Here is a 71837-nt window from a genome sequence, read left to right on the forward strand (position 1 = left end):
ATAGCGCCCCCTGTTGTTAGCTCATATCTCTCTCTACCTGACGCTCTTCCATTGGGAGTGAGATCTGGGGTGATGGTGATGACCTCAATAGCCTAAGGCCAGTGTTGGGTGGATTACTTTCTAAATGTAATCAGTTACCGTTACTAGTTATCTGTCCAAAATTGTAATCAGTAACGTAACTTTTGGATTACCCAAACTCAGTAATGTAGTCTAATTACGGCAGGTAGCCTAGTGCTTATATTGTTGGGCCAGGAACCAAAAGATTGCTGGATCAAATCCCTGAGCTGACAAGGTAAAAATCTGTTGTTCTGCCCCTGAACACGGCAGTTAACCCAGTGTTTCCTCATAGGCTGTCATTGTGAATAAGAATTTGTTCCTTACTGACGTGCCTCGTTAAAGAAAGGTAAAGTAACATTTAGTTACTTTGAGATGACTTTCCCCTCAAGAGGTATTAGAAGACAAAAATGTATGTTACCAATGTAACGACATCTAAATGTAATTTTATGGTTATGTAGGCTTCTTCTAACCCATTGCTTTCTAATACATATAATAATAATAATATTAAATTATATTTTCACATGAATGTATATAATTTATAAATCCAAAAATGGATGTAGCAACTACAGATTGTCCCTTTAAGGCTATCAAAAGTGTGCGAGTTTGAACATGTGTCCATTAGCCCTATGGAATTAGATTGAGCAATAAAAGCTCCACTTTTATTCCATAGGCTGGGATCCGCACTGTGCATCTGTTGCAAGAGCACATTTTTTCACTGGCTGTCCACTGGTTTCAAAAACAATGATTGATAGGCAGCTTTCTGAATTTAAAAGTAATCCTCAAAGTAATCATCTAGTTTTTCAAAAGTATCTGTAATCCGATTACAATATTTTTTACGGGTAACGTAACGGATTACAGTTACATATTTGTTGTAATCCCTTACATGTAACGGATTACGTGTAATCCATTACTTCCCAGCCCTGCCTAAGGCTATGACAACTACACAATAAGAACTGTAACACTGTCAACATAAAAAGGGTCTTAAAACCAGCAACTTTGCTGTTATGGTATAAGCGCACTACCGTGCCATAACGATCCAGACCTCTTGGCAAAGGTCATACTATGCTTACATCGACCGTATACAGGTAGTCCACTGAGGCAAGCACGCACCACAGCCATTATTACACACTCTGTTCTAAAAAAAGTCAGACTCCATCCTGTGCAGGCTGTGAAAGCGTAGAGGAAGAACAAAGAGAGGGGGTTGCGTCCACCCACACCTTCTCTCTCTCAATGGAGTGGCTACAGAGAAACCCAGTGGATATCTCTTAAGAGAAAAGACACAGGTCCTTTACTGCAGCCTGTTATAGCTGTTTATCACACCCCGACTTGGAAGTCTACGATCTTTAATTCCGCCCTATCCACGTCTAATATTGCTTTCAACAGGGTCACGCGAGTTGTACGTGTTTTGTTTAGAGCTCTACCTAGAGAGTTTGAGATTGAGGTAAATCGAGGTCTTTTATCATATTGAAACTTGTTCAGCTCGATAGAGAGTGTGAGAGTGTGTAACTTTTGTGCTGACCTCAATAGAGACAGAGGGAGAATTTACTGTGTGTGAGACCTGTATGTGAATTGTATGTGTTCGCCATACACTTTCCATCTCAGTGTATGGGGCCATTCTCAGGTCCGGGCGGGGCCCTTAGTACAGGGTGTTTGTGTTTCTCCAGGGTCCTATTCTGAACGTCTTTGTGTCATTTCGGTTGCTCAGGCGAAACCATCCCATCCCCCATAATGCACCATAATGGAACCAGGAAGAGCATCTGGTGCTTTGAGACCGAAACCCATCGCCTCACATCGACCCGTCACTCACCGCCGCAGACCATAATGCCGTTTTCACCACCTTATTTTTCTCCAAACCCACGACAGACTGCGCAATCACAAAGACCCAATTAGCCGAGAGCGGGTGGCAGCTTCGCTGTGGAGCTGGTGTCCAATCACATCGAGCTGTGGAGAGCAGGGGCCTATCGAACGCGGGTGCCAGTGGGCAGACCCTCGCCACGGGTCGGAGGTGACACAGTGACATTATGGAGTTGCAGGCCGTTGTTTAGGCTCGTTGGTGTCAGTGTAGTTTTGATTGATGACCGTCGTGATGGTGTTTCCATTCTCCTGTGGGATTCCCAGATCTGAAGAGTGAACTCCCACTGCGGCCCCCGAGCCTTCGGCCCCCACACACACGTTTTGTTCCTATAGGGCCCCAGATGGCTCCTACTGCCCACACATCTATATTGTGTGTGTGTGTGTGTGTGTGTGTGTGTGAGAGAGAGAGTTTGTGTGTGTGTGAGCACCCCTCAACCCCTTAGGGATACTCTAGCTTCCCTTAATTACTAGAAAGCCTAAACCCACCAAAACCCACTAACCCGCAGAAGAGCTCCTGAAGACACAGTGAAGTCATCTTGGCCCTCTCCAAACCCCCTCCTCAAATCACCAACTAACTCCTCATGCCTCCCACAGACACCATCGGGTACTCGTCATAGAAGTAGTGATAAAAGGAGTCATGGGGAGAAGTTCACAGAAGGGCCCTTTAACAGTGTGACAAATATAAGTCTAACTGCTTTGTAGACACATCGCTGAGAAGGATAGGGGGAAGCTTGTGTATGGAGAGATGTTGGACATGTGTTGTGTGTGTGTGTGTGTAAGGAGCTCGGGCAACGAGATATTTTTCAAATAGCATGTCTCACTCTCGCTCTCTCTCTGTGTTAGAAACACGACGGTCAGTTCACAGTGATCCAGTTGGTGGGCATGCTGCGTGGCATCGCGTCGGGCATGAAGTACCTGTCTGACATGAGCTACGTTCACCGAGACCTGGCTGCCCGCAACATCCTGGTCAACAGCAACCTGGTCTCTCTCTCTCTATGTGTGTGTGTGTGTGTGTGTGTGTGTGTGTGTGTGTGTGTGTGTGTGTGTGTGTGTGTGTGTGTGTGTGTGTGTGTGTGTGTGTGTGTGTGTGTGTGTGTGTGTGTGTGTGTGTGTGTGTGTGTGTATATATGTATGAATGAGCTGCAGGTCTGGTAAAGGCTCTAGGGATGTAAAAGATATGTGGGTGGTTAAGACAGAAGAACAAAGGAGGAGAAGAAGAGGACAGAAGTGTTGCTAGTGGAGCTTCTGTATGGGGCCTTTCAAAAACCTCCTCCTATATCACGTACACTCCACGAACAAGAGTACGGGTTAACTGACAACACAATCTGTGCTATTATATTGGGGCTCAAAAATAGAAAGAGGGTAGCAGATATTTGTGTGTGTGTGTGTGTATGTTCACGTGTGTGACCAGAGCCCACAGTTAACGGAGCATCATTAACATGCCTGAGGCGTAGTGGCGAGACCTAGGGATCGCTAGCATCTGTCACACCACTCTGAGGGAGCACAGACACACACACACATGAGTGTACACACAGCTGACGTGATTCCACTGAGCCACCGGCTGCTCTAAGGGAGGGCTGGGGGAGAGTTGGCGGAATAAGACTCCAGGTGCATCAAGTCTAGCATGATGGTCCTCTCCTCTCTTTTCCTTCATATGCTCTGATGAAAGGACTAAAGAGGTCAAATCCCCTTGCAATCCTCTGCCATAATGCTGGCATTTGTGTGTGTGTGTGTGTGTGTGTGTGTGTGTGTGTGTGTGTGTGTGTGTGTGTGTGTGTGTGTGTGTGTGTGTGTGTGTGTGTGTGTGTGTGTGTGTGTGTGTGTGTGTGTGTGTGTGTGTGTGTGTGTGTGTGAAAAAAGGTTTAAGTTGCCAACAGAGGAAGAAGAGGGCAGCAGCAGGTGTCGTCAGTAAACCCAGGAGGAGTGTGTGTCCTTTTATTTGTTTGCTTACTTTGACACTAAAAGAACACAGCCAGGGAACCTCTCCCCTCTTTTATTCTTCTTTCTCTCCCCCCTCCCTCTCGTTCTATTGCTGTCTTTTCTTGTTAGCATGTGGTAGAAAGATAACTTTTTACGCGTTAATCTATGTGTGGGTATCTGTGAGTGCGTGAGTCAGTGTGTGCGGTTATGTAAAGTGAAGTGATATGATGCAGAACACGTTTGTTCTCTCCATCCATCCATCTGTTGTGCTGGCGTCTTGTTGGCGGCTCGCTCCTCAGGAACAGGGGAACACTTTCTCCAACTGGTACACTAAGGCAGAATGAACAGATCACTGCAGTCCCAAGGGAAAGAGAGAGACGGGTAGAGTGAGTGAGAGAAATCGAGAGAGAGAGAGAGGCAGTGAGTGACTGGGAAAGAAAGATAGGAAAAAGAGAGAGGGTTGTGGGGTGGTGGTAGATTCCGTGGTGGCCTTGGTTGTGTCTGTCTGTCAGCACAGTCTGCGGCGCACACTCTCAGGTCACCTGGTGACCCCGCAGGCTCCATCCTGCCTCTCACCCCATGCATGTGTGCTTGTTTGTATGTGTGTGTATGTTTGACCAAACCACACGAAAACTGACAATACACCTCTCAACATCTCCCTCTCTCGCACACCCTGAGGTCTCCGACACGACTCACATGGTTATATATAACCAACCGCGAATAGTTCCAAAGTGTGTGTGTCTTGGGTGCGCGTTTGTCCTTACTTCCAGAGGGAATGTACTATGATTCTCATCCGTCTTGGTAGTTTGTGTCACTCTGTTGATGGATGCTATTCATCAAGGAAAAAGGCTTAGGGCTAACTACTATTCACCAGCCATTAATTATGTCAGTCAAGAGGATGCTCCGCTGTATGTGTGCGTGTGACATTCTAGAATGAGAATCGTTATAATCTAGTATCTAAATCGTTGCTGGTAATTCACACTTAATGACACAGTACTTGTTCAACTGGAGAGGACTCGAGGAACACAAGCTTCCACTGAAAGTTTAAGGCAACGTCTTTGCAGCTTCTGTTGCCCCACAGCCCATGCAGGAGAGAGGTGACCAGAGGACACCGTGTGTGGGTGGGCAACTCAAAGGGACTCCCTCCTGCCTTTTCCACCATTTTGGGAGGGCGAGTGGGAGAGAGGCCCAAGGCGAGACATATGTGGACAGGGAATACTTTCTTTCTTGCTCTCACACACACACACACACACACGTGTTTGCTTATGCAAACATTTAGCTCTTTTGTGTTGGACAACATTCGCGCTGAACTCAAACACACATCAACACTCACATGCCACTGTATGGGAGCACCACTAAATAAACACAGACTCACATGCCACTGTTACTGAAAACAAACACATGATTACAGGGCACAAGAGCCACAATAAATCAAAGTGGCAGAGGAGGTGGGGAGAGAAGAAGGGAGAGAGAGAGAGAGAGAGAGGAAGAGTGAGTGAGCAAAAGAGATTAAAGGTGTCTTCTCAGAGATGGATCTCTCTGTAGATCTCTCTTTGAGTGAGCACAGGGAAGGAAACAAAGTGAACTGTGTTATGAGGGAGATTACTTGGGGATTAGATGTAAACAGATGATTGCACATATCAGGCCCTTGTTGCACTGATGAGACAGGACAGACAGACGTGCGCACACACACACACACACACACACACTACAAAGCAGCTCTACACCAGCCCTCTGATAACAAAGCATTAACTTGGGTATTACATAGCAAAGCTTTGAGAGCAGAAAGGAGAGAAGAGAAGACAGAAAACAAGGAAGAGAACAGTAGACTCTCCCAACAGGAAGTTGGTTTTGAGATCCGTCACTCGTCACCTTTGACTTCCTGTCTCTGTCTGTTGACAGCCCCCTCCGCCATGTTTGTTCTTTCACACCAAACTAACAACACTCACACACATGCAGGAGGAGGGTGAAGGAGGGAAGTGTCAAATAACCAATCATCACTTCTTTCTTTGCCTTCTTCATCTCTCAGTACTTCAAGGATGAGAGGACAACAAGGCCCTGTGTTTTGCATGGCAGAGACAGAGAGAGAGAGCGAGACAGACAGGGAGAGACAAACACCAAGATAGACCAACTCACGGAGAGTTCCTCTGAACCTGCTTGATCCATTTGTATTTTTTATAGGTGTTATTCACCATCTTCTACTGGCTGATTCTACCCCAAATCTGGGAGCTCCGGGATCGAGGTTATGTCTATTGGTTTGTGCTACACTTAGAACTCTCCACCATGTTTTCATTCCTTCTCTCTCTGCCTAAACTGAGGACGATCAAAGCATGGGGCTGTCTGACACATCTCCAGGACTGGGCTCATCAAAGTCAATGATAGTCTACAGATCAGCTGGAAGGCTTGCTCTGATGCCACTGCATTCTGGAGATAGAGTTTATCAGTCCGTACCAAAGGACTGAGACTTCGGGGGGTCACCAGGGTCAGAGGTAGCTGACTGGAGTATACCAAAAGACTCCAAGGTGTGGGGGATGCACAAGGTCAAAGACTGCTGGACAATGAACACTAGAGCCAGTCAGTGCAGATATGACACCGACAGACATGAGAGGGTCAGACAGAGACCAAGAGCTTGCATATGTGCCTATCAATGATTTATACATACACTACATGACTGCCTCCGCGCCTCCATTTTACTACTCCCCCACCGTTGTGAAAAAGATTTTGGAAGCTATAGAAATGCATTTATTAATGTCTACATTCATTTTTACCACGTTTATTCTATTACAGACAACTTGATGCATACTTTTAAATGATATTATGTGAGCTGAACATACAAATACATTTTTTAAACATTTTTAGAGTACTTATGTTACTGTCCCCACAACAACAAAATAATACTTAAATACATGTTATTTTGTCCTTGAAACATTTAATTGAAATACTGTACATTCCCATGGAGGACTGCTTCTTCTGAGGAGTACCAATATGGCTGACGGGAGGCTTCAAAGCTTCTCATTGGCCAATACAAAGCAATGGCAATCTAGTGTTTATATACATCATTGATGTCTACTGACAAATCTAACAATACAGAATGGAATGAGATTATACTAAATCTATTCATGCAGATTACATTTATTTTAATTGTAATTACTGTACCATATCCCCCTCCACTGATTATGATTAAACAACATTAACAAAAAGGCTGTGGAGTGTGGAGTGTGGGTGTGGGTGGTGGGTGAGTGAAAACCTTGAGATGAGTGTGTCAACATCCTACCTAAGGGCACAGTGAGCCATGCATTCAGACATCGCTGAGAAGTTCTGATCTTGTTTAAAACAGAAACATGCACCCTTTCCTCCACATCAGCACTCTGCGGTGACAGTTTATGGATGGCAAGGCACCATTTCAGAGTACACAAGTTCAACTGCTGATATAGATATTTCAGCACAAATATGATCTTATGTGAGAGACCGTTAGACATCCTCTAACTTTTCCTTTGAACTTTTCAATATCAGAAGAGGCATTTGTAGGAGGTCAACACAATATAATAGCCATATCTAGGAAAATCAAAGTTCCAGAGGCTGGTATAAGAGGTCGTACAATAAGTTGTGTAGTGAATCACATGTTGATGATGTAAAGAATATTTGCTGGTGTGTAATGAGGAGCAACCAGACGCGGCACTTGACACATTTATGAAATTGCTTATTCCATTTACTAACAAGCACGCACCCGTTAAAAAAATGACTGTAAAAATGGTTAAATACCCTTGGATTGATGAGGATTTTTAAAAGTGTATGGTTGAGAGGGATGAGGCAAAAGGTATGGCAAATAAGTCTGGCAGCAAAACTGATTGGCAAACGTAGTGCAAATTAAGAAATCATGTGACGAAGCTAAATAAAAATAAACTATACTATGAAACAAAGATACATGATATAAAGAATGATAGTAAAAACCTTTGGGGCACATTAAATTACATTTTGGGGAAAAAGCCAACTCGGCTCCATCATTCATTGAAACATCAGATGGCTCATCCATCACAAGAGCCTGCTGATATTGCCAACTACTTTAATGACTTTTTCATTGGCAAGATAAGCAAACTTAGGGATGACATGCCAACAACAAACGCTGACACTACACATCCACTTATATCGGACCAAATTATGAAAGACAAGAATTTTAGTTTTGAATTCCATAAAGTCGATGTGGAAGAGAGTACAGAGTACGACCCTGCCTCACGCAGGAAGCGGCGCAGGTCCTAATCCAGGCACTTGTCATCTCCCGTCTGGATTACTGCAACTCGCTGTTGGCTGGGCTCCCTGCCTGTGCCATTAAACCCCTACAACTCATACAGAACGCCGCAGCCCGTCTGGTGTTCAACTTTCCCAAGTTCTCTCACGTCACCCCGCTCCTCCGCTCTCTCCACTGGCTTCCAGTTGAAGCTCGCATCTGCTACAAGACCATGGTGCTTGCCTACGGAGCTGTGAGGGGAACGGCACCTCCGTACCTTCAGGCTCTGATCAGGCCCTACACCCAAACAAGGGCACTGCGTTCATCCACCTCTGGCCTGCTCGCCTCCCTACCTCTGAGGAAGTACAGTTCCCGCTCAGCCCAGTCAAAACTGTTCGCTGCTCTGGCACCCCAATGGTGGAACAAACTCCCTCACGACGCCAGGTCAGCGGAGTCAATCACCACCTTCCGGAGACACCTGAAACCCCACCTCTTTAAGGAATACCTAGGATAGGATAAAGTAATCCTTCTAACCCCCCCCCCCCTTAAAAGAGTTAGATGCACTATTGTAAAGTGGTTGTTCCACTGGATATCATAAGGTGAATGCACCAATTTGTAAGTCGCTCTGGATAAGAGCGTCTGCTAAATGACTTAAATGTAAATGTAAATGTAAATGTAAGAGGTGAAAAAAGTTTTGTTGTCTATCAACAATGACAAGCCACCGGGGTCTGACAATCTGGATGGATAATTACTGAGGATAATAGCAGACGATATTGCCACTCTTATTTTTAAGCCTACTAGAAAGTGTGTGCCCTCAGGCCTGGAGGGAAGCAAAAGTCATTCCGCTACCTAAGAATAGTAAAGCCCCCTTTACTGGCTCAAATAGCCAACCAATCAGCCTGTTATCAACCCTTAGTAAACTTCTGGATAAAATTGTGTTTGACCAGATACAATGCTATTTTACAGTAAAGCACACCCACAGCCTCGCCTCGTTGGGGCAGGAAGTCCAAATAAGGCTTGGGTGTGGAGCCAGGGGGTTGCAAGATATCTCCCCTCAATAACCACTCCCCTCACCTCTCCCTGCCATCTGCCACAGCATTCTTTAACTTAGGGCTAGGACCCTTTTTTTCTCCACTTCCTGCCTGAATGACGTGCCCAAAGTAAACTGCCTGTAGCTCAGGCCCTGAAGCCAGGATGTGCATATAATTGGTACCATTGGAAAAAATACACTTTGAAGTTTGTAGAAATGTTAAAATAATGTAGTAGAATATAACACAATAAATATGTTAGGAGAAAATCCAAAGAAAAACCAACTAGATTTTTAATATTTTTTATTTAGAGACCATCCGCTTAGAAATACAAGAGAAAGGTCATATTGAAAATTAGCTCCCTGGATGCAATTTCTATGGCTTCCACATTGTGTCAGCAGTCTAATTTCAACGTTTCAGGCTTGTAACTTAAAAAAAATAAGAAATATCAGTTTTAGTAGAAGGACACAGTCTTGGAAATTCTTGTTTGCGTGCGCCATGAAGACATTATGGACCTGCTAAAATCGGTTTCCTATTGAACATACTTCTTTCCGAAAGAAATATTATAGTTTGATTACATTTTAGGGTATCTGAGGAGTAAATGGAAATGTATTTTGACTTGTTGAAACAAAGTTTAGGAGTAGATTTTTGGATTCCTTTCTCTGCAAGTTGAACGAGTGGATTACTCAAATCGATGGTGCCAACTAAATTGACTTTTTGGGATATAAAGAAGGATTTTATCTAACAAAACGACACTACATGTTATAGCTGGGACACTTTGGATGACAAATCAGAGGAATACTGTCAAAAAGTAAGTGAATATTTAATCATTTTATGTGAATGTATGAAACCTGTGCCGGTGGAAAAATATTTTGATGTGGGAAGCTGTCCTCAAACAATCGCATGGCATGTTTTCGCTGTACTGGCTACTATAAATCGGACAACGCAGTTAGATTAACAAGTATTTAAGATTTCAGCCGATATATGACACTTAAATATACATAAATGTTTAAAATCCATAATATTTATAATTGTTTATTTGAATTGCGCACCCTCCAGTTTCACTGGAAGTTGTCCTGCTAGCCTTAAGAAGTTTAAATGGAAGCCTCTCAAACCTAATCCAGGTAGAATCAGGAATTCCCCAGGGTAGCTGTTAAGGCCCTTTGCTTTTTTCAATCTTTACTAACGACATGAAATGACTAACATTTAACAAAGAGTTGCAGTTAGTTTCAGAGTGGGTGGCAAGGAATAAGTTAGCCCTAAATATTTCTAAAACTAAAAGCATTGTATTTGGGACAAATCATTCACTAAACCCTAAACCTCAACTAAATCTTGTAATAAATAAATTGGAAATTGAGCAAGTTGAGATGACTAAACTGCTTGGAGTAACCCTGGATTGTAAACTGTCAAGGTCAAAGCATATTGATACAACAGTAGCTAAGATGGGGAGAAGTATGTCCATTATAAAGCGCTGCTCTGTCTTCCTAACAACACGATCAACAAGGCAGGTCCTACAGACCCTAGTTTTGTCGCACCTTGACTACTGTTCAGTCTTGTGGTCAGGTGCCACAAAAAAGGACTTACAGTAGATTGGCAATTGGCTTAGAACAGGGCAGCACGCCTGGCCCTTGGATGTACACAGAGAGCTAATATTAATGTCAATCTCTCCTGGCTCATAGTGGAGAAGAGATTAACTTCATCACTACTTGTATTTATGTATTGACATGTTAAATGCACCGAGCTGTCTATTTGAAAAAACACCTTATGGAACAGCGGGGACTGTGAAGCAACACATATAGGCACAGACACATGCATACACACACACACGCGCACGCACACACACACACACACACGCACATACGATAACATACGCACTATACATACACATGGATTTAGTACTGTAGATATGTGGTAGTGGTGGACTAGGGGCCTGAGGGCACACCGTGTGTTGTGAAATCTGTGAATGTGTTATAATGTTTTTAAAATTGTATAAATTGGCTTAATTTTACTGGACCCCAGCAGCTAATGGGTATCCATAATATATACAAATACATTGTCCCAAACTCACACCCACACTGTCACTCCCCCGCTAATATGTTGTTCAATTGGAGTATTACTAAAATACTTTATGTGAAAAACACTTAATGTAGCTGACCCAAAATCAATAGGCTACTTCTCAGAAATCTGTATGTGGATGGCTTTTCAATAGCAGCTGCAAATATATTGGAGAGTTTAAAGTGGCTTAATGACAAAAAAGCATTTGAAAATTGTCAGAGTTGCCACAGAAGTAGCAAATGCTGAGTTCTATTCAGCTATTATTGATTTGAGCTTTTAACAATTGATTTGAAGCTATTAGGCCATATTCAACTGTTCAAAAACGTACTTGAAACATGCACTTTTTATTGATCTTCTGTAGTTAGGCCACCTATATTTTCTTTCATAGTGCTGCACCAGATTCTGGGCTCAATCGAACCCACATAGTTGTATTTACCCAATAGCTATTTTTCTCATGGCATTTGTTATTGAGACTAATGTTGAGTGCTGCATGAGGACACAATAATAGCATTTATTTTATCTAGGTCAGGTGATCTGGGTTTGCTCTTGTCAGCTTTCTGCAGGAACCACTAAATAGGTCACGGTACAGACGAGGGGTTTTGACAACCTGCTATTGTTTCATAACTTTATCACAAACACTTTCATACAGAGGAGGCTGCCTCATAATTATGGCTGGAGCAGAATGGCATCAAACCGTAAACCATGTGTTTGATACCATTCCACTTACTCCGATCCAGCCATTCACACAAGCCTGTTCTCTCCAACATTTTTTTAAATTGAACCTTTATTTAACAGGGCATGTCAGTTAAGAACAAATTCTGAATATTAGAGTTTGAATATCAAACATGACAGCTAAACACTTGATCACCACACCTTTTTATGCCAATGTGGGGTGATGTTACTCTGTTTGGGAAAACTCGAGGGGAGCCTGAGTTGGCCTTGAGCATGCAACCCTTTGTCAGCCCAACGATTCATTAGGCCTAGATGTCCGTACCTTTAGATTAAGTCCCTATATTTGTAAGGACACTATTGTATGCATATCAGTCAAAACACACACCATTCAAGCACCATTAGATAAGCCCCTATGATATGACCTTAACCAGGTTATAAGGCCCGAACTAAACAGGTCATGTGAACAGGCAATGTTTGCATCTCTGTCAGCCATCACGCAGAGATGGGCTTCCTGTCCTCAATTTAGTAACCACAGGTTAGGAGTGAAGGACATGATTGACATGTATCAGTATCATCAACAAACACTCACTCGCATGCACACACCTGTTTGTAGGGGTATATAGGAGCAGTCAGTAGGCGTGTTTGGTGTATCTTCTCGATTCCTACGTACCATCACCATGGCTCCCACATACCTGGAGACAATCCTGCTTCTCTGCTGCGTTGTGACCATGTTCAGTTCAACCTCAGCTGCATGTAAGTTTACCTGGTAACCAATTTACCTGTTTAAGAGTTTTCCCCATGTAAATGTACCACTTTTGTTTTACCAAGGTCTGATAAGGTCTAGCTGTGAGACCTGCCGACTCTGTTTTGGGGTCATGTTGGTTAGGTTAGATCAGATTAGAAGACTATATTGTAGTTCACAGAATAGATTACAGTGAAAGAAACATTTGACATTCATGTTCTTGTGGTCTGCATGCTTGTGTGGCATGTGGCTGACTGATGTCTGTGCATGTGGTTCAGACGGTCCTAGGAGACTTTACTGTTGTGTGGAGTACCAGGAGAAGCCTGTACCTTACCAGCAGATAAAAGGCTACCAGAGTTCCATGGAGGTGTGCAACATCGATGCTATCATGTAAGCCCTGAACAAAGTATACACACACACCCCTTTACCATACTCTTAGAATGTATGCTTATATTTTGTCATCTCTATGAGGTCAAGGGTTAAAGCTACAGTCCTTAATTGAAACAATAACAAAGCGGGACCCCGCCTCTGTTTTGGAAGAAAGCTGAGGTGTGGGCCTGGAGAAATATAACCACTCTCAAATTCATAGACAGAGCTATGGTTGCAAGGACTGACCATCCACGATATAAAAAAGGTTGTTTTAACCATGTTGAGGCTATATTGTTTTGTTTACATTGTTGACAAGCATTGGCGCTAAACAAGCTTACGTATAGTGCGTTTTCTGTTGTAGCTTCTACACCGTGAAGAACAAAAAGGTGTGCGCCACAGTTAAGGACGAATGGGTGAGGAAGGCTCTGGCTCTTCTCAGGTACACAAACACACTTCTCTTAGGACACACATGCTGCTTTTCAACTGTAACACCAGTGTTACACTAGTGTATACTCCTTCATGTTATACTAAGGAGCCAAATGCATACTAATGCCAAAAGCATTCTCATGTAACTGCACACACCAAAATGTCTCAAAACTACAAATATACCAAAACTACAAGACTGGATGTCAATCGAACTTGCCATACAGGTTTTACCCAGTGTCTTCATGTACAAACTACTGCCTTCTAAAAAAAGAAAATCACACGAGTCTGCTACAAAATGTCCTGAGTTTCATATTCTGTGTTATATGCAGCTCCAAACTGAAGAAGATGTCTAGCAGCAACACTGTGACGGGCAACCCCCACACCGCCCCGAACTGAAAGGAACATTCAACCACAGCAACGCAACATTCTCCTACATCACCAGTAATCACAACATTCAGTAATGTGGTGAAATAATGCAGATATTATTTTCAAAATATAATGCATTCCATTCGCTCTGATGTTTGCTGTTGTTGACGATTGTAGTACTCTGTTCATGCTTAAGCTTACAGGGGTCCTCTGAATCCACAATATAAGCTAGTAAGTCAACGGCTTCAATTAATTATATTTTTCTACATTTAAATGTTGAACGTTTGTTTCTTTTAAGGTCGGCAGAGATAAAGAATTTGAGATATTGCCAGCCTTGATTATTTATTTGAGTCCCATTACTGTAGAACTAGAGCTGACAACGGCATGGACGTTAGTTGTGAATGTGATTGAAACCTCGTTCAACAGTACAGTGCAAAACTAGAACCCATCGCGACTTCAAATGATCACCTGAGACAAACCAAGAGGTTGGGAAAATAACTGTATATTTAATCATTTTGAATTATATAAAGCCAATTTATACAATGTCATTTTCTCAATTCCAGTTAAGGCACAACACATCCATCATGTTATCAGGTGTGTGCATTTGTGTTTAGAAGACGCCGTAGCACATCTGCTGGAAGGTGTCCATACGTGCCACTTCACAGATGATGTCACCGGTGGCCGTGTCCTTGTCGTCCTCGCTCTCGAGGGGCTTGGGGACCGGCGTGCCCTGCTTGAGGTCATACATCAGCTGGAGGGGACACAACACAGTTACAAGGCAGACCAGTATAATCACAATATAGGCCTAGACACAAAAGAAACAGGGACACACTCATCCTCTGTTGTGCAAGACAAGCTAACAAGGTCCGAGTTGGAAGTAGATGCAGAAACTTCACATCAATGCCATTGTATGTGCTCTACCTGGAGGTACTCCTCGAAGTTGATGGACTTGTAGTTGTCCTTGTCCGCTGTATTGAACATTTCTTTCCTGGCCTCCATAGTTGATGCATCGTTGACCATGTTCAGAGAAGCACAACTGTCAGGGGGTAGAGGGAGGTAAGTCTGTGTTAGTAGTAGCCACTTTTTATTCAAGTGTGATGGTTTAAAACCACGACTCACAATAAGACTACTAGTAGGCCAACCTCATTATTGTAGATGGCATTTATGTGCATGTGCTGCCACCTACAGCCCCCTAGACTTGAGCTAAATACCACCGAGTAGCCACACGACATCAAAAGTCACGCCTGAATGTACTACGTTCACTCACAACTCGCTGAAGTCCAGCAGGCGGTCTTTGTTGGTGTCAAAAATCTCAAACTGCCGTCTCAGGTTGAGCAGGTCATCAGCTGTCCAGTGGGGAAACTCGTTCTTCAGATCCAACACGCTGGTGTTCCAGTCGTAGCTGTACTCTACACGCAGGCAGACACACACGGGTTACATTTATAAAAACACAGCAGGCCAAATAATCCACACAAGTAGTAAATACTTTCTGAACACACCCTTTTGACCTCAGATTGGTGATGTTAGTAGAAAAGTTGATAGGCAACACGATGACACAATATCAATTGCTTAAAAACCGATCAATATCTTTGGTTTTGTACTGCTGATTTTGTCAACAGGGGGGGTCGCAGGACTTAGAACGCAGCTATTATTTTATTTCTCAAATGGCACGGATAATTCGGGGGCGGTCTCTCTACAAAAGTCGCTGGCCCACACCAATACACGGATTTGATATTCAAACTATCTCTTCAATAGCAACCAACCATTGTCACTGTTGATATCCTATGGAGGGTTGTGATTCGTTGAAGTTAACTATCAGAAAAGGTGATTTGTTCCCTTTTACGTGATTGCTGCCTACCGAAATCAACATCCGCCATTCCAAAATATAGATAGAAGCCTTTTTACAAATTCTCATCAAACCAACCATGCATATGTTATTCCAAGTTTCCGTACGGCCTTTGTATAATGTACGTTTAAATAGCACATACTACCCAAACGTTTGCCCCCGTTCTATTGACTTCAACGTGTGGTGATATGAGTGAATAACAAAGTGTTGTTACGTTACACTTCCCACGTTGACTCACTTCAATCAAAATGCAACACTTCAAGATGTAGCTTGTCCTCTACCAGTGAAACACAAATGATTCCCAGATTTCGTATGGTTTTTGAGTTGTGCTAGTGAACAGAATGTGGAACCTAATCCCCCCCCCTCTCGCTCTATTGATTTCAACTTGATATCGATATGAGTAATTGACAATACAGTGTTGCGTTTCTCTTTGTTTTGGCAACCCCCTTATCAAAATTCAACACTGAAATGTAGCTGACTATCTTCTGCAGGTTGTCCTCTAATCCATCATGTAAAAAAGATATCCAGTTTCCATGTGTTTTTTTAGTTGTGTTAGTTTCAACAGCACGTACAACCTGATTTCCCCCCTAATCAATGAGTAATATATTGTCACTTGTCAAAACAACAGGGTTTTTGGTGCGTGTGCAGTTTATAAGGTGCTCGTTTCAAAAAAATACAAGTCATATGATTACTATTGTTGCACATGTATGTGTAAGATAATACACTTTAATGTTTAGGTTTTCAATATATCAAACTGTTTCTGCATTGTGGTTATTGATTTGGAACTTCAAAACTGTTGTGGCATCGGGCTATTTATTAAAATGTCTTGTCAACAAGAGCAGCAACAGCATCATTTTCAACAAAAGTTTTAGGAATATAAATGGAATTTTCAACATGAATTAAGTCCAAAAACATGCCCGTGATTGACTTATTTGATGATATACCAGAACTCACCAACATGAGTTTGCCTTGCCTACGTTAAGATGGAGCATTTGGCTGTTAAGGCTGTATTTCTTCATTATTTTATAGTCCTTTAAAATTTCTCTCATCAATTTTTTTTAATTTTTTTCATGATTATTGTATTTATTATATTTGTATTTAACATTTTCTGTGTGTCCCTGATATCACTTTCCACCCTGTTACTTTGTAGTAATTCTCCTTTATGAAAACAGCCCCTTCCCACAATGACATCAAGTTCAGGATGTGCCATTATTTTTTGGGTGGGGCATTGCTGTGGGGACTTGCTTCCATTCAGCCACATGAGCATTAGTGAGGTCGGGCATTGATGTTGGGCGATTAGGCCTGGCTCACAGTCGGCGTTTCAATTCCAATTCCTGATAGGGTTGAGGTCAGGGCTCTGTGCAGGCTAGTCAAGTTCTTCCACACCAATCTCTCGACAAACCATTTTTGTATGGACCTCGCTTTGTGTGCGGGGGAATTGTCATGCTGAAACAGGAAAGGGCCTTCCCCAAAATGTTACCACGAAGTTGGTGATGGTGAAGCGTGATTCATCACTCCAGAGTCCAATGGCGGCGAGCTTTACACCACTCCAGCCGATGCTTGGCGTTGCGCATGGTGATCTTAGGCTTGTTGTGAGGCTGCTCAGCCATGGAAACCCATTTCATGAAGCTCCAGACGAACAGTTTTTGTGCTGACATTACTTCCAGAGGTAGTTTGGAACTCGGTAGTGAGTGTTGCAACCGAGGACAGACAATTTTTACACGCTTCAGCATTCAGTGGTCCCAATCTGTGAGCTTGTGTGGCCTTACTACTTCGTGGCTGAGCTGTTGTTGCTCCTAGATGTTTCCACTTACAATAACAGCACTTACAGTTGACCGGGGCAGCTCTAGCAAGGCAGAAATTTGACGAACTGACTTGTTGGAAAGGTGGCATCATATGATGGTGCCACATTTAAAGTCACTAAGCTCTTCAGTAAGGCCATTCTACTGCCAATGTTTGTCAATGGAAATCGCATGGCTGTGTGCTCGATTTAATACACCTGTCAGCAAGTGCTGAAATAGCCAAATCCACTAATTTGAAGGTGGATAGTATAGTGTATATACACTCAGTTTGATCTATTTTCCCATGTTTGACAATGGTCTGCTTGTCTAATCCATACATTTCCACCCTGTTGTTAGGCTAAATTATAGAGAAAAGTAATACAATTTAACCGGTTAGGATTATGCAATGACTGTATGGGATTCATTTTACGCACCTAACAGGGATATAAGATTATTCAATGACTGTATGGGATTAGTTTTTTGCACCTAACAGGAATTTGTGCCTGAGTTTGACCAATATGTTTTTCCTGAAAGTCAAACATTATTTTTTTGTATTTAACTAGGCAAGTAAGTTAAGAACAAATTCTTATTTACAATGACCACCTACCCAGCCTCCCCTAAACCAGACAACACTGGACCAACACCTCCCTATGGGACTCCCAATCACAGCCAGTTGTGATACAGCCCAGGATCGAACCAGAGTCTGCAGTGACGCCTCTAGCACTGAGATGCAGTGCCAAAGACCGCTGCGCCACTTGGGAGCCCGAGTAGTTCTGATAGGATATTTAACAAATATTATGAGGTCCAAACTCACTGTCAAATTTGGCGGACTCTTTGATAGAGCGGATCCTCTGCTGGATCATGTCGTATGTGTAGCTCAGGTTAATCTCATGCATTTCCATTGCAAAATTCATCTCGTCGGAGTCTGGTGTGGCGTTTGGAAACAAGAATGGTACATTAGCCATGCACAGGTTATTCACTTAGCATTTAGCTACTAACGGTTTTAACGTCATTACCTTCATTTAAATCAGGATCCACATAACTTTCTGGCTCTTTCACCAGTGGATATGACAACGACATCCCCATCTTGCAAACTATGTTACCGTGGCTAGTTTGCACCTGTCAAGAATACAAAGTACAGTACATTTAGGATAGGAGTTGATTAGCTGCTGGCCAACAGTTCGATAAGTAACGTTAGCTAGCTAGGTAACGTTACGTTAACGGTTCCAACTAGTGATATTTTGCATAATCATTCGAATAATTTCGCTCGATTTGTTTACCGAAAGACACGACATCTAACTTAGCTAACTAACGTTATACATTTCTCCACAAACCTCCGTGTCACTTCATTTGATAGACTGGCTCCAGGTGAAATGTTAATAATATCACTAGCCAAAGTTAGATGGTTAGCTAGGAAGCAAATGACTAGAAAGGTCAGTTTGGAATTTCAGATATTTGAAAGGAAACGTCAGAATGTCGCGTGTCAAGAAACCAGGTGAGTGCGAGATCGTGCATACATCTAGGACCTTTCTATCCCCTTCCATCTACACTGGTGCAGCAGGTCACAACATATTTCCACGTAGTTTTCATTTCTGTTAAGCGTCCACCATATTGCATCAACTGTAATGCAAGCCCTAGAAACTGATGGCGCTTCGAAGTCAGTGTAAATGAAAGAGTTGAAATAAGGAAAGGTCCATACGTGTTGAAGGCAAGCTGCAATGCTAAGTTGAATCCGCCTGGTGGCGACAAGAATCTATAAGTAGAGGCGATTCAGCCAAAATGTGGTTCGGAATGAAGAAATGAATGGAGTATAAAGCCAATTAATCCATGCAAATGGCGAATGTACAATACGCAGGACTCATGTTTATAACGAAATGACTAAACGATTGAGTATAAGATGGGATAGCAAAGGATTCAGTTGTTTTATTTGGTATAAATACTTGACATAAATTCTTACATCTCCAGTTTATTTAAACTTTGAAATAGGCTGTTGACCTTTGACTTTAAGATGTACATCATATGAATTAACTAAATGTTAATAGCATATAGCAAACTGCAATTCATACAAAGCCATTCAATCTACATATAAAACCCCCAATAAATACTTCAACTGGCAATAAATAATAAATACACCAGTTTCTCTCATAATATCTAGATGGCTTTAAATGTACCTTCTTTAGCATAAATAATGTAATAGTTTATAATTTCAATTACAGGTTTAAACAACGCTATCCCTCAAGTTCAGCGAGTGACGATGATGATGATGGTGAAGAGCGTCCTCTATGGGGATGTGGTGCGGGAGGTGGCGTTGGTGTTCTGTGGGTCCAGTGACTTTCTGGCCGTCCTAGAAGAAACGGCAGCAAAAAGAAGCATTTCAACTTTCCATCAACCATTTATTTATTTTACATCCAGTCTTTTCTCCTATGGCGCTTGTGCAGGTCTTTATGCAGGTCACCTACTCTAGCCAGCCATGAAAATATGTAACCGGTGAGTATTACAGGATTAGCCTACAGTGAGTACTACACTATGTATATGACTGACTATTGATCACTCATTGGTTGTATTGTTGATGACTTACTCCAGTTGAAATAATGCTTTTCGAACCCAGGACTCTTTCCAATGGCTGCAGATGGTCTCTCCATCTTCAGTCTCGAAGCTGTGTGGAACACAAGATGACAACATTTAGACAGCTGTCCTACTCTTGTCCTAACTCGTTCATCTGACTGGAGGTTGTAAAAGTGGGCCTAATACATTTTATATTTGTGAAGTTCTATGTTCTGTTGGGATGGGCAGGTTCTTACATGACAGCATTGACGCAGGGAAGGGCCTTTTTCTGCAATCTGGCGCCGATGATGGGAACTGTGATTTTCTGCTTGGAGACCTTTGTGCAACAGTTGTGAACCTTGTTTGCATCTAAAGAATTAAAGAAGCATATGTGGTTTAGTACAAAATGTTTTAACCCACCACCACCACCCCGCTCTAATTTCCCCTAGTACAGCATATTTGTAATAACAAAATTTAGTCCAGAAAATATTGTATTTACAGAGTTTATAAAACACAAAAATAGGGCTAAACCAATAACTTTGCCAACGTTTTCAGATCTCTTGGCATAATCTTAGTTGTTGGATGAACATATGAAAAGTTGTTGATTCAGGTCCTGCAAGGGCTATACCCCCCAAATTCACTACAGTAGTAGACTGTACTTACCAGTGTCAGTGGTCGTTAACGAGAGGACGACAGTGAAGAGAGCGAGGCACGCCATTGGTCCGTAGCACAGCTGCATGGTTGCTATAGAGATGTTCGGTGGTGTTCTCAACTGTGTTCTTGTCTGATTCAGAAGGCTACAACCGGCTGGAGGAGAGGAGATGACTGATCTTTCTTGACCAGAGCCTCAGCTTTTAAACCCTAAAATGAGGAACCTGATTCAGTCCGTCCGGATCTGTGGGTTTTTTTTCAGAGCGAGGATGGGGTTGGGTGGGGTGACGGGGGACGGGGACACACTCATGGGTGCTTCTGCTTAGTCAGACATTTCCTGTAAAGATTGTGTAATTAAGACCATGGTGTGCTTATTGAATGAAACTATGAAAAAATGATGGTCAGGCTACTGACTAGATGGATTCAGGCCTATGGATTTCTCTAGTGTTGGAAAATGTAGCATTTATGTTGGATTTAGGTTAGGGGATGGTTCTTTCATGAGTCCTATAGGGACCTGAATGTGCACGGGCCTAGTCCATTGAATCAAAACAAACCCAGGGCTAGGGGTGACCAGATTGTGATTTCCACTGTGCAGCGGTAGGTACTTGGGGTGTGTGTGTGTGTGTATGCAATACTCAAAATGTGTAGAATAGCAGGGAATTAGCTTAACAACTGCACATGTTTCTATACTGCCATATGACACTGTGTATGTGTGGCATGGTGGGGTGGGGTGACATTTACATTTAAGTCATTTAGCAGACGCTCTTATCCAGAGCGACTTACAAATTGGTGCATTCACCTTATGATATCCAGTGGAACAACCACTTTACAATAGTGCATCTAACTCAATGACGGGGTCCACAAGTGAGGATGTCAACAGATATGTTTGGGCAGGCTGTGAGGTCATGAGATCATGTGCTGGTGACTGCACACATTTCACAGCCCTCCTTCCTCCTCTCCCGCCCTCCCTCCTTCCATCCTCCCCCCCTCCATCCAGATCGGTCCTTTTGCGGTCAGAGCAGGAAACTGAAAAGAGGAAGAAAGAGGGAGAGTTTTCCGTTCCCTGAAACCAAGTGCACCAGCCCCAGTCCACACCAATGCATTGGCCTAGGGCAGGGAAGGGCAACTTTGATAAGGGTAGGGGACACAAAAACTCAGGGCCAGTCGCTTGCGGGTCTGTGTACCCCCCCCCCCCCACCCCACACTACGAGCAAAACATTTAATGTCCCTCCTCTTGACAGCTGAGATTTAAAAAATATATATATATATATATAATTTTGAGTTAATTTGCAGTTTTAAAACAAGTTTGCTGCAATTCTACACATCTTGCCATGGGGCAGAGGGGAAAATGAGCTGGAGGCTGGAGAAAAATGTTTGCAGTTTTTTATTTGATATCTGAGTGAGACTGACTAACAAAATATTTGTTTTCTTAGCCAGGTCAGTAATTCGACCATAATAACAAGTTTAGATAGACTGTCATTGACTGACATAACAAGAGAAAAACAGCTGATAGACAACCATATTTTGAAATTGCACCTTGTGTGTTCTACTATTCTAACTCTCAACAGTAAGTTGATAATTCCAATGATCCGAGTGCTTTCAAATGGTCGGCGGGCGGCTAGTTGCTCATCCCTGGACTAGGGGAAGCTTCTTACCACCACCAGCATCTTATCAGGCAGAAAGGTTAACCTCAACAGGGAATATGGATGATGTATTTTTGCAGTGTGCAGACTGCACTCTCCTGTACTTCAGATTGCACTTTTGGCAAAGATAGGAATTGAGCGAAAAGATGCCTTGTGGATAAAAAGGCAAGTCATAATACAGTGGGGCAAAAAAGTATTTAGTCAGCCACCAATTGTGCAAGTTCTCCCACTTAAAAAGATGAGAGAGGCCTGTACTTTTCATCATAGGTACACTTCAACTATGACAGACAAAATGAGGAGAAAAAATCCAGAAAATCACATTGTAGGATTTTTAATGAATTTATTTGCAAATTATGGTGGAAAATAAGTATTTGGTCACCTACAAACAAGGAAGATTTCTGGCTCTCAGACCTGTAACTTCTTCTTTAAGAGGCTCCTCTGTCCTCCACTCGTTACCTGTATTAATGGCACCTGTTTGAACTTGTTATCAGTATAAAAGACACCTGTCCACAACCTCAAACAGTCACACTCCAAACTCCACTATGGCCAAGACCAAAGAGCTGTCAAAGGACACCAGAAACAAAATTGTAGACCTGCACCAGGCTGGGAAGACTGAATCTGCAATAGGTAAGCAGCTTGGTTTGAAGAAATCAACTGTGGGAGCAATTATTAGGAAATGGAAGACATACAAGACCACTGATAATCTCCCTCGATCTGGGGCTCCACGCAAGATCTCACCCCGTGGGGTCAAAATGATCACAAGAACGGTGAGCAAAAATCCCAGAACCACACGAGGGGACCTAGTGAATGACCTGCAGAGAGCTGTGACCAAAGTAACAAAGCCTACCATCAGTAACACACTACGCCGCCAGGGACTCAAATCCTGCAGTGCCAGACCTGTCCCCCTGCTTAAGCCAGTACATGTCCAGGCCCGTCTGAAGTTTGCTAGAGAGCATTTGGATGATCCAGAAGAAGATTGGGAGAATGTCATATGGTCAGATGAAACCAAAATAGAACTTTTTGGTAAAAACTCAACTCGTCGTGTTTGGAGGACAAAGAATGCTGAGTTGCATCCAAAGAACACCATACCTACTGTGAAGCATGGGGGTGGAAACATCATGCTTTGGGGCTGTTTTTCTGCAAAGGGACCAGGAAGGGGCCATGTATCGTGAGATTTTGAGTGAAAACCTCCTTCCATCAGCAAGGGCATTGAAGATGAAACGTGGCTGGGTCTTTCAGCATGACAATGATCCCAAACACACCGCCCGGGCAACAAGGTCCTGGAGTGGCCTAGCCAGTCTCCAGATCTCAACCCCATAGAAAATCTTTGGAGGGAGTTGAAAGTCCGTGTTGCCCAGCAACAGCCCCAAAACATCACTGCTCTAGAGGAGATCTGCATGGAGGAATGGGCCAAAATACCAGCAACAGTGTGTGAAAACCTTGTGCAGACTTACAGAAAACGTTTGACTTCTGTCATTGCCAACAAAGGGTATATAACAAAGTATTCAGAAACTTTTGTTATTGACCAAATACTTATTTTCCACCATAATTTGCAAATAAATTCATAAAAAATCCTACAATGTGATTTTCTGGATTTTTTTCTTCTCATTTTGTCTGTCATAGTTGAAGTGTACCTATGATGAAAATTACAGGCCTCTCTCATCTTTTTAAGTGGGAGAACTTGCACAATTGGTGGCTGACTAAATACTTTTTTGCCCCACTGTATATGCAGAAACGTATTGCCTAAAGCTATTGAGATGCATCCGTCCCATTGATTTCCGTAGAGACAGCGCTGTGTCTGTTTGTTACATATGAGTTTGGTGTCACAGGAAACAGGTAGATGGTGTGGGTATTGAGTCATGTTTGGAACCATGGGTTGGGTAGTCATGCCTTTCAGGGCACGGCCTGTCTTCAGACTGCATTGGGCAAGGTGTTTTTTTGGTGATGTGGTCGTTGAATAATACAAACGTTCAGATAAAGTGCACCCTGAAATGGTGAAAGACAAATTACCTATGTCTTGAATTCATGTTTGAAAACGCCCTTATTCTCTAGTTCTGCATTGTGATTCCCCCTTAATGAAAAGCAGAAGTAGGCCTCGACTTTACCAGCAATTTGGTCATTCAGATCCGTTTATCTGAATGAAGATGTAATTTAAGCTATTGCGAAAGTCTTACATTAATGAATTAGAAAGGAAAGAGAGAGTGTAACAACAGAAGTTCTGCTTTTCCCCCGTTCATAATCCAGAGTTTGGTCATTGCCAAGTTGTAAGAGCTTGACCTATCTCTTACCTGGGAATGTCATGCTGGGTTTAGTTTAGATCTAGGTTTATTTGAGCATCTTTGTAAATACAGTGTACGGTAAAAAATACATACTGTAATATGTGATGTTGGTTGCTGTCTAGAAAAGCCTGTGTCAATGACTGATCTTGTCTAATGTTTCTTTGGCTGTGTGAACCTCTCACCTACTTCAGTTTAGGGAACTCTCTATTATTTTATAAACTCAGCAAAAAAAGAAGCGTCCTCTCACCGTCAACTGCGTTTATTTTCATCAAACTTAACATGTGTAAATATTTTTATGAACATAACAAGATTCAACAACTGAGACATAAACAGAACAAGTTCCACAGACATGTGACTAACAGAAATTGAATAATGTGTCCCTGAACAAAGGGGGGGGGTCAAAATCAAAAGTAACCGTCAGTATCTGGTGTGGCCACCAGCTGCATTAAGTGCTGCAGTGCATCTCCTCCTCATGGACTGCACCAGATATGCCAGTTCTTGCTGTGAGATGTTACCCCACTCTTCCACCAAGGCACCTGCAAGTTCCCGGACATTTCTGGGGGGAATGGCCCTAGCCCTCACCCTCCGATCCAACAGGTCCCAGACGTGCTCAATGGGATTGAGATCCGGGCTCTTTGCTGGCCATGGCAGAACACTGACATTCCTGTCTTGCAGGAAATCACGCACAGAACGAGTAGTATGGCTGGTGGCATTGTTATGCTGGAGGGTCATGTCAGGATGAGCCTGCAGGAAGGGTACCACATGAGGGAGGAGGATGTCTTCCCTGTAACGCACAGCGTTGAGATTGCCTGCAATGACAACAAGCTCAGTCCGATGATGCTGTGACACACCGCCCCAGACCATGACGGACCCTCCACCTCCAAATCGATCCCGCTCCAGAGTACAGGCCTTGGTGTAACGCTCATTCCGTCGACGATAAACGTGAATCCGACCATCACCCCTTGTGAGACAAAACCGCGACTCGTCAGTGAAGATAACTTTTTGCCAGTCCTGTCTGGTCCAGCAACGGTGGGTTTGTGTCCATAGGCGATGTCTGGTGAGGAACTGACTTACAACAGGCCTACAAGCCCTCAGTCCAGTCTCTCTCAGCCTGTTGTGGACAGTCTGAGCACTGGTTGAGGGATTGTGCATTCCTGTTGTAACTCGGGCAGTTGTTGTTGCCATCCTGTACCTGTCCCGCAGGTGTGATGTTCGGAAGTACCGAACCTGTGTAGGTGTTGTTACACGTGGTCTGCCACTGCGAGGACGATCAGCTGTCCGTCCTGTCTCCCTGTAGCACTGTCTTAGGCCTCTCACAGTACGGACATTGCAATTTATTGCCCTGGCCACATCTGCAGTCCTCATGCCTCCTTGCAGCATGCCTAAGGCACGTTCACGCAGATGAGCAGCGACCCTGGGCATCTTTCTTTTGGTGTTTTTCAGAGTCAGCAGAAAGGCCTCTTTAGTGTCCTAAGTTTTCATAACCGTGACCTTAATTGCCTACTGTTAGTGTCTTAACGACCGTTCCACAGGTGCATGTTCATTACTTGTTTATGGTTCATTGAACACGCATGGGAAACAGTGTTTAAACCCTTTACAATGACAAGCTGTGAAGTTATTTGGGTTTTTACGAATTGTCTTTGTTAGACAGGGTCCTGAAAAAGGGACGTTTCTTTTTTTGCTGAGTTTAGTATGTTGCATCCATCTGACCTGACCTCTAACCCACTCTACAGTCAGAGTTCTAGAAAACACTTTAATGACTGATGATGATGTATCATATCTAATGCTGTGTCATGGAAAGTATGTTGACCTGCAGCTCAGTTGGTAGCTCACTATCAGTTGATAGTGGGTTTGATTACTGAGACCACTCGTACGTAAAATTATATGCACATGACGTCGCTTTGGATAAAATCATCTGCTAAATTGCATATATTATAATATTATGATGATGATGATGATGATTATATTATTATTTAGTTGATGTCTGTCTAGTTGGGGACAATTCCATTTAAAATTCCACCTAGTATAAAAAAATATATAAAAGTCATTTTTACATGGATTTATATATTGCCAGTATAGCTAACAGTGACATGATCAGCCTGAATGGCTGAAGGAATTGGAATTTGTGTAATTGTTGGGGAATTGAATTCTTGGAATGCATCTAACATTGTAATTGGGAGGAATTTAATCATCTCTGAATTCAGAGACTGACCAGGAATTTGAAATGAATTAAATGGAATTTACAATGAGGGGGAATTGAACTAGAATTGTATTTGTGGAATTAACCCCAAACCTGGTTGTGTTATTTACTTCTCTGCCCTTTTCTGACTATTGTGTGCAACCTTTCATCAAACCTTTATTACATTCAGTGTCCAGATTGTCTAGGAGTTGAAGTTATCTGTAGATAGGCCTGTCTCAGCCCAGAACACGGCTTAAAGAGAACTAGTTTGGAAATGACTATCTCCATGCTTACCCTTTTCATTTCATTCTATTTTGCAACAAAGCATCCTTCACTCGTGCTGCCAAACATACCAGCGTAAAACTGACCATCTTACCGATCCTCGACTTTGGCGATGTCATTTACAAAATAGCCTCCAACACCCTACTCAACAAATTGGATGCAGTCTATCACAGTGTCATCCGTTTTGTCACCAAAGCCCTATATACTACCCACCACTGCGACCTGTACGCTCTCGTTGGCTGGCCCTCGCTTCATACTCGTCGCCAAACCCACTGGCTCCAGGTCATCTACAAGACCCTGCTAGGTAAAGTCCCGCCTTATCTGGTCACCATTGCTGCACCCACCCGTAGCACGCGTTCCAGCAGGTATATCTCACTTGTCACCCCCAAAGCCAATTCCTCTTTTGGCCGCCTCTCCTTCCAGTTCTCTGCTGCCAATGACTGGAACGAACTACAAAAATCTTTGAAACTGGAAACACTTATCTCCCTCATTAGCTTTAAGCACCAGCTGTCAGAGCAGCTCACTGATCACTGCACCTGTACATAGCCATCTATAAATAGCCCAAACAACTACCTCTTCCCCTACTGTATTTATTTATTTATTTATTTTGCTCCTTTGCACCCCAGTATTTCTACTTTGCACACTCATCTACTGTCAAATCTACCATTCCAGTGTTTTAATTGCTATATTGTATTTACTTCGCCACCATGGCCTATTTATAGCCTTTACCTCCCTTATCTCACCTCATTTGCTCACATTGTATATAGACTTATTTTTCTACTGTATTATTATTATTGACTATGTTTGTTTTACTCCATGTGTAAGTGTTGTTATATGTATCGAACTGCTTTGCTTTATCTTGGCCAGGTCGCAATTGTAAATGAGAACTTGTTCTCAACTTGCCTACATGGTTAAATAAAGGTGAAGTAAAATAAAAAATGTGCATACAAACATGTGAGGGAGGGAAGGACAACAGAGAAAGAGGGGAAGTGATGGTCAGAGTGTCCCAATGCCTCTCCCACCATAGGAATTCCTATACAGACAGAACAGTATGTTAAATATGACTTAGCTAATATATCCTGGAGGCACATTAACATAGACTAGCCCTGAGGCTATACTCTCTTTGTCTCTCAGCCGGAGAGCAACCCCCGGGCTTGGAACAGAAGTCTGTGTGTGTGGGGGCAACATGCAGTGTGTACTTTTGAACACATGGGCTGTGATAACAGACTACAGTGTTCCAGTCTCTCCTACACACTTATCTCACCTACAGTACATGTTTGTGGTTAGACTACACCTCGGCTCTTTCTCTTTCTCTCCCTCTCTGTCTTACTTTCTTTCTCTCTGTCGCTCTCTCTTTTTTCTCTCTCTTTCTCTCACTCTCGCTCTCTTTGTCTTTTGCACAGATGCATGCATACATGCTCGGCCACTTATATTTAAACTGTCTACACTGTATTACGGTGTCTGCCTTATTTGCATGAACCGTACGAATAGGACACACAATCAATCTCTGTCTGCAGCTACTTTAAATGCTTCTTACAGTACAGTAAGTGTTGCTACTTATGTCATGCACACAATGATGGAATGACTGAGTTGACCACCAACACTACCCCTACTTCCTTTCTTGTAAGCCCCTGTCTTTTCTTCACCTCTCACTCTCTTCCTGTCCCTCCCTCAGCCGCCATCACCTTTCTGTTCTTACCATGTCACACCTCAGCCCTGCGTTAAGAACACATCATAAACCAGTGGAAAGAGCGTGTGTGTGTATAAATAATCAGAGAATAGTAGCTCCACTCATCAGATAAAACCCTGACTCAGAACCGATAGCAACAGAAAACATATCTCTAATAATAGCCAATGATTCATCTGGTCAGTGATAACAATTACTTTCAGATATGACCCCTGCAAACAATAATGAGTCGTTAGGACGACTCCGTGATGTCACGTAATAGTCGCCTAAAGTCGTCAGGACGTTGTGTCATGGTCCCTTGGTGGTTTTGTCTAGTTCTCGGTTGGTCCCGGGAATGCCCCCGAGGACGTTCTTGGGACGTTGTGTCATGGTCCCCTGGAGGGCGCCTGAACGTTCTTGGGATGTTGTGTCATGGTTCCCTGGAGGTTTTTGTCTAGTTCCCGGTTCGTCACCTGATGGTTGCAAAGAAACGTTCTACCAACAAACAAACAACATTTTTACCCAGGGCACACGCACCCTAGTTTCATTACACATCGTCCCTGTTTACTGTTGCCAAGCCCATTAAGGCCCTGATTGGTGAACCACTGATGAATGTGTAGGGGACTTCTGAAATTTGACAGATTTTGGTGGCCCAGCAGGAAGTTCATCACACCCCAAGTCCAGAGGTTGTACATTCAAACCCACGTGGGGTCATATTATATTATTTTGCCTTTACCTCCCTTATCCTACCTCATTTGCCCACATTGTATATAGACTTATTTTTCTACTGTAGTATTGACTGTATGTTTGTTTTATTCCATGTGTAACTCTGTGTTGTTGTATATGTCGAACTGCTTTGCTTTATCTTGGCCAGGTCGCAATTGTAAATGAGAACTTGTTCTCAACTTGCCTACCTGGTTAAATAAAGGTTAAATAAATATTGAAAAGTCAGTGCGAAGTGATCATGCCAAATGCAATCATATAGTCACTGATTGAAGATTTTACACTATTTTAGCTGAACAGTATAACAGTTACCTTATAACCCCCATACCATTTAATTACTTTACTTATAATAGTTTGGGGCACCTGGGACCATCACGTGTCAAAAATCTCCAGGGGCCCATGATACAATGCCCCAAGAACCTTAAGGGGACTTTCAGGGGTCTAAAGAACACGTGACCACAGAAATATCATAACCAGTGGAACGGTGTGTGTGTGTGTGTGTGTGTGTGTGTGTGTGTGTGTGTGTGTGTGTGTGTGTGTGTGTAAGTGGAACAGAGAGGTCTAAATAATCTGTGGTTGGAGAGATGAGCAGCTCCACTCATCAGGTAAAACTTTTACCTCAGAACCCACAGCAACAGAAAACACGTCTCTAATAATAACCAATGATTCATCTGGTCAGTGATAAGCATTACTTGTCACTCAGATAATACGACTAGGGGTTTTCCTTGTCAGTTTACCTTCAAAGTGATGGTCACCATGGTGCATAACATCATAATAGGAGTTGAACTATCATCACAGTATTTGTATGGCCAAGCAGAATATTTGGAGGAAATATCATTGCCATCCTACAGATCAGTCTTGAATTGTTCAAACTAGACATAAACAGTAATAACATGACAAACACTAACATACTTATTTGATTTATTTGTATTTATTTATACATTTATTACCTAGTAAACTGTTTCTAAATCAGTTTAAGATAAATACATTATATCAGCAATGTGTTTGGCTTGATATTCAGGTATTCTCCAGGTATTTTTACTGCTGCAAACCTTTGATATAAAAAGAAAAGGTAATTGACTACTTCTCATTTTACCCTTGTGGTAACTGACTCACTCTCACACAGTGACAGGTTGAAGTCTCCGTTTTAACAGTGTCTGCCACGCTACTGCCACCACTGTGTGAATAGTACGTTATGCACAGTTAGTCAGGGTTAGCGTATGAATTGTTTTACATCCCACTCAAGCCACATTTTCCATTTGGATGTGACGCCTCTGAAAATGTCCTCCCTTGCATTCTCAACCTATCTTGTGGTTAGCCTCAAATGCTACATGGGCCTTTTATTAAACCGTCTCACTAACACTAATACTGAGAGACAGTCGTGCTTGTTATCATGCCATTTCTTACCAAAACACAGGGCTTCCCTCTGTGTCCACATAGACGTGCATTAAACCAGCCTCTCAGTACTACAGTCATAGAACTAGAATTCTATGGCTAGAGTAGTGTCACTCACCACCACTATGGAAACCAGCTCTGCCACCAGTGATGAGAAAGTGATAGTGGGGGAGACAGTCCCCATGGTTAGGAGGCTGTGGGAGGAAACCCGTCTGTGATGCTCTCTGAGTGTAGGAAAAGTATTTGCATACGGGTATGTTGTGTCTCTGCGTATGAGGTTGGTGGGCTTAAAAAGAGCCACAGTTCAGGTGAACGTGACACATCTGACTGCAGACTCCGAGTCAGTGATACAGGCAGAATGAAGGCCCTCCTCTCTCTCCTGCTTCTCTTCGCCGCCGCTCTACTGATGTCCACTACTTCTGCTCAAGGTGTGTGTGTATTCTATGATCATGCATTTGATTAGATAGTGTTAGATTCCACTTAAGATGTTTGTTCTTAGCATAGGAAGCAAATTGATGATGATGGAAATTCATAGTGAAGAAAATCATGTCATGCTTTATAAGTATAGTGGAAATGGATGATGGTGATGATGAACATGATGATACAACTCTTCTCTCTCTTGTAGCCGGTGGATCAGTAATCTCCTGCTGTTTGGAGATTAAAGGCACTGCAGTGCGCCGCAAACTGATCGTTTCCTACTACCTACAAGACACAGCCATGTGTAACATAAAGGCAGTGACGTAAGTGCTTTCAACATCATTGGCATTGTTGAATTCGATTTTAAGAATAGCAAGCTAAGACTGATGGATTGGTTGGCTAAACTAGCAAGTCTGTTTGTTTGGTTACCAAGGCAACTACAGTAGCTATCTGAGTACACTTGCTAGCTACTTCAGTGGATGTTGAACCCATTTTTACCTGCAAATGAACACATCTCTAGCGGCAAATGTGTTAAATTATAGCCATGGTATAAAAGGCATAATCAACTCGGGGAATCTATGCGTTCTCTGGAAAATAATGCAACTGTGGAAGGTTAGTTTCACTCTGCTAGCGGGTCGTGGAACACACTTTTCACGCTGTTCATTTTCCATTGATTATCCCTTACTTATTTCAGCTGTTGTGAATGCAGTCTATGAATATAATGCATTTATAATGCATTATAACCAGATGGACAGTCGGTTCATAGAAAGCAAGACGGTTTTGAGCGTGTATCTGTTGTGACTTGTCTAACAGGTTTAAAAAACTGTTCTTTCCTCAGGTTTGTCACAGCGAAAGGCAAACGAATCTGCTCTGACACTTCCAACCCCTGGGCACAGACAACCATGCAGTACCTGAACGAGAAGAACAAGTCTCACACACTGCAAAAACATCACATCGCCTCAACTACTACTTCTACTACAACCACCACTATCGCACAACCAGCCAACAACAACCCTCACAAAACAACATTTTCAGCTCACAACCCCAAAATTGCTTCTCAATGGTCAACAACTCACCACAAGACGTAGAAGAACATAGAATTTTCCAGTTCCTAGTACATCAGACTATTGACTTTGAATGTTTGAATATTTTCAATATGCAGCTATTATAACATTTATGTCACTTTAATCAATATCTTTATATATTTATGAATGATTAAATCGAATTTACTTCCACAGTGAATTTGATGATTGTGATTGTGTGTTAACTTGCTGGCTATTTGCCAGAATCCCTAAACAATGTATAATGTTTCTTAATAAAATAATAGTTTTAAATGGGTGATTTGTTGTCCTCTGTCATCCAATGTGATAGCCAACATGTGGTGAGGGTTCTGGTGCAAAATGGCTGCCATGCATCACCCAGGTGTGTGCTAGACATTAGTAATGGATGAGCAGCACTTTACAATACTACAAGTGAAGAAAGTTATATAAAAGCAACCCATTCCAATGATTAAGAGGAGTAAGTTAAGAAAAGTTGGTGACGTTTTTTTCTGACCTCTAAATGTGGATATTGTTTCGCAACTGATGACCTATATGACCCATAAGTTCCATGATCGTCACATCAGGCCATGCTAGAAAGGACAGATGGATAGACACAAATGTTACACAAATGCTATTAACCCCAAACCTGAACTACAACCTTACCCTGAATTTGACCTCTTACCCTAAATGATAAAGAACAAGCTCTACCTAGTACCTACTCATCAAATCTGACCATATTGGCACTCTTATCCAGTCTAGCATGGCCATCTAGTGACCTCTGTGTTTCAACCAGAGTGCTTTCTAGAACCAGACTGCTTTCTAGAATTAGACTCATTCTAGAATTAGCCATTTCAATGGCTCCAAGAGAGAGGGAAAGCTGTGGAGGGGGTCTTAAAGATGGGGGCCATCTTGTTTCAACTGTATCAGTGTACACAGTAAAACATGGCTGGAGCTCCGGTGGAACAACTGGTTAGCGCGTGGTGTACACTAACAGTGGGGGTTGGATGTTAAATAGGTTAGTACATGTGGGAAGAGAGAAAGTTAATGCTGTATCTCTGTTAACCGAAGGGGTTTTGGGGGCTGCTGTGGACTAGGTATGAGTGTTTGAGGTGTAGCGAATGCTCTAGTGTGCCACAGCGGATTTTCCCCTTCTGTCTGTACAGCCACTTACTACACCTCCATTTCTGTTTCCACCTCTGTAAAGTCACATCGTTCTGTGCACTATGAACACTATTACGTGTATGGTTGTGTGTAAGTCACACAATGTACAGTATGTTGCTAACTATGAGCTTCTTTGGATAAAAGCATCTGTTAATATTACCATGTTATTGTATTGTATAATTCCTCGTGTGTGTACAGTACCCTCCTTGGGTGTCTTGAAAGGCAGTTAAAACAAACTGTACCTTCATTTTGACTCATTTACATAAAAGCACTCACTTCTGGAAGGAGATTAGAAAACACATCACTTGTTGCTACTACATTGCTGTTAGCGATGATTAGGACTGCCTTTAATGCATTTCTTAAGTCATGTCTTTATTTTACAATTAGCCCATAAGAGTTTGTTTGAGACTGGGAATGTCTTGTTCTCCAAAGGAATGAGAGGCAGTCTGATTCGGAGTCTGAGTCATTGGTTTCTACTGTACCTGTATCTGTAGTTTTGCTTTGTTGTCATCATCAGTGACATCATTATCCTGTCTCGTTAACAGTGCAATGAAAAGGTTCCAGTATTCTGTGTTTGTGTGTGTGTAGTGTCTCTCTCTCTCTGTATGTATGTATGTATCTATGTATCTATGTATCTATGTATGTATGTATGTATGTATGTATGTATGTGTGTGTGTGTGTGTGTGTGTGTGTGTGTGTGTGTGTGTGTGTGTGTGTGTGTGTGTGTAGTGTCTCTCTCTGTATGTATGTGTGTGTGTGTGTGTGTGTGTGTGTAGTGTCTCTCTCTGTATGTATGTGCGTGTGTGTGTGTGTGTGTGTGTGTAGTCTCTGTGGTTCAGTAAGAAGTGATGGAGAGGTTCTCTGTGGTCTGTCAGTCAGAAGGGGAAAGGTTAGGACTCCTACTGTTGTTCCTTTCTTCGCCAGTGTCAGAAGTAGAGGGTCCCACTAGCTGTGGTCAACACATGTTATCCACCATTAGGTAGGCTACATGTGTTAACCAAAACCCACAGTGGTGGAAACATTCTGCATTAAAACTATGTTCCTATCTTTTCTATAGAGACCAAAGAAAGGTTATAACGGAGGGATCATCAGCAGAGACGGTGGCAGCAATAATAAAAAGCAACTCAGTGGTTAAGGAAGAAGACAGTGTTCGACACAGTAGCAAACATTTTCTGTGTGACACTTTATTATCAGCTAGGCTGTATCTCTGTCTAATGTAGAGCTCTGTGGCTGAAACAACAGCTATACACATTCTCTCGCGGGCCCTGTCATTGATTACTGGATTTGCTTTGACCAGTTAGGCCTAGGTAATCTTTCATGAAAAATGCTTCTGAAAGAAAAGGTTTGAATCTGTCAGTCTGTCTTCATCATGCATATCCTGTTTGTCACAATTATTTATTTATTTATTTGTATTTGTTTTGTTTTTCTGAGAACAAACTATCAGATATGTAACCTGTGGTTGAAACCCGGCCTGTATAAAGACACGCACTATACACACACTATTCTACACACTCGGTTCTAGAGTACAGGAAGTGGTGTTTTTGGTTATACGATGCTCCGATTCAGTTCCAGTGAAAAGGTAGACACACCACAATTATTTAGAAGATCATGGCCTCAGACTCCGATTAACACAATATTACTTTATTAATTTACCTTTAGCTACCCAGTGGTGTAAAGTACTTAAGTAAAAATACTTTAAAGTACTGATTAAGTAGTTTTGGGGGGTATCTGTACATTACTTTACTATTTATATGTTTCACATCTTTTACTTTTACTGCACTAAATTCATAAAGATTTTTTTTTAACTTTTCACTCCATAGATTTTCCCTGACAACCAAAAGTACTTGTTACATTTTGAATGCTTAGCAGGACAGGACAATTGTCAAATTCACGCACTTATCAAGAGAACACGTGGTCATCCCTACTGCCTCTGGCCTGGCGGATTCACTAAATACAAATGCATATAATAATAATAATTTCTGAGTGTTGGTGTGACCCTGACTAACCATCCATTTTTAAAACAAGAACATTTTAATTGACTTTTACTCAAGTCGTTTTTTACTGGCTGACTCACTTTTACTTGAGTAACTTTCTATTAAGGTATAAAATCAAATGTTATTGGTCACATACTATTTTTGGGGGGCAGATGTTATTGCTGGTGTAGCGAAATGCTTGTGTTTCTAGCTTCAACAGTGCAGTAGTATCTAACAATTCACAACAATACACACACATCTAAAAGTAATAATGTAATTAAGAAATATATAAATATTGATTGATCTTCAAGATGTTCAAACGTTCAAATAGCGTCAAATAATAATCACAGTGGTTTTAGAGGGTGCAACAGGTCAGTACCTCAGGAGTAAATGTCAGTTGGCTTTTCATAGCCGAGCATTCAGAGGTCAAGACAGCAGGTGCGGTAGAGAGAGAAAGAGAGAGTCGAAAACAGCAGGTCCTGGACAAGGTAGCACATCTGGTGAACAGGTCAGGGTTCCCTAGCCGCAGGCAGAACAGTTGAAACTGGATCAGCAGCACAACCAGGTGGACTGGGGACAGCCAGGAGTCATCGGGCCAGGTAGTCCTGAGGCATGATCCTAGGGCTCAGGTAGCCCACTAAAATCTCCTCCACCACACGAACAAGAGGGGGCGCAAAACCAGACAGAAAGATCACGTCTATGACTCAAACCACGTACACCTCCTAGGGACGGCATGGAAGAGCACTAGTAAGCCAGTGACTCAGCCCCCGTAATAGGGTCAGAGGCAGAGAATCCCAGTGTAGAGACGGGAGCCGGCCAGGCAGAGACAGCAAGGGCAGTTCATCGCTCCAGTGCCTTGCTGTTCACCTTCGCACCCCTGGGCACCTGTACTGACTTCACCTTCTGGATGATAGCGGGGTGAACCTAGCTGTGGCTCGGGTGGTTGATGTCTTTGAGGATCTTTTTGGCCTTCCTGTGACATTGGGTGCTGTAGGTGTCCTGGAGGGCAGGCAGTGTGCCCCCAGTGATGCATTGGGCAGACCGCACCACCCTTGGTTGTGGGCGGTGCAGTTGCCATACCAGGTGGTGATACAGCACGAAAGGATGCTCTCAATTGTGCATCTGTAAAAGTTTATGAGGGTCTTAGGGACCAAATAAAATTTCTTCAGCCTCCTGAGGTTGAAGAGGCACTGTTGCGCCTTCTTCACCATACTGTCTGTGTGGGTGGACTGTTTCAGATTGTCAGTGATGTGTACGCCAAGGAACTTGAAGCTTTCCACCTTCTCTGCTGCGGGTCCTGTCGATGTGGATAGGGGCATGCTCCCTCTGCTGTTTCCTGAAGTCCACGATCAGCTCCTTCGTTTCGTCGACATTGAGGGAGAGGTTATTTTCCTGGCACCACTCCGCCGGGGCCCTCACCTCCTCCCTATAGGCTGTCTCATCATTGTTGGTAATCAGGCCTACTACTGTTGTGTCGTCTGCAAACTTGATGATTGAGTTGGAGGCGAGTGTGGCCACGCAGTCATGGTTGTACAGGGAGCACAGGAGGGGGCTGAGCACGCACCCTTGTGGGGACCGTGTTGAGGATCAGCGAAGTGGAGGTGTTGTTTCCTACCTTCACCACCTGGGGGTGGCCCGCCAGGAAATCCAGGACCAGGTTGCACAGGGCGTGGTTCAGACCCAGGGCCCTGAGCTTAATGATGAGCTTGGAGGGTTATTGTGGTGTTTTTAGGCTGATCTATAGTCAATGAACATTATTCTTAGGTATTCCTCTTGTCCAGATGGGATAGGGCAGTATGTAGTGCAATAGCGATTTCATCGTCTGTGGATCTATTGGGGCAGTAAGAAAATTGAAGTGGGTCTAGGGTTTTCAGGTAAGGTAGAGGTGATCTGATCCTTAACTAGCCTCTCAAAGCACTTTATGATGACAGAAGTGAATGCTACGGGGCGATAGTCATTTAGTTCAGTTACCTTTGCTTTCTTGATTACAGGAACAATGGTGGACAAGTGGGGCAAGTAGGGACATCAGACTGGGAAAGGGAGAGATTGAATATGTGTGTTAACACTCCAGGCAGCTGGTCTGCGCATGCTCTGAGGACGCGGCTAGGGATCCTGTCTGGGCCGGCAGCCTTGCGAGGGTTAACGCGCTTAAATGTCTTACTCACGTCGGCCACAGAGAACGAAAGCCCACAGTCCTTGGGAGCGATCCGCGTCGGTGTCATTGCGTTATCCTCAAAGCAGGCGAATAAGGTGTTTAGCTTGTCCGGGAGCAAGACGTCAGTGTTCGCGACATTGCTGGTTTTCCCTTTGTAATCCGTGATTGTCTGTAGACCCTGCCACATAGTCTTGTGTCTAAGCCGTTAAATTGCGACTCCACTTTGTCTCTGTAGTGACATTTTGCCTGTTTGATTGCCTTATGGAGGGCATAACTACATTGTTTGTATTCAACCATATTCCCAGTCACATTGCCATGGTTAAATGCGGTGGTTCGGCGCTTTCAGTTTTCCGCGAATGCTGCCATCTATCCACGGTTTCTGGTTTGGGTAGGTTTTAATAGTCACAGTGGAAACAACATCTCCTATACACTTCCTGATGAACTCAGTCACAGTGTCCGTGTATACGTCAATGTTATTCTCAGAGGCTACCCACAACATATCTCAGTCTGCATGGATTCCGATTGGTCAGCATTGAAAAGACCTTAGCACGGGTACTTTCTGTTCGAGTTTATGGCTATAGGAAAGGAGGAGCAAAATGGAATCGTGATCTGATTTGCCGAAGGAAGGGCGGTGTCCTATACTTTTACTCAAGTATGACAATTGGGTATGCTATCTTACCTGGTATGAGGTTTGAGAACACGCTATTTTACTAAAACAATTGAAGTCCACTCCAAACCTCAAGAGAATGCTTGCTAAAATATGGGCCAGGTTCTACAGAAGCTCTTAACAACTTACTGCACAGTACAGAAATAAGCACATATCAACATGAGTGAGGGGGGATTATGAAATGTTTTACTCAGTGAACGTTATTTTTGCACACATGTAGCCTTGTGCACTTGATCTATGTCTACTCTGATTTAGAGGGGTTGGGTTAAATGCGGAAGACACATTTCAGTTGAATGCATTCAACTGACTAGGGATCCCCCTTTCCCTACTATAGTGGCCACTATAATAGAGAAAAAAATTGAATGCCTGTTTGTTTCATTCTATTTCTACTTAAGATAGCTCCCGAGTGGCGCAGTGGTCTGGGGCACTGCATCTCAGTGCAAGAGGCATCACTACAGACACCCTGGTTCAAATCCAGGCTGTATCACAACCGGCTGTGACTGGGAGTCCCATAGGGTGGCGCACAATTGACCCAGCATCATCCGGCGTAGGCCGTCATTGTAAATAAGAATTTGTTCATACAGACTTGCCTAGTTAAAAGAAAAAATCCCAAGTGCTATATTTAGATGTGTGTGGTCACAAGCGTTCTATTGTAAAGGCTGTCATGGCTAACTGCAATGTTAGTGTATTGTTTTTTTCTCAAGACTTGAGTGTCATTTGCAGTAAAGTCTAGGCAACAAATTACATTGGATTGCTTTCTTTACATTTTGCTGTGAGTTAGGTTCACATTAACCACTTTTTATTTTACACAAAGAGACTGATCATGTACAGTAGATCATATTATTTGTTGTTTAATTAGTTTAAACCTGCATTTCCCCTACAACAATTTTTAGCATGTTTCAGTGCGGAAAAAAAGTGTCATCTATTTGGGCCTTCACCAGTTTACATCCCTGTGTAATGAAAGGAGATGAAGTCATTATTTGGATTCATATTTAATGTTTTTGAGAAGTTATTCATATGGGACAACTGTCATGTGATAGTGGCTTATTATGTTGTTAAGACTTAAAATACATCATGACCATCAGGTGACAAAAGTTATCATGATTATATAGTTTTATTGACTTAACATAAACACGCAATATTGAGAAAAAAATGACAAACATAAAGAACATTTAAGAGGTAGCAGGGTAGGTAATAGATACAAATTTAACTTTAACACAGACAAGCATGTTATTTACATGTTCATTCTACTCATTTATCATGGCGCTGTCGAGGTGAGCAGGGATTTGGGTTATATGGTATTCAGATCAACCATTTGACTTACATGAACTTTAAGTGTATTCCTTCAGAGCCAGCTTAAATACACTTCTACCCATATTTCTACTCCCGGCACGTGTTGCCAGGGCCGTAACCAGGGTTAGAGTTTTAGTGAGGTGCGGATGCAGTAAATGAGCTTCAACTTTCAAAACATTTCTATACAACTAAAAAACGTTAAAATGGTATTTGGAGAACAGCAAAAACAAGCAAAATTGACCCCAGCCATGATCACCTTGGCTGCAGTAGGTTCATTCACCTCAGTCGATCTACAAACACAAAGCCTATTAGCTACACAATTGTAATGTTACATCCCTGAAAGGGGGGAAATATGAGAAAGGATTCACACTGACACATAACATCAGCCATGAAAGGAAAACATATGACATGATTTGAACTGTGTTGTTTGCATTTTGATTGCATGTTAATGTAAGTCTAGGCCTGTATGGAAGACAGGCCATGTGGAGATGTACATTCTAGTCATTTATCAGAAGGTCTGAGATATAAAAACTAGGCTACATCCCACAAAGGTAGGTGAGGCAACGTACTGTACCACCATCATCCCAAGAGGCCTGAACCTTTCTCAAACATGCGCTAGTAGCAGCCAGTGCAAGAATAAAAATTTGATTTAAAAGTTCTGTGCTATGATTTTTTTATTCAATATTTTACTAAAACAGCATTGATCCCATATATCAGTGACACAGAGAGTAGAAAAACAACTTTATGTCCAGTCCTCATTGAAATGTTTATTTATTTACAACATGCCAACATAGGCAGATGTCCTTGCCATTGTACTGCTTTTACATATGTTTATTTTCTTGCTCTCCTAGAGGCAGAAGTCCACGATTTAGACTTAACATCAATTGTGCTCAGTTACTGAATTGGTTTGTTACACCAGTTCTCTTGCGCCCTCTTCTCTCTCTCTTTCCTCCCCTCTTCCCTCCTTTCCCCTTTCCCTTTTTGGCTCCCTTCTTTTGTCCCTTTCCCTGCTTACGTGGCACTGCCGGTGCCACGGTCACTGTCATGCCCTCCTTTCCCTCCTCCTCCTCTCTCTTGATTGCCTTGGTTTCGTCCACCTTTCCCATGGCCTTCCTGACCCAATCACTTCCTGGGTCACCACAGATCGTCTTCTTTTCTATGGTGTGTAACCTGGAAGTAGATAAATCAAGAGGTCAATTGTCTCCTCTGGTGAGGTTATTTTGTATTCACTTTGTCCTTTTCGGATCACGACATTGGTAGTGAAGTAAAACCAGGGGTTATGTATGACATTGTAGGATACTCTCAATAGGACGAATTCTTATCTTTACGGTGTAGTGTGACTGTGTAGGAAATATGAATATAGGGTACTCACACTATGACTTTGATGGGACACAGTGCTGTAGTCTGTACGGTGTAGTCCACTACTTTCTTAGGAGAGATTCTTTTCTGAGTCAGCTTAAGACAGCAAGTGTTGACTGGTCCAACGCCTATACAGGGTTATACATGGCAATACATTACTGGTTTACACACAGCTACACGTTACATACGTACACCGTCGACACGCACACTTTCAGACGTAACATAAGAGGTAAGAACTCACTTGCATCGACCCCGGTCATCCATGTGGCTACACAGAGCAGAGAAGAGAACACCAGACTCAACCTCATTTTCAGGTGTTGGAAGTTTTCAGATTTGAAAGTCTTTAGGTATAGACGTTTTCATGTGCTGCCCAGCCGTTCTAACTGATCGGCTATCTCTTAGCCCTGGCCTTATAAGTAGAGAAAGTTCCACCCACACCATTAGGTCTGATAGCCCCCCCTCTTTCATCTTCCTCCGAAACCATTTCACCCCCCCCCCCGCCCTGTGGTCTATCACTAACAGAGTAACTCTGCTGTGGTGGTGGAGAGGAAAATATGAGAGCTCACTATGAACGGAAGATTGTGACTAAAAGACCCCTCACAACAAAACACATTAACACACACACACACACCTCTTATACTAGGCCACAGGTCTCTATTTAGAGAGATAGAAGACAGCGTGAGTTTGGTATTTAGTATTTTATTAGGATCCTCATTAGCTGTTGCAAAAGCAGCAGCTACTCTTCCTGGGGTCCACACAAAACATGAAACATAATACAGAACGTCATTAGACAAGAACAGCTCAAGGACAGAACTGCCATCAATGTGTAATATTAAATGCTGGACACTGGGAATGTATGATATGATAGTGTATGCTGTGCAGTAGTAATTTGTGAATTCTTTCCCCCCTGAAGTGGAGAAATGGAGTGAGGTTTTCAGTGGGTGTGGGTGGGTGACAGTAGCAGAGCTTTTTTACATTGTCTAAATGGGGTCTGTAGAGTTACAATAGCTGCACACTCTGTCTCTCCTTGTCCCATACAGTGAAGTCAATGTCATTATGTCCTTAGCTCAGGCCAGGTCTGAGTTAAACTTCACTGCTCCAATTCAATTTAGTGTAGTTGTGTGGCATCGGCTTCCTATGTGACAGACAGCGGATGTGTTTTACCGTGGGCAAGGGGGCATGGCAGCTGTACTTGCTGAGGTTGGACTTTGAAACGGACGCCACATATCCACTTTAACACAGCACTAGATCGATAGGGCTAGGGAAGGAGGGAGAGAGAGAGAGGACAGATCCCCAAATATTCACACTTTTGCAAAGCCGTATAGCCACTCCGGAGAGAAGTACTTAATGCCAGGCTGAGTGGCAGTATAATAGACCTGCTTTCCATCTTATTACCACGTCTAACTGAACAGAACAAGACAGTGCACACAGAGAGAGAGAGGAGGGTGAATGACAGGATAAAAAGGAGGGAGAAAGGAAGAGATAGAAAGATAGATAGGGACAGGACGGCAGTGAAAGGAGGAGATGTAGAGAGGTATATAATGAGAGGGGTAGAAGGAGAGAGATAAAGAATTGTAGAGAGGGAGAGGGGCCGAAGGAGAGGTATAGTAAAAGGGAGGGAGAAAATAACTAGGCCCCAGTTGGAGAAAAGAGATGATTGTCACATTTGTATTCTCAACCATAACTCTTAACTCTAATGCTTGCTCTGATATGAGGAGTAAACACTTGAATCGTGTCCCACGTGGGACACAGCTGAACGCATCCTAACTATTAGTTTCCTTTCTCGTCCATCAGTAAACAACATCAAATCTCCAGCGACATAAAAGCCTTAATCACCAGCATCCAATCATTAGATTAGGACTTGGCACCTGCTTTTCCCTATACACTCATTCAATCTGTGTGGAGATATATATCCTTACACACACACACACTTTGAGAGTCATTGTCAACTCTCCATACAAGCACCCTGTTTATCTATGCAGGAGTGAGAATGCCTTGGTAGAATATTCATTTATTTGTTATTCATTTATTGGTTATTCCCTGGTTCTTTTGGATCACTGACTGCGCTGCAGATAGAAATTAGATTGGTGATAAGGCAGGCGATTGGAATGAGCGTTGCAGGAAATTACAATCAATACTGACTCTCATATCCTCACCCGACATCGATCTGGGAGCTGAGAGGAGAGACTCATCGTAAACAGCCAGGAAACAAACATGACGGAGATAGAACAATGCATAAACACACACACACACACACATAAACGTATATACGCTAATACTGACACACATGCACACAAATGAAGGGCTGCATTAAATGGGCTTATTGTTTTATAGAACCCTGAGGAGAGTCAGATAAGTGCATGAGAGCCAGACAAATCTCCACTGTACAACACACACAGACAGACACACACACACAGATTTGTTTGTTGTTCTCTTAGTGAATTGATTATGGCTGATCAAAGTTTGGCCTGTCACACAGATGTAAACATAATATATAATACTAATATATGCCATGATTGTTTTGTCTAAAAAAACATCAACTCATGGCGCTGTTGAAGTGAGCAGGGACGTGTGGGATAAATGGTATTTAGATCAACCACATGACTGTTACATGAATTTTCATTGTATTCCTTCAGCTTAAATACACTTCTACCTACACTTCTACTCCCGGCACGTGTTGCCAGGGCCGTAACCAGGGTTAGAGTTTTAGTGAGGTGCGGATGCAGTAAATGATCTTCGACTTTCAAAACATTTCTATACAACTAAAAAAAATTTAAAATGGTATTTGGAGAACAGCAAAAACAAGCAAAATTGACCCCAGCCATGATCACCTTGGCTGCAGTAGGTTCATTCACCTCAGTCGATCTACAAACACAAAGCCTATTAGCTATACAATTGTAATGTTACATCCCTGAAAGGGGGGAAATATGAGAAAGGATTCACACTGACACATAACATCAGCCATGAAAGGAAAACATATGACATGATTTGAACTGTGTTATTTGCATTTTGATTGCATGTTAAAAGGATTCGCCTAAAATGATATACCCAAATCTAACTGCCTGAAGCAAGGATATGCATATTTCTTGGTAGCATTTGAAAGGGAACACTTTGAAGTTTGTGGAAATGGGAAAGGAATTTAGGAGAATATAACACATTCGATCTGGTAAAAGATAATACAATTTGTACCATCATCTTTGAAATGCAAGAGAAAAGCCATAATGTTTTATTCCAGCCCAGGTGCAATCTAGATTTTGGCCACTAGATGGCAGCAGTGTATGTGCAAAGTGTTAGACTGATCTAATGACCCATTGCATTTCTGTTCAAAATGTTCCATCATGACTGCCCAAATGTGCCTAATTTGTTTATTAATAACCTTTCATAAAAAAATGTATGCACTCTCCTCAAAGAATATAAAACTAGGCTACATTCCACAAAGGTAGGCGAGGCAACATACTGTACCACCATCATCCCAAGTGGCCCGAACCTTTCGAAAGGGAGGAAATATGAGAAGTGATTCACATTGACAAGTGTGCTGCTCTATCTGAGACACACTGAGCATTCATTGCATGTTTTCATTTGGCCTCTCTGTGAGAGAGGAAAACTTATGACTCCTGGTTGAGTGGACAGACAGAAAGACAGACAGGCAGGCAGGAAGGTGGGCAGTGTGAATGTGTGTAATAAAACAGCTTAATAACACTGCAGAGGTAATTACGCTTCTGTAGAGCAGCAGTGCGTGAACTATTATAACACAGTACCAAAGCACTGGCTGCCTCCTGCCCAATGACTATTCCACAGATAGAAAGTGGCTGTGGAGGTACAATGTGATGCTCCTACTTCACACTGTAGCTAGTGTGTGTGTGTGTGTGTGTGTGTGTCAGCTCCACCCCAAGGCAACCTTTTTCATGACTGAGAATGCCCACAGGGGTGGCAGAACCTTTGATTCCTCTAGTCTTTTATCATTTGCATGTTTAGCATGGTGTGTGTGTGTGTGTACTTCTCTGTGGGTGGATATAGTGGCTAGACTAGAGTGTGCATGGAAGTATAAAGCCTCGTTATTGTTCTTTTATTGTTACTTTTAATTTAATTTTTTACTTTATTTAAATAATATTTTCTTAACTCTATTTCTTGAACTGCATTGTTGGTTAAGGGCTTGTACGTAAGCATTTCACGGTAAGGTTGTATTCGGCACATGTAACAAATACAATTTGATTTGATTTGATTAAATGGTATGTCATTATGTTTATGACCTTGCTCCTTCAGGGAAGCCAAGGAACAAATGCAGGACGCTACCCCCCACAGCATGGGCTTCGCTCCAGATCAAAACTCCAAACCTACAAACTCATTTTGGCCAAAATTACCCGGAGGGATTACTGCTACAAAGGTTTCCTTTTTCCAAGCTATACGGAGGGTGCTCTAGCAAACAAACAGCAGAGACCTGAGGACACCGTCCAACCTGGAACTGAGTTAGTAGTGTTTGGTCTGATGCTATTTTGAAAGCCAAGAAGAAAAATAAAAACGTTTTTTTATTTTTATAAAGTACATTACAATGATATATTTACTTTATGGGGACTGAATGCTGAGTTAAGGCTCCCAGGTTTGCTAGGACAGACCAGATACAACTTCAATTAGCACTGATGTGTGAAGTGAGACATGTCGAGGCCTTTGGGCCCAACAAGTGGCAGGAGTCTTTTGAAGCCCCATTTGAAGCCCCCTCCCGCTGTTCAAAGACCATCCACTGGAATTTTCTATAAGAAATCTGCCCCCAGAAATAAAAGTTTCTCCCAAGTGGGTGTGACACCTACTCCCGTTGCCTGCTGCACTGCTGCTTGGATTCCTCCTGGCGATCTGTTCACCGTCTGCCTTGGCCTGTCTCCCCCTGTCTGGTACAGGTACCTCCACCACTCACCCCTCTCTCCCGAGATTTCGCTCGCCTCCAGCACACACGCACTGTTGGGGCGAGTGACTCGGGAACTTACAATGGCTAGCCCCAAGTCGTTATATATTTAAAAAAATATTGTGCATTTTGCTATTTTGCTAATTGTCTCATGACTCCTGCATGCTTTGTTGACTACGAACTTTCTTTACCCAACCGTGGGACAGACTATGTTTGTTCCCACACTCGGGACTCTGACTCTCTATTGGTTACACAGACTTTTGGCCTCCTATCCTATTCTAACCACCTCTCGCCGGCTTTGTATTCATGTTACCTGATGAAATTGCTGTGCAATATGATCTTGTTGCCATCTGATGCACATTCAGATGTCATAAATCACCACTGCAGAGCTCTCCCTGTCCTATGCCGTGCCTTGATTGTATTACTGTTGATGATATCTGGAAATGTGCACGTACACCCTGGTCCATCTACTGTTGCTAGCCCCAATTCTGACTTGTGCTCTGATATCTGCTTCACTGATTTCTGCTCTCGTAAAAGCCTGGGTTTTCTGCACGTTGACACTAGAAGCTTATTACCTAAAATGGATCAATTGAAAGTGTGGGTTCACAGCTCCAATCCAGATGTGTTGGTCATTACTGAGACGTGGTTAAGGAAGAGTGTTTTGAATACTGATGTTAACCTTTCTGGTTATAAGCTTTTTCGGCAAGACAGATCTTCCAAAGGTGGGGGAGTGGCAATCTTTACCAAGGATCACCTTCAGTGCTCAGGTTGTCTCCACCAAGTCTGTCCCAAAACAATTTGATTTGCTGATTTTAAGCATTAAACTTTCAAATAGCTCTTTGTTGACTGTTGCTGGGTGCTATCATCCCCCATCAGCACCGGCCTGTACCCTACCTGCCCTAAGCTCTCTCCTGGCCCCTTACACTAAGTCTGAATTTGTCCTGCTAGGTGACCTGAACTGGGACATGCTTAAACCACCTGACCTAAAGTCCTAAAGCAATGGGACTCCCTAAATCTTTCTCAGATTATTACCAACACCACAAGGTATGACTCCAAACACCCAGAAAAGGCTACTCTCCTCAATGTTATCCTCACAAATAATCCTGATAGGTATCAGTCTGGTGTTTTCTGTAATGACCTTAATGATCACTGTTTTACAGTCTGTGTTCGTAATGTAGCTGCTCAGTGAAACGACCTGTTCTGATTTGGCTCACTAAAAAACTCTAATGAGCATGAACTGACTCCTCCTCACAGCTGCTCATGTCCCTTAATGTTGATGATGTGGTTGTTACTGACAAGTAGCACATAGCTCAGCCCTTTAATCACCTCTTCGTTAAGTCAGGATTCCTATTTGACTCAGCCATGCCTCATTTCCCGTCCAACATTTCCTCATCTCCCCCCCCCTTCTAATGCGACTATCCCCGATGCTTCTACCTCTTTTTCCCCTGCCCCACTACAAAGTTTCTCCCTGCAGGCAGTCTGAGTCCGAGGTGTTAAAGGAGATCCTGAAACTTGACCCCCCCAAAAAAATCTGGGTCAGATGGTTTAGACCCTTTCTTCTTTAAGGTTGCTGCACCTATCATCACCAAGCCTATCTCCTACCTTTTTAACCTGTCCATCCTTTCTGGGGAGGTTCCCATTGCTTGGAAGGCAGCCATGGTTCGTCCTTTACTTAAAGGGGGAGATCAAGCTGATCCTAACTGTTATAGGTGTACTTCTATATTTCTATATATATTTAACCAAGTTAAATAAAAATTAAATAAAAACCAAGGGTGTACCCCAAGGCTCGATCCTAGGCCCCACGCTCTTCTCAATTTACATCAACAACATAGCTCAGGCAGTAGGAAGCTCTCTCATCCATTTATATGCAGATGATACAGTCTTATACTCAACTGGCCCCTCCCGGGAATTTGTGTTAAATGCTCTACAACAAAGTGAACAACAAGTTTTCTCTTCTTTTAACCTTGTTCTGAACAGGAACCACATTACAAAGGTAATGTGGTTTGGTAAGAAGAATGCCACTCTCCCCACAGGTGTGATTACTACCTCTGAGGGTTTGGAGCTTGAGGTAGTCACCTCATAGAAGTACTTGGGAGTATGGCTAGACGGTACACTGTCGTTCTCTCAGCACATATCAAAGCTGCAGGCTAAAGTTAAATCTAGACTTGGTTTCCTCTATCGTAATCGCTCTTCTTTCACCCCAGCTGCCAAACTAACCATTCCCATGCTAGATTACGGAGACATAATTTACAGACCGACAGGTAAGGGTGCTCTCCAGCGGCTAGATGTTCTTTACCATTTGGCCATCAGATTTGTCACCAATGCTCCTTATAGGACACATCACTGCACTCTATACTCCTTTGTAAACTGGTCATCTCTGTATACCCATCACAAGACCCACTGGTTGATGCTTATTTATAAAACCCTCTTAGGCCTCACTCCCCCCTATCTGAGATATCTACAGCAGCCCTCATCCTCCACATACAACACCTGTTCTGCCAGTCACATTCTGTTAAAGGTCCCCAAAGCACACACATCCCTGGGTCGCTCCTCTTTTCAGTTCGCTGCAGCTAGCGACTGGAACGAGCTGCAACAAACACTCAAACCGGACAGTTTTATCTCAATCTCTTCATTCAAAGACTCGATCATGGACACCCTTACTGACAGTTGTGGCTGCTTCGTGTGATGTATTGTTGTCTCTACCTTCTTGCCCTTTGTACTGTTGTCTGTGACCAATAATGTTTGTACCATGTCTTGTGCTGCTACCATGTTGCGTTGCTACCATGTTGTTGTCATATTGTGTTGCTACCATGCTGTGTTGTCATGTGTTGCTGCTTTGCTATGTTGTCTTAGGTCTCTCTTTATGTAGTGTTGTCTCTCTTGTCGGGATGTGTGTTTTGTCCTATACTTATATATGTACACTTCCGGTCAAAAGTTTTAGAACACCTACACATTCAAGGGTTTTTCTTTATTTTTACTATTTTACTATTCTTTATTTCTACATTGTAGAATAACTGTGAAGTCATCAAAACTATGAAATATCACATATGGAATCATGTAGTAACCAAAAAAGTGTTAGATTTTATATTTGAGATTCTTCAAATAGCCACCTTTTGCCTTGATGACAGCTTTGCACACACTTGGTATTCTCTCAACCAGCTTCACCTGGAATGCTTTTCCAACAGTCTTGAAGGAGTTGAGCACTTGTTGGCTGCTTTTCCTTCACTCTGCGGTTAGACTTATCCCAAATCGGGGGCAGGTAGCCTAGTGGTTAGAGTGTTGGGCCAGTAACCGAAAGGTTGCTATATTGACTCCTCGAGCTGACAAGGTAAAAATCTTTCATTCTGAACAAGGCAGTTAACCCACTGTTCATAGGCTGTCATTGTAAATAGGAATTTGTTCTTAACTGACTTGCCCAGTTAAATAAAGGTTAAATATATATATATTTTTTTAAACATCTCAATTTGTTGGAGGTCGGGGGATTGTGGAGGCCAGGTCATCTGATGCAACACTCCATCACTCTCCTTCTTGGTAAAATAGCCCTTACACAGCCTGGAGGTATGTTGGGTCATTGTCCTGTTGAAAAACAACTGATAGTCCCACCAAGCCCAAACCAGATGGGATGGCATATCGCTGCAGAATGCTGTGGTAGCCATGCTGGTTAAGTGTGCCTTGAATTCTAAATAAATCACAGACAGTGTCACCAGCAAAGCACCCCCACACCATTACACCTCCTCCTCCATGCTTCACGGTGGGAAATACACATGAAGCAATCATCCATTCACCCACACAACGTCTCACAAAGACACGGCGGTTGGAACCAAAAGTCTCCAATTTGGACTCCAGACCAAAGGACAAATTTCCACCAGTCTAATGTCCATTGCTTGTGTTTCTTGGCCCAAGCAAGTCTCTTCTCCTTAGTGATGTCCTTTAATAGTGGTTTCTTTGCAGCAATTCAACCATGAAGGCCTGATTCACACAGTCTCCTCTGAACAGTTGATGTTGAGATGTGTCTGTTACTTGAACTTTGTGAAGCATTTATTTGAGCTGCAATTTCTGAGGCTGGTAACTCTAATGAACTTATCCTGTGCGGCAGAGGTAACTTTGGGTCTTCCTTTCCTGTGGCGGTCCTTATGAGAGCCAGTTTCATCATAACGCTTGATGGTTTTTGCGACTGCACTTGACGAAACTTTCAAAGTTCTTGAAATGTTTCATATTGACTGACCATGTCTTATTAAAGTAATGATGGACTGTCGCTACTCTTTGTTTATTTGGGGTGGCAGGTAGCCTAGTCGTTAGAGCGTTGGGCCAGTAACCAAAAGTTTTCTGAATGGATTCCCCGACCTGACAAGGTAAAAATCTGTCGTTCTGCCCCTGAACAAGGCAGTTAATCTGATAGGCCGTCATTGTAGAAAATAATTTGTTCTTAACTGACTTTGAATTTGAGCTGTTCTTACCATAATATGGACTTGGTCTTTTACCAAACAGGGCTATCTTCTGTATACCACCCCTACCTTGTCACAACACAACTAATTGGCTCAAACACATTAAGAAGGAAAGAAATTCCACAAATGAACATTTAACATTGCACACCTGTTAATTGAATGCATTCCAGGCGACTACCTCATGGAGCTGGTTGAGAGAATGCCAAGACTGTGCAAAGCTGTCATCAAGGCAAAGGGTGGCTATTTGAAGAGTCTCAAATATAAAATATATTGTCATTTGTTTAACACTTTTTTGGTTCATAGTTTTGATGTCTTCTCTATTATTCCACAATATAGAAAATAGTAAAAATAAAGAAAAAACCTTGACTGATAGGTGGTCTAAAACTTTTGACCGGTAGTGTATATATATATTTTTAATCCCAGGCCCCGTCCACCTCCGTCCATGTCAATAAGAATTTGTTCTTAACTACCTTGCCTAGTTAAATAAATGTTAAATAAATAAATATAATTCTGAGCTCTCTCTTACCCCCTGCTGGTAGTGAACGTCTGAAAGGCGAGAGAGAGGGGGATAGAGAGCGCGGGAGGATTTGACGGAGAGGGGAAGGGGGGGTAGATATTTAATTAGCTAGAGAAAGAGAGAGGGGGATGTTAGACGGAGAGAGGAAAGAGAAGGGAGAAAGGAATAAATAGGAGGGAGGGAGAGGTAGGTAATCTATTAGCTAGATAAAGAGAACTAAACTGTATATTTTTATTTAACTAGGCAAGTCAGTTAAGAACTAATTCGTAGTTATAATGATGGCCTACAAAAAGGCAAAATGCCTCCTGCGGGAAGGGGGCTGCGAATAAAAATAAATAGAAATATAGGACAAAACACATCACGACAAGAGAGATACCGCAACACTACATAGAAACCTAAGACAACATAGCATAGCATGGCAGCAACACATGACAACACAGCATGGCAGCAACACATGACAACACAGCATGGTAGCAACACAACATGACAACAACACAACATGGTCGCAGCACAAAACATGGTACAAACATTATTGGGCACAGACAACAGCACAAAGGGCAATAAGTTAGAGACAACAATGCATCACGCGAAGCAGCCACAACTGTCACTAAGAGTGTCCATGATCGAGTCTTTAAATGAAGCGATGGAGATGAAACTGTCCAGTTTGAGTGTTTGTTGCAGCTCGTTCCAGTCGCTAGCTGCAGCGAACTGAAAAGAGGAGCGACCCAGGGATGTGTTTGCTTTGGGGACCTTTAACAGAATGTGACTGGCAGAACGGGTGTTGTATGTGGAGGATGAGAGCTGCAGTAGGTATCTCAGATAGGGGGGAGTGAGGCCTAAGAGGGTTTTATAAATAAGCGACGGGTATACAGAGATTACCAGTTTACAGAGGAGTATAGAGAGCAGTGATGTGTCCTATAAGGAGCATTGGTGACAAATCTGATGACTGAATGGTAAAGAACATCTATCCGCTCGAGAGCACCCTTACCTGACGATCTATAAATGATATATCAGTTTTATGAAAAGGTCAGTCTGTCACGTTTTAGGGAAGACCCAGATGCAGACAGTGTCGAAGTAACAAATGTTTATTACTAGAACAGGGGGCAGCCAAATCAACAGGTCAAGGGCAGGCAAAGGTCAGTAATTCAGGTCAGATTCCAAAAGGTACAGAAAGGCAGGCAGTCTCAGGGTCAGGGCATGCAGAAGTAAAAAATCCAGGGTGGTGTGACAAGGTACAGAACGGCAGGCAGTCTCAGGGTCAGGGCAGGCAGAGGTCAAAAATCCAGGGTGGTGTGACAAGGTACAGAACGGCAGGCATGCTCAGGGTCAGGGCAGGCAGAATGGTCAAAACTGGGAAAACTAGAAAACAGGAACTAGAAACAGACAGGAGCAAGGGTAAAATCATTGGTAGGCTTGACGAAACAAAACAGGAGACAAAGGGCTGTGAGACATGGGTTTGATTCTAGACACATGAATGGTGGGATGTATACGGAGGGTACGGGGCAACAGAAGACAAACAGCAGAGGGGCTAATGACCTTGGAGATGGGAAAGGGCTGATAAACTGGGGTAAAGTTTGTGGGACTCCATCCGGAGGGGCAGATCCCGGGTGGACAGCCATACCATCTGCCCGAGACGATACCGGGGAGACGGGGTCCGGTGGCGGTCCGCTTGTCGGTCGATACATGGCGGTGGTCTGTAGAAGAGCCGTCGGGCTCTCTTCCAGGTACGACGACAGCAGCGGACAAACATCTGGGCCGAAGGTATGCCGACCTGTTCCTCTTGCTCAGGGAAGAGCGGGAGCTGATAACCCAGGGAACACTCAAAGGGCGAGAGACCCATGGCAGAGCAAGGAAGGGTGTTGCGGGCATATTCGATCCACACTAGTTGCTGGCTCCAGGTGGTGGGGTTGGCAGAGACCAGGCAGCGAAGAATCGTCTCCAGGTTTTGGTTGGCTCGCTCCGACTGGCCGTTGGACTGGGGGTGGAACCCAGAGGACAGGCTGGCCGATGACCCAATGAGTGTGCAGAATCTTCCAGAACCGGGACGAGAACTGAGGACCCCGGTCGGAGACCATGTCCACTGAGAGTCCATGGATCCGGAAGACGTGCTGCACCATGACCTGGGCCGTCTCTTGGGCAGAGGGTAGCTTGGGAAGAGGAATGAAGTGGGTGGCTTTGGAAAACCGGTCCACTACTGTCAGGATGGCGGTGTTCCATCAGATGGGGGAGACCCGTGACAAAGTCCAGGGCTATGTGAGACCAGGGACGGTGAGGGACAGGCAGAGGTTGAAGGAGACCAGTCGGAGCTTGCCGAGGAGTCTTGTTCTGTACAGGCGTCTTGTTCTTGCCGAGGAGTCTTGTTCTGACGCGGAAGAGTCAGGAACCATGGTAGGTCACCAAAAGTGTTGTCGCACAAAGGCCAGGGTCCGACGGGAGCCCGGGTGGCACTCCAGGACCAAGGAGCGGACTGCGTCAGGAGCAAACATCCGGATATCTGCCCCCCCCCCCCCGGGGTTCGGATGGGAATGCTGCACCTCATGAACATACTTCCCTATTCCCCAGCTGAGTGCCGTCGCCAGGCACGAGGTGGGACGGATGGTCATTTCTAATGAACATTTTGAAACTTGCTCGAAGCTTAATTAACAGACAACACACTGACTATCCATGTACAGTATCTCATTCTCTCTCTAAATGTTCTCTCTCCCTTTTTCTCTGTCCATCTGCATCTTATCGGTCTATCTCTTTATCTCTGAATCCCTTCTTCACTCCCCTGTTTCTGCGTATCTGCTGTCTGTCTGGCCTTCGTCAGTTACAGAGGGAGGTATGATTAGTGGCTCGGCAGGCAGGGTGAGAGATGCAGCGTGAGATGGAGAGAAGACTGACTGTCTGTCTGTTCTGAGATTCAACAGATCTGTCTATTATTCACCAGCCCGGTGCCTGGCTCAAGACTAAACACACCACAGCTCGCGCACACACACACACGCACATGCACACACACGCACACACACACGCACACTTGCTGGTGAATAGCTAATGGGACCCTGAGATAAGTTCAAGTTCAATGGGGAGAACATATGAAAAGTTGTTGATTCAGGTCCTGCAAGGGCTATACCCCCCAAATTCACTACAGTAGCAGACTGTACTTACCAGTGTCAGTGGTCGTTAACGAGAGGACGACAGTGAAGAGAGCGAGGCACGCCATTGGTCCGTAGCACAGCTGCATGGTTGCCATGGAGATGTTCTGTAGTGTTCTCAACTGTGTTCTTGTCTGATTCAGAAGGCTAGAACCGGCTGGAGGAGAGGAGATGACTGATCTTTCTTGACCAGAGCCTCAGCTTTTAAACCCTAAAATGAGGAACCTGATCTGGTACGTCTGGATCTGTGGTTTTTTTTTCAGAGCGAGGATGGGGTTGGCTGGGGTGACGGGAGACGGGGGGGAACACCCAACAAACTTCTGCTTAATCAGACGTTTCCTGTAAAGATTGTGTAATTAAGACCATGGTGTGCTTATTGAATGAAACTGAAAAAATGGTGGTCAGGCTACTGACTAGATGGATTCAGGCCTATGGATTTCTCTAGTGTTGGAAAATGTAGCATTTATGTTAGATTTAGGTTAGGGGATGGTTCTTTCATGAGTCCTATAGGGACCTGAATTTGCACGGGCCTAGTCCATTGAATCAAAACAAACCCAGGGTCAGGGGTTAAGGTCAAGTTCAGTGGTGAAAATCACATATGTGGGTAGAAAGTGTCAAGTCCTTTCTACCATGACCAGATTGTGATGTCCACTGGTTGGTACTTGGGGCCTTTGTGTGTGTGTGTGTGTGTGTGTGTGTGTGTGTGTGTGTGTGTGTGTGTGTGTGTGTGTGTGTGTGTGTGTGTGTGTGTGTGTGTGTGTGTGTGTGTGTGTGTGTGTGTGTGTGTGTGTGTGTGTGTGAACGACACAAAATGTGTAGAATAGCAGAGAATTAGCTTTTAAAACATTATTGACCTCATTGCAAAATATGTAGAATAGTATGACATTAGCTATAAAACTGCACATTTTTCTGTATGCCTCATGGCAATATGTGTAAAATTGCAGGAAATGAATCCTTTCCCAGACCTTACAGGGAGGCTCCGCAAAACTATGGTATGTGTCTTTGTATGTGTATGTGTGCCATCGTGAGGGGACGGGGTCCACAAGTGAGGATGTCAGCAGATGTGTTTGGGCATGCTTTTCCGTTCCCTGAAACCAAGTGCACCAGCCCCAGACCACACCAATCCTTTGGGGAAGTTTGGTATGGTTGGCCTAGGGCAGGGAAGGGCAGCTTTGATAGGGGTGGGGGACACAAAAAATCTGAAGTCATCATGATGGTCCGCAGTTGCTCGCAGGCCTTCGTACCCACATCCATCCGCCCTACCCCCCCCCCCCCCCCCCTACATTGCGAGCAAAATGTTTTGTTGTCCCCCCTCTTGACAGCTGAGGTAAAAAAATATATGTATCTTGACTTAATTCCCTGCAATTCTACACATTTTGCTATAGGCTGGAGAGAAATGTTTACAGTTTTTAATTTGATATCTGAGTGAGACTGACTGACAAAATATTTGTTTTCTTAGCCAGGTCAGTAATTCGACCATAATAACAAGTTTAGATAGACTGTCATTGACTGACATAACAAGAGAAAAACAGCTGATAGACAACCATATTTTGAAATTGCACCTTGTGTGTTCTACTATTCTAACTCTCAACAGTAAGTTGATAATTCCAATGATCCGAGGGCTTTCAAATGGTCGGCGGGCGGCTAGTTGCTCATCCCTGGACTAGGGGAAGCTTCTTACCACCACCAGCATCTTATCAGGCAGAAAGGTTAACATCAACAGTGAATATCGATGATGCATTTTTGGAGTGTGCAGACTGCACTCTCCTGTACTTCAGATTGCACTTTTTGGCAAAGATAGGAATTGAGCGAAAAGATGCCTTGTGGATAAAAAGGCAAGTCATAATATATGCAGAAACGTATTGCCTAAAGCTATTGAGATGCATCCGTCCCATTGATTTCCTAAGAGACAGCGCTGTGTCTGTTTGTGTTACATATGAGTTTGGTGTGACAGGAAACAGGTAGATGGTGTGGGTATTGAGTCATGTTTGGAACCATGGGTTGGGTAGTCATGCCTTTCAGGGCACGGCCTGTCTTCAGACTGCATTGGGCAAGGTGTTTTTTTGGTGATGTGGTCGTTGAATAATACAAACGTTCAGATAAAGTGCACCCTGAAATGGTGAAAGACAAATTACCTATGTCTTGAATTCATGTTTGAAAACGTCCTTATTCTCTAGTTCTGCATTGTGATTCCCCCTTAATGAAAAGCAGAAGTAGGCCTCGACTTTAGCAGCAGTTTGGTCATTCAGATCCGTTTATCTGAATGAAGATGTAGTTTAACCTATTGCGAACGTCTTAAGTTTATGTATTAGAATGAAAAGAGAAACTGTAACAACAGAAGTTTTGCTTTTTTCATGCATTCTCTAAATCCCCGTTCATAATCCAGAGTTTGATCGTTGCCAAATTGTTAGAGCTTGACCTATCTCTTACCTGGGAATGTCATGCTAGGTTTAGTTTAGATTTGTTATCTTTGTTATGACAGTGTACCCAAAAAAAGACATACTGTAATATGTAATGTCGGGTGCTGTCTAGAAAAGCCTGTGTCAATGACTGATCTTGTCCAATGTTTCTTTGGCTGTGTGAACCTCTCACCTACTTCAGTCTGGGAAACTCTGTATTAATATTTAGTATGTAGCATCCATCTGACCTGACCTCTAACCCACTCTACAGTCAGAGTTCTAGAAAACACTTTAATGACTGATGATGATGTATCATATCTAATGCTGTGTCATGGAAAGTATGTTGACCTGCAGCTCAGTTGGTAGCTCACTATCAGTTGATAGTGGTTTGATTACTGAGACCACTCGTACATAAAATTATATGCACACATGACGTCGCTTTGGATAAAATCATCTGCTGAATTGCATATATTATAATATTATGATGATGATTATATTATTATTTAATTGATGTCTGTCTAGTTGGGGACAATTCCATTTAAAATTCCACCTAGTATTAAAAAATATATAAAAGTCATTTTTACATGGATTTATATATTGCCAGTATAGCTAACAGTGACATGATCAGCCTGAATGGCTGAAGGAATTGGAATTTGTGTAATTGTTGGGGAATTGAATTGGGAATTGAATTCTTGGAACGCATCTAACATTGTAATTGGGAGGAATTTAATAATCTCTGAGTTCAGAGACTGACCAGGAATTTGAAATGAATTAAATGGAATTTACAATGAGGGGGAATTGAACTAGAATTGCATTTGTAGAATTAACCCCAAACCTGGTTGTGTTATTTACTTCTCTGCCCTTTTCTGACTATTGTGTGCAACCTTTCATCAAACCTTTATTACATTCAGTGACCAGATTGTCTAGTAGTTGAAGTTATCTGTAGATAGGCCTGTCTCAGCCCAGAACATGGCTTAAAGAGAACTAGTTTGGAAATGACTATCTCCATGCTTACCCATTTCATTTGCATACAAACATGTGAGGGAGGGAATTACAACAGATAGAGAGGGGAAGTGATGGTCAGAGTGTCCCAATGTCTCTCCCACCATAGGAATCCCCAGACAGAACAGACAGGGCAATACAGTCACAACTTCTGTTATTTGATGCAATATAGCCATGGAGAATTGCATTGCAATTGAGTTCTGCACATATACAGTATGTTAAATATGACTTAGCTTATATAACCTGGTGGCATATTAACATAGACTATCCCTAAGGCTATACTCTATTTGTCTCTCAGCTGGAGAGCAACCCCCGGGCTTAGAACAGAGGCCTGTGTTTGTGTGTGGGCAATGTGCAGTGTGTATTTTTGATCACACATGGGCTGTGATAACGGACTACAGAGTTCCAGTCTCTCCTACACACTGTGCTCACCCTATCAACATGGCTGCAGAGATAGGAACGTCCAATCGTTGCCAAATGTGCTTTCTTTAAGAATAAAGTAACGGTTAAAAGCCTGGGCAAAAAAATAGGCCTGGCACGAAAATAGGCATGAATGATCAGTTCCCGAGGGAGATTGCAGAACGGCACAAAGTTCTGTACACAATCTTCAAGGAGAATAGATTGAAAGGAAAGCGCGTAGCTCTCGTAGTCGATAAACTGTATATTGACAGCCAAATGTTCCCGAGACACAAAGACTGCTCCATGGCTGTTCTAAACAATACAAAGTTCTCATAGAGGAGGCAAATAATGGAACACCCAACATTATCCATGGTAGGGATTGTAATAATGCAAAAATAATGACAGAAAAGCAATAAAAACAATTATTGTTAAATAAAAAAAGTACAACTACACTGTACCTTTCAGAATAGGGAATGTTGTAAAAAAAAAAAATTGTATTACATTTTCCATTTATAGTATTTTATTAATGGACAAGACAGCATTAGAAGAAAGGATACCTGGCAAAATAACACATCTTCAAATATGACTGATTGGAACACAAACGACTAATTCAACATGGTAGATATAAAAACACAGCAGACATAGAAGGCGCGGTATGTGGGTATGTGTGGATGTATTGTGCTGGAAGGTCTGGTGTGTGTTTTTGGTGTTTGGAAAAGTGTGGCGTTAAGTGAGTGAGAAAGGAAATGTTTGCATATCCTAGAATCATATTTGAAAACATACAGTATATTTATTTTTTAATAGCTATAATATTGCTATTAAAAAATATATACTGTATATATTCAAATATCTTGCGCACCTTAATTTCCATCATTAACAATTAATATGCGTAGTAATGTCAACAGTTTGTGCAAAGGATTGTTACCTAAGATAAGGTATGTATTTATATGTGTGTTTATGTGTATATCTACAGTTGAAGTCGGAAGTTTACATACACCTCAGCCAAATACATTTAAACTACATTTTTCACAATTCCTGACATTTAATCCAAGTAAAAATTCCCTGTCTTAGGTCAGTTAGGATCACCACTTTATTTTAAGAATGTGAAATGTCAGAATAATAGTAGAGAGAATGATTTATTTTAGCTTTTATTTCTTTCATCACATTCCCAGTGGGTCAGAAGTTTACATACACTCAATTAGTATTTGGTAGCATTGCCTTTAAATTGTTTAACTTGGGTCAAACGTTTCAGGTAGCCTTCCACAAGCTTCCCACAATAAGTTGGGTGAATTTTGGCCCATTCCTCCTGACAGAGCTGGTGTAACTGAGTCAGGTGTGTAGGCCTCCTTGCTCACACACGCTTTTTCAGTTCTTCCCACAAATGTTCTATAGGATTGAGGTCAGGGCTTTGTGATGGCCACTCCGATACATTGACTTTGTTGTCCTTAAGCCATTTTGCCACAACTTTTGAAGTATGCTTGGGGTCATTGTCCATTTGGAAGACACATTTGCGACCAAGCTTTAACTTCCTGACTGATGTCTTGAGATGTTGCTTCATATATCCACATAATTTTCCTTTCTCATGAAGCCATCTATTTTGTGAAGTGCCAGTCCCTCCTGCAGCAAAGCACCCCCACAACATGATGCTGCCACCCCCGTGCTTCACGGTTGGGATGGTGTTCTTCGGCTTACAAGCCTCCCCATTTTTCCTCCAAACATAACAATGGTCATTAGGGCCAAACAGTTCTATTTTATTTCATCAGACCAAAGGACATTTCTCCAAAAAGTACAATCTTTGTCCCCATGTGCAGTTGCAAACCGTAGTTTGGCTTGTTTATGTCGGTTTTGGAGCAGTGGCTTCTTCATTGCTGAGCGGCCTTTCAGGTTATGTCGATATAGGACTCATTTTACTGTGGATATAGATACTTTTGTTCCTGTTTCCTCCAGCATCTTCACAAGGTCCTTTGCTGTTGTTCTGGGATTGATTTGCACTTTTCTCACCAAAGTATGTTCATCTCTAGGAGACAGAACGCATCTCCTTCCTGAGCGGTATGATGGCTGCGTGGTCCCATTGTGTTTATACTTGCATACTATTGTTTGTACAGTTGAATGTGGTACCTTCATGCATTTGGAAATTGCTCCCAAGGATGAACCAGACTTGTGGAGGTCTACAATTTCTTTCTGAGGTCTTGGCTGATTTCTTTTGATTTTCCCATGATGTCAAGCAAAGAGGCACCGAGTTTGAAGGTAGGCCTTGAACTACATCCACAGGTAAACCTCCAATTGACTCAAATAATGTCAATTAGCCTATCAGAAGCTTCTAAAGCCATGACATTATTTTCTGGAATTTTCCAAGCTGTTTAAAGGCACAGGCAACTTAGTGTATGTCAACTTCTGACCCACTGGAATTGTGATACAATGAAATAATCTGTCTATAAACAATTGTGGGAATAATTACTTGTGTCATGCACAAAGTAGATGTCCTAACCGACTTGCCAAAACTATAGTTTGTTAACAAGAAATATGTGGAGTGGTTGAAAAACGAGTTTTAATGACTCCAACCTGAGTGTATGTAAACTTCCGACTTCAACTGTATAATGCTTCTTAATAAAATAATAGTTTTAAATGGGGTGATTTGTTGTCCTCTGTCATCCTCTATCGCGTTACAGGAGAAGACCCAGATGCCAACAGTGTCGAGGTAACAAAAGTTTATTACTAGAACAGGGGGCAGGCAAAATGACAGGTCAAGGGCAGGCAGAGGTCAGTAATCCAGATCAGAGTCCATAAGGTACAGAACGGCAGGCAGTCTCGGGGTTGGGGCAGGCAGAATGGTCAAAACCGGGAAAACTAGAAAACAGGAACTAGAAACAGACAGGAGCAAGGGGAAAATCATTGGTAGGCTTGTCGAAACGAAATGAACTGGCAACATACAAACAGAGATATTGATGTTGATGTTAAAGGTGACGTTTTCTGTTGACCACTAGGTGTGGATATTAGTCACTTTGTTCCACAACTGATGACCTATATGACCCATAAGTTCCATGATTGTCACATCTGGCCATGCTAGAAAGGACAGATGGATAGACACAAATGTTACACAAATGCTATTAACCCCAAACCTGACCTGTAAACTTACCCTGAATTTGACCTCTTACCCTAAATGATAAAGAACAAGCTCTACCTAGTACCTACTCATCAAATCTGACCATGTTGACACTATTGTCCAGTCTAGCATGGCCATCTAGTGACCTCTGTGTTTCAACCATAGAGTCACAACCAGACTGTGCATTCTAGAATTAGACTAAGAATTTTATTTCTATGGCTCCGAGAGAGGGAAAGTGTAGGGGGTCTCAAGATGGGGTCCATCTTGTTTCAACTGTATCACTGTATCAGCAAGGTGTTGTTTCCTACCTTCACCACCTGGGGGCGGCCCCTTAGGAAGTTCAGGACTTCAGCTTAATGATCAGCTTGGAGGGATACTATGGTGTTGAATTCTGAGCTATAGTCAATGAACAGCATTCTTACGTAGGTATTCCTCTTGTCCAGATAGGATAGGGCAGTGTGTAGTGCGATGGCGATTGTATCGTCTGTGGATCTATTGGGGAGGTAACAAAACTGAAGTGGGTCTAGGGTGTCAGGTAAGGTAGACGTGATATTATCCTTAACTAGCCTCTTAAAGCACTTCATGGTGACAGAAGTAATTTAGTTCAGTTACCTTTGCTTTCATGGGTACAGGAACAATGGTGGACATCTTTAAGCAAATGGAAAAAGCAGACTGGGATAAGGAGAGATTGAATATGTTCGTAAACACTACAGCCAGCTGGTCTGCGCATGCTCTGAGGACGCGGCTAGGGATGCCGTCTGGGCCGGCAGCCTTGCGAGGGTGAACAAGGTTAAATGTCTTACTCACGTCGGCCACGGAGAACAAGAGCCCACAGTCCTTGGGAGCAGCCCGCGTCGGTGGCACTGCGTTATCCTCAAAGCGGGCGAATAAGGTGTCTAGCTTTGTCCGGCAGCAAGATGTCGTTGCCCGCGACGTGGCTGGTTTACCCTTTGTAATCCGTGGTTGTCTGTAGACCCTGCTACATACGTCATGTGTCTGAGCCGTTGGATTGCGACTCCACTTTGTCTCTGTACTGACGTTTTGCCTGTTTGAGTGAGTAACTACACTGTTTGTATTCAACCATATTCAAAGTCACTTTGCCATGGTTAAATGTAGTGGTTTGCGCTTTAAGTTTTGCACGAATGCTGCCATCTATCCACGGTTTCTGGTTTGGGTAGGTTTTAATAGTCACAGTGGGAACAACATCCCCTATACACTTCCTGATGAACTCAGTCACCGTGTCCGTGTATACGTCAATGTTATTCTCAGAGGCTACCCGGAACATATCCCAGTCCGTGTGATCAAAACAATCTTCAAGAATGGATTCCGATTGGTCAGACCAGCGTTGAATAGTCCTTAACACGGGTACTTCCTGTTCGAGTTTCTGCCTATAGGAAGGGAGGAGCAAAATGCCGAAGGGAGGGCGTTGTATCTGTACTTTTACTCAAGTATGACAATGGGGTAACTAACCAGGTTTGAGGTTTGTGAACATGGTCTTTTACTAAAACAATTGAAGTCCACTCCAAAGTCCACTCCAAACCTCATGCTAAAATATGGGCCAGGTTCTATATAAGCTCTTAAGCACTTACTGCACAGTACAGAAATAAGCACACATTTACATCACCCCCAACACATGTTGCCAGGGTCGTAACCAGGGTTAGATTTTTAGTGAGGTCTGAATGCAGTAAATAAGCTTCAACTTTTAAAACATTTCTATACAAAAACTGCAAAAAGAACTGCAAAAACAAGCAAAATTGACCCCAGCCATGATCACCTTGGCTGCAGTAGGTTCATTCATCTCAGTCGATCTACAAACACAAAGCCTTTTAGCTACACAATTGTAATGTTACATCCCTGAAAGGGGGGAAATATGAGAAAGGATTCACACTGACACATAACATCAGCCATGAAAGGAAAACATATGACATGATTTGAACTGTGTTGTTTGCATTTTGATTGCATGTTAATGTAAGTCTAGGCCTGTATGGAAGACAGGCCATGTGGAGATGTACATTCTAGTCATTTATCAGAAGGTCTGAGAAATGGATATAAAAACTAGGCTACATTCCACAAAGGTAGGTGAGGCAACGTGCTGTACAACCATCATCCCAAGAGGCCTGAGCCTTTTGAAAGGGAGGAAATATGAGAAGTGATTCACATTGACAAGTGTGCTGCTCTATCTGAGACACACTGAGCATTCATTGCATGTTTTCATTTGGCCTCTCTGTGAGAGAGGAAAACTTATGACTCCTGGTTGAGTGGACAGACAGAAAGACAGAAAGGCAGTCAGGAAGGTGGGCAGTGTGAATGTGTGTAATAAAACAGCTTAATAACACTGCAGAGGTAATTACGCTTCTGTAGAGCAGCAGTGCGTGAACTATTATAACACAGTACCAAAGCACTGGCTGCCTCCTGCCCAATGACTATTCCACAGATAGAAAGTGGCTGTGGAGGTACAATGTGATGCTCCTGCTTCACACTGTAGCTAGTGTGTGTGTGTGTGTAGGGGGGGGGGGGGGGGGGGGTAGACAGAGAGAATAAAGCGAAGGGGGAGAGGAAAAATAGTCATGGGAGGGGGTGAGGGAGGGAGAGGTAGATATTATCTTAGCTAGATATGGAGAGCTAGACGGAATAGGTTGGAGATATCAGTTTTGTGAAAAGGTCAGTCATATAGAGGGAAAAAAATTACAAAAAGTTAGTCTGGGAGTTTTCATATCTAAAGAACATTTTGAAACTTGCTCGAAGCTTAATTAACAGACAACACACTGACTATCCATGTACAGTATCTCATCCTCTCTCTAAATGTTCTCTCTCCCTTTTTCTCTGTCCATCTGCATCGTATCGGTCTATCTCTTTATCCCTCTCTGAATCCCTTCTTCACTCCCCTGTTTCTGCGTATCTGCTGTCTGTCTGGCCTTCGTCAGTTACAGAGGGAGGTATGATTAGTGGCTCGGCAGGCAGGGTGAGAGATGCAGCGTGAGATGGAGAGAAGACTGACTGTCTGTCTGTTCTGAGATTCAACAGATCTGTCTATTATTCACCAGCCCGGTGCCTGGCTCAAGGCTAAACACACACACACACACACACACACACACACACACACACACACACACACACACACACACACACACACACACACACACACACACACACACACACACACACACACACACACACACACACACACACACACACACACACACACACACACACAGTGGCGGTTCTAGCTTGTATGCCTCCCCCCAAAAAAGCACCATGCTGCACTAACTGTCATTTTTATTCAGACATTTGGAACAACACAAATAAATAATCATAACATTTAAAACTATGTAAATATAGAAATATATACATAAATAAGAATCAAAAAGAGGTAACAAAGACAAATAGAAAACATTTGTGTTGATTTGGCACTTGAGCATCAATACATTACCCGTCCCCCAACACTGTCAACCAAGAGTCAAGACTACATTACCCATCCCCCAAAACTGTTGACCAAGAGTCAAGACTACATTACCCATCCCCCAACACTGTCAACCAAGAGTCAAGATTACATTACAAATCCCCCAACACTGTCAACCAAGAGTCAAGACTACATTACCCATCCCCCAACACTGTCAACCAAGAGTCAAGACTACATTACCCATCCCCCAACACTGTCAACCAAGAGTCAAGACTACATTACCCATCCCCCAGCACTGTTGACCAAGAGTCAAGACTACATTACCCATCCCCCAACACTGTCAACCTAGAGTCAAGACTACATTACCCATCCCTCAACACTGTCAACCAAGAGTCAAGACTACATTACCCATCCCCCAACACTGTCAACCAAGAGTCAAGACTACATTACCCATCCCGCAACACTGTCAACCAAGAGTCAAGACTACATTACCCATCCCCCAACATTGTCAACCAAGAGTCAAGACTACATTACCCATCCCCCAACACTGTCAACCAAGAGTCAAGACTACATTACCCATCCCCCAACACTGTCAACCAAGAGTCAAGACTAAGTGCAGACTGGTTTTATATTATTCTTAACCATTTCGCACAAACCAGAGAAAAATGCGACAATATGTCTGTGAAACTATAAATTCACAGTATTATGAATGAATTGTGGTTGATTTGGTAGCATTTCGTAGTGTGACTGATTTGACTAATTGCATTAGTACTGTACAAAGTGCACGTGCGCACTAACACACCTGAAGAATCCTGCTGGGGTGAAGTGGAAGGAAATGGGTCTTCATCCTCAGGCTCAGACAACATTTGTGAAGACACCTGTGTGGCTGAGGAGGTGGATGGCATCTCATCCTGGCCAGTGTGGCTGAGGAGGTGGATGGCATCTCATCCTGAACAGTGTGGCTGAGGAGGTGGATGGCATCTCATCCTGGCCAGTGCCCAGTGGGTGCTCCAAACTATTTCAGAAGTGCCCCTGAATTATCATTGAAATACAATATATGAGTCTGACACCCTAATTGCATTAGTACTGTACAAAGTTAGAGGTGCGCTATTTGATAGATTCCCCCGCTCCCCCTACCTCGGGCTTCCAGTGGGGAGACCTGAGGTCAACCTACCCCCGTCCCCCTCCCCATCTCGTACTTCTGAGTGGGAGACCTTCCCAGGCAGTAGCCTGCCTAGCTCACAAACTAGAATCAGGGGACACACTCCGGCAAGGTTAAATGACCAACAGTCCCACACGGTGACATGATATCATTGACGTGACGTGCAAATGAGTGATAGAAAACCGATTTGCGCAAATGTCACCATTCCACATTTTTTCTGTGCGGGCGCCCCGTGCCGCCCTGGGTGGCTGCCCATGTCGCCTATACCTTAATCCGCCACTGCACTCCAACACACACACACACACACACACACACACACACACACACACACACACACACACACACACACACACACACACACACACACACACACACACACACACACACACACACACACACACACACACACACACACACACACACACACACACACACACACACACACACACACATGCCTGACTGGTGAATTGCTAATGGGACCCTGAGATCCAGTGTGTCTGTCTCTAATCAGTAGAACAGTGACCGTGGCCAAGGGGCTCTGGCTGTCTATCATCCATAAAGTAACAGTAGCAACTTGATGGACTGGGCAGCCATGATTAGAGCCTGCTTGCCTACTATCAGACTAGAGGGAACCACTGTAGTCTTTTATTCATTCGCATGTCCGAAGATAGAGAACATCGGCTCAGATCTTTTCAGGTGGCTGCCAGATATGTGTGTGTGTGTGTGTGTGTGTGTGTGTGTGTGTGTGTGTGTGTGTGTGTGTGTGTGTGTGTGTGTGTGTGTGTGTGTGTGTGTGTGTGTGTGTGTGTGTGTGTGTGTGTGTGTGTGTGTGTGTTGTGTGTGTGTGTGTGTGTGTGTGTGTGTGTGTGTGAGTGGGCAAGGAGAAAAGGTGCTTTGATAGGACATAAAAGGCAATATAAAGTCTATGGAGATGATCGTCTTTCTTTGTGTTTTTTGTAAAGAGCACTGGAACCAAGTCATTTTGTGCTATCAGAAGTGTTCAGGTCTGGAGCGATGTTTTGATATGTCACAATGGAGATGTTACACAGATCGATACGCAGACCTTTCAAGGATTGATCTGAGAAGACTCTGTTCTTTGTCCTCTGGCCGCCTGTCATCCTTCTACAGTGTCTCCCCTCTGTTCATAAATACTAGATATGACGGCTTCTCTCTCTCTCTCTCTCTCTCTCTCCCTCTCTCTGTCTCTCTTTCTCTCTCTCACACACACACACACACACACACACACACACACACACACACACACACACACACACACACACACACACACACACACACACACACACACACACACACACACACACACACACACACACACACACACACACACACACACACTTATTTTAAATGTTTTCTCTCAGTGAATTGATTATGGCTGATTGAATCAAAGGCTGCCTATCAAATTGCTTTTCTACTTTCTTGTAACATCTTGGCAAAGAACATTCTGTCGTCAGGGCAAATTAGCTCTCTTCAGAAGTAGCTATCTGTGCCGGGCTCAATTCCAATTCAATGCAGTCAATTCTGGAGATGGAATGAAGTCCCAATTGAAGAATCCACAAGTGCCATTCATTTTAAGAGATTACTTTTTAAATGTCAATCTCTCGAATTGATGGACTTGAAGTGGAATTCACACCAGTCCATCTCCTCTTCTCTCTATTTGATGTTCCCCACACAATGCTGCGAATTTGGACCGACCGTCCACTTGGAAACCATCAATAATCGACTGAAACGAATCCTATAAGCTATTAGCATACCATTCAGATAGTAAAGGCTACAATTGAAGTATCCTATCAGGCTGACGAAGCAGCTGCCGCCAGTCACGACCTGCTCGAGTCCTGCGGTGCTGGTCCATGGTACGCTGAAGCGCGGTAATCAATAACGCTTTAATTACGGGAGAGCACGCGGCTTCACGCGGCTCCACGGCTCTTCACGGTTCAGTTCAGCTTAATGCCGGCAGCTGATCCAGAAACAATCTTTTTAGATAGAGGGGTCTTTACCGCCTCAGTGGCCGCTGGTCACTAGCCTTTCAATAGCTCACAAATGGCCCTCTCTGGCTCTCTCCTCATCTAGTTGTTAAAAGGAGTGGGGGTAGCAGAGGCATACGGGGGTCACTTGTAGGTTATGTTGCTGTTTTTGTTTGGTTTTTGTTGGACTGTAAAATGCATTTAAAGTACTCAGATCTAGATACTTACACCTAGTACAGAATCCAAACAAATGTTTTCTTCGTTTTTCCCCAAAATGTCACAACAGTTGTGAATTCAGTCATGTCAGTGTCCGCCACAGCACACAGGTCTCCCTCATGATGTTTCACTGCAGTGCCGCTAGATGGCGCACATCTGACAGTGAGTGGATGGTGGCTGAGCTCAAAGAACACGCCTACTCTTAAGACCCTTTTCATGCTTTGTGCATCTGGACTTAATATCTCTCTCTTCTGGTTTAACTTGAACTTTTTTTATTTGATCCTACACTCCCCAGTGTAACTCCTGTTGACCAACAATACAGATCTAGGATCTAGTCAGTCTCTGTCTCTCTGTCTCTCTGTCTCTCTGTCTCTCTGTCTCTCTGTCTGTCTCTGTCTCTCTGTCTCTCTCTCTCTGTATCTCTCTCTCTCTCTCTCTCTCTCTTTCTCTCTCTTTCTCTTTCTCTCTCTTTCCCTCTCTTTCTCTCGCACTTGCTTCAAATCATGAACACACTCCTCAGTGCTAACTACCCCATCTGTCTCTCTAACTCCCTCTCTTTTTTATTATGCCCCTCCCCGTTCACTCCTTCCCTTCTTTCCTTTCTCAGTCTTGTCGCTGTGAGGTTTAAATAGGGTCAGAATTTAAACTCTAACTCTGAATGTGTTTGTGTGTGTATGTGTGTGTGTGTCTATGAAAGCGCAAGGGCCCCTCTGTTTGGCCTAAATTATAATGAATGCCTGACCTCTGGGCATTGAGAGGCCCATGTTTGGAAACACAGGCAGCCACTGTGTCCCTTTGGCCCAGCAGGGAGCCTCCTTCTGGGCCCTGTGTCCTCAGGCAAGCCCCTGGATGGACCTGGCCTGCTGATCCTCAGTGTCGAGGGTCCAGCACTGTAGACAGAAGAGACTTGGCTTTGAGCAGCTGGCAGCATAAGGATAAAGAAGGACTCATTGCTTATCAGATAATACTTTCAGTTGTGAGCAAGTATGGATTCCTACCCCACCAAATGTGGACTTGCAGCTAGCTACCCACCAAATGTGGACTTGCAGCTAGCTACCCACCAAATGTGGACTTGCAGCTAGCTACCCCACCAAATGTGGACTTGCAGCTAGCTACCCACCAAATGTGGAGTTGCAACTAGCTACCCCACCAAATGTGGACTTGCAGCTAGCTACCCCACCAAATGTGGACTTGCAGCTACCCCACCAAATGTGGACTTGCAGCTAGCTACCCCACCAAATGTGGACTTGCAGCTACCCACCAAATGTGGACTTGCAGCTACCCACCAAATGTGGACTTGCAGCTTACTAACAACCCATATTGACAGTGAAAATTAGGTATCCCAATCCCCTCTAGAAAAAACAGGTAAACAGGGCCCAATCTGAACCACTGCCACCATCAGTGCTCTAAAGTGCATACAATTTGGTTGCATATGCAACAAAATATTTTGCTGTTAGACAAGGAGTTATTTTGAGAGCACTGTTCAACTGTGAAAAAATCTCTAGTACTGTTGTTTCCGAGTGCCCTCCTGAATTAAGCGAGTAGAGATTTGTTAGCATCATGGTTTCACAGCTTGCTTGTCGCCAAACCAGATAGAAGCAGGTCAATCAATCAATCAATCAATCAAATGTATTTATAAAGCCTTTTTTACATCAATAAATGTCACAAAGTGTTTATACAGAAACCCAGCCTAAAACCCCAAACAGCAAGCAATGCTGATGTAGATGCACAGTGGCTAGGAAAAACTCCCTAGAAAGACAGGAACCTAGGAAGAAACCTAGACAGGAACCAGGCTCTGAGGGGTGGCCAGTCTTCTTCTGGCTGTGCCGGGTGGAGATTATACTGTAAGAGTACATGGCCATTAAGGCCAGATTGTTCTTCAAGATGTTCATATATGACCAGCAGGGTCAAATAGTAATTATAGTGGTTGTAGAGGGTGCAATGGGTCAGCACCTCAGGAGTAAATGTCAGTTGGCTTTTCACAGCCGAGCATTCAGAAGTCGAGACAGCAGTCGAGACAGCAGTCGAGACAGCAGTCGAGACAGCAGTCGAGACAGCAGTCGAGACAGCAGTTGAGAGAGAGAGAGAGAGAGAGAGAGAGAGAGAGAGAGAGAGAGAGAGAGAGAGAGAGAGAGAGAGAGAGAGAGAGAGAGAGAGAGAGAGAGAGAGAGAGAGAGAGAGAGAGAGAGAGAGAGAGAGAGAGAGAGAGAGAGAGAGAGAGAACAGAGTCGAAAACAGTAGGTCTGGGACAAGGTAGCACGTCCGGTTAACAGCTCAAGGTTCCGTAGCTGCAGGCTGCATCTCAATTGAAAAATAGTACTTTTACACAATGTAGAAACCTAATATTCCACAAATAACTTTGTTATTTCAATGACATTTGAGCTTTTATGATAAACTAATGTATTTCCAGTGTTTATTATTATTATTATTTTTAAATATTGTATTAGCCCCCCTTTTTAACAGCTTTTTTACTACATATACAGTCGTGGCCAAAAGTTTTGAAAATGACACAAATATTAATTTCCACAAAGTTTGCTGCTTCAGTGTCTTTCGATATTTTTTTCAGATGTTACTATGGAATACTGAAGTATAATTACAAGCATTTCATAAGTGTCAAAGGCTTTTATTGACAATTACATGAAGTTGATGCAAAGAGTCAATATTTGCAGTGTTGACCCTTCTTTTTCAAGACCTCTGCAATCCGTCCTGGCATGCTGTCAATTAACTTCTGGGCCACATCCTGACTGATGGCAGCCCATTCTTGCATAATCAATGCTTGGAGTTTGTCCACCCGCCTCTTGAGGATTGACCACAAGTTCTCAATGGAATTGAGGCCTGGGGAGTTTCCTGGCCATGGACCCAAAATATCGATGTTTTGTTCCCCGAGCCACTTAGTGATCACTTTTGCCTTATGGCAAGGTGCTCCATCATGCTGGAAAAGGCATTGTTCGTCACCAAACTGTTCCTGGATGGTTGGGAGAAGTTGCTCTCTGAGGATGAGGTACCATTCTTTATTCATGATTGTGTTCTTAGGCAAAATTGTGAGTGTGCCCACTCCCTTGGCTGAGAAGCAACCCCACACATGAATGGTCTCAGGATGCTTTACTGTTGGCATGACACAGATGGTCTTCTCAGGACAAGCTTTTTTTCCGGATGCCCCAAACTATCGTAAAGGGGTTTCATCAGAGAAAATGGCTTTACCCCAGTCCTCAGCAGTCCAATCCCTGTACCTTTTGCAAAATATCAGTCTATCCCTGATGTTTATCCTGGAGAGAAGTGGCTTCTTTGCTGCCCTTCTTGACACCAGGCCATCCTCCAAAAGTCTTCGCCTCACTATGCATGCAGATGCACTCACACCTGCCTGCTGCCATTCCTGAGCAAGCTCTGTATTGGCGCTTGCTGAACCTTCTTGGGCGCCCTGAAGCCTTCTTCATAACAATTGAACTGCTCTCCTTGAAGTTCTTGATGATCTGATAAATGGTTGATTTAGGTGCAATCTTACTGGCAGCAATATCCTTGCCTGTGAAGCCCTTTTTGTGCAAAGCAATGATGACGGCACGTGTTTCCTTGCAGGTAACCATGGTTGACAGAGGAAGAACAACGATTCCAAGCACCACCCTCCTTTTGAAGCTTCCAGTCTGTTATTCGAACTCAATCAACATGACAGAGTGATCTCCAACCTTGTCCTCGTCAACACTCACACCTGTGTCAACGAGAGAATCACTGACATGATGTCAGCTGGTCCTTTTGTGGCAGGGCTGAAATGCAGTGGAAATGTTTTTTGTGATTCAGTTCATTTGCATGGCAAAGAGGGACTTTGCAATTAATTGCAATTCATCTGATCACTCTTCATTACATTCTGGAGTATATGCAAATTGCCATCATACAAACTGAGGCAGCAGACTTTGTGAAAATGAATATTTGTGTCATTCTCAAAACTTTTGGCCACGACTGTACATACATTTTACATATACATTTTACATACACATTTTACATACACATTTTACATACACATATTTACAGTGTTAGGGCACAACATGTCCTTAATAAGTAGCTAGAATACATATAGGCCCAATATAGACTATACCGCAATCAATTTAAAAAATATCATCTAGTGCTCCTAAATTACACGTGGTGATCCTAACTTGTGTTTTATTGGGAGCACCAGTGCTACCAATGAAGTGTTTTAATTTAGAGCTCTTGCCACCGCATCTGCTTTATCAGATGTTTTCCGATATAAAAGGATGCTTCTCGCCAGTGTGTGTGTGTTTTCTCTGAAATGTAAATATTAATCAGTGAGTGAGATAGCTGTATAGAACACTGGAGACCTGAGGCAGCTGGCAAGCCTGTACACACAAACATACGCAGACACACAAATACACACACACACACAGTAGGTGCTGTGGTTATTGG

The 71837-nt window shown here is 43.1% G+C and overlaps 4 protein-coding genes across 7 annotated transcripts; 2 read left to right on the top strand and 2 right to left on the bottom strand.

The window, feature by feature from the left end:
* Positions 1-12405: 12405 nt before the first annotated feature.
* On the top strand, positions 12406-14045 carry LOC139559615 (C-C motif chemokine 20-like). Its single transcript, XM_071375762.1, has 4 exons — positions 12406-12564; positions 12832-12943; positions 13284-13361; positions 13678-14045. Exons 1-4 carry the CDS (start codon positions 12489-12491, stop codon positions 13742-13744), a joined length of 333 nt encoding a protein of 110 aa, XP_071231863.1. The 5' UTR covers positions 12406-12488; the 3' UTR covers positions 13745-14045.
* Positions 14046-14200: 155 nt separating this feature from the next.
* On the bottom strand, positions 14201-19190 carry LOC139559614 (calcium-binding protein J). 3 transcript variants are annotated; one of them, XM_071375761.1, is made up of 6 exons: positions 19041-19190; positions 18358-18460; positions 18156-18266; positions 14982-15123; positions 14636-14750; positions 14201-14465 (listed from the first exon to the last, which is right to left on the bottom strand). In XM_071375761.1, exons 2-6 carry the CDS (start codon positions 18425-18427, stop codon positions 14325-14327), a joined length of 579 nt encoding a protein of 192 aa, XP_071231862.1. In that variant the 5' UTR covers positions 18428-18460; positions 19041-19190; the 3' UTR covers positions 14201-14324. The 3 variants fall into 3 exon arrangements, with proteins under 3 accessions (XP_071231862.1, XP_071231860.1, XP_071231861.1); XM_071375759.1 differs by having other exon boundaries at positions 18859-19075; XM_071375760.1 differs by having other exon boundaries at positions 18676-19070.
* Positions 19191-30981: 11791 nt separating this feature from the next.
* On the top strand, positions 30982-32454 carry LOC139559730 (C-C motif chemokine 4-like). The gene is made up of 3 exons (XM_071375998.1): positions 30982-31131; positions 31329-31443; positions 31959-32454. The coding sequence occupies exons 1-3, from the start codon at positions 31062-31064 to the stop codon at positions 32206-32208; spliced, it is 435 nt and encodes a 144-aa protein (XP_071232099.1). The 5' UTR covers positions 30982-31061; the 3' UTR covers positions 32209-32454.
* Positions 32455-40156: 7702 nt separating this feature from the next.
* Positions 40157-53973, bottom strand: LOC139559616 (C-C motif chemokine 2-like). 2 transcript variants are annotated; one of them, XM_071375763.1, is made up of 3 exons: positions 53775-53973; positions 40782-40896; positions 40157-40579 (listed from the first exon to the last, which is right to left on the bottom strand). In XM_071375763.1, exons 1-3 carry the CDS (start codon positions 53857-53859, stop codon positions 40300-40302), a joined length of 480 nt encoding a protein of 159 aa, XP_071231864.1. In that variant the 5' UTR covers positions 53860-53973; the 3' UTR covers positions 40157-40299. The 2 variants fall into 2 exon arrangements, with proteins under 2 accessions (XP_071231864.1, XP_071231865.1); XM_071375764.1 differs by lacking the exon at positions 53775-53973 and adding an exon at positions 41010-41164 and having other exon boundaries at positions 40162-40579.
* Positions 53974-71837: the final 17864 nt, after the last annotated feature.

This window comes from Salvelinus alpinus, chromosome 30, assembly GCF_045679555.1.
Source record: "Salvelinus alpinus chromosome 30, SLU_Salpinus.1, whole genome shotgun sequence".
Lineage (NCBI taxonomy): Eukaryota > Metazoa > Chordata > Actinopteri > Salmoniformes > Salmonidae > Salvelinus > Salvelinus alpinus.

Bases quoted from the DNA above. Each gene is read 5' to 3' on its own strand.
- LOC139559615 (XM_071375762.1), top strand. From the start codon at position 12,489: ATGGCTCCCACATACCTGGAGACAATCCTGCTTCTCTGCTGCGTTGTG. The intron at 12,944-13,283 runs GTAAGCCCTGAA...TTTCTGTTGTAG, and splicing joins TGCAACATCGATGCTATCAT to CTTCTACACCGTGAAGAACA. The intron at 13,362-13,677 runs GTACACAAACAC...TGTTATATGCAG, and splicing joins AAGGCTCTGGCTCTTCTCAG to CTCCAAACTGAAGAAGATGT.
- LOC139559614 (XM_071375759.1), bottom strand. From the start codon at position 18,885: ATGGAAGGGGATAGAAAGGTCCTAGAT. The intron at 18,267-18,357 runs GTAATGACGTTA...ACGCCACACCAG, and splicing joins GGATCCTGATTTAAATGAAG to ACTCCGACGAGATGAATTTT. The intron at 14,466-14,635 runs GTAGAGCACATA...TGTCCCCTCCAG, and splicing joins ACTTCGAGGAGTACCTCCAG to CTGATGTATGACCTCAAGCA.
- LOC139559730 (XM_071375998.1), top strand. From the start codon at position 31,062: ATGAAGGCCCTCCTCTCTCTCCTGCTTCTCTTCGCCGCCGCTCTACTG. The intron at 31,132-31,328 runs GTGTGTGTGTAT...TCTCTCTTGTAG, and splicing joins GTCCACTACTTCTGCTCAAG to CCGGTGGATCAGTAATCTCC. The intron at 31,444-31,958 runs GTAAGTGCTTTC...TTCTTTCCTCAG, and splicing joins TGTAACATAAAGGCAGTGAC to GTTTGTCACAGCGAAAGGCA.
- LOC139559616 (XM_071375763.1), bottom strand. From the start codon at position 53,859: ATGGCAACCATGCAGCTGTGCTACGGACCAATGGCGTGCCTCGCTCTC. The intron at 40,897-53,774 runs GTAAGTACAGTC...AACCCTGTATAG, and splicing joins GTTAACGACCACTGACACTG to GCGTTGGACCAGTCAACACT. The intron at 40,580-40,781 runs GTGAGTACCCTA...ATCTACTTCCAG, and splicing joins TGTCCCATCAAAGTCATAGT to GTTACACACCATAGAAAAGA.